Raw genomic sequence first — 56,151 nt, 5'->3', positions numbered from 1 at the left:
ATCAATACGCTTTCAATTAACCTTCCTCTATATTTTCTAATATCAAAAATAACCAACCATCATCATCACTCCATAACCAACCCCAAACATGGAATTAACCCCAGAACTACTCCCCAAAAAAACCCAAACAAAAATACAAAAACACAAACCACGATCATAAATCATCAACCATCCACCCACCAAATTAAATTTTATGTTTTTTTTGTAGCTTATTTAAAGCACGAGAGCCCGGGGACAGGGCTGGGAGGGGAGGCAGAGGAAGGCTGGACACCAAATTCAGCTCCCACCGATCCTTCTGGCCTCAGTCCCCATGTCTGGGGGGGCTGGGGAGCGACCCCCGATGTGCCCACCCTTGTGAGGGGGACGGGGGGGACCCTCACCCCAAAATCCGGGAGTTATGGGGACGGTCTGGGTAGAATTTCACCACAAAATTTCGGGGTCTGGGGGGATTCTAAGGCTCTAAGTGGGACCCTCACCCCAAAATTCAGGGATCCAAGGGGACACACAAGGGTCTGGGGGGACCCTCACCCCAAACTGGGAGGGTGTAAGGGTCTGGGTAGACCTTGACTACAAAATTTAGGGATCAGGGGGGCACCCAAAGGTCTGGGGGGACCCTCACCCCAAAATCCAGGAGTTATAGGGACGGTCTGGGGGTCTCGACAGACTTTCACTCCAAAATTCAGGGATCCAAGGGGACACACAAGGGACTGGGGGGACCCTCACCCCAAAATCCGGGAGTCATGGGGAGAGTTCTGGGTAGAACTTGACTACAAAATTAATGGATATGGGGGGTTGGGGGGGGCCGGGGAGTGTCAGGAATGAGGGGGGGGTCGGGAATGAGGGGGGTCGGGAATAAAGGGGGGTCGGGAATGAGGGGGGTCAGGAATGAGGGGGGTCGGGAATGAGGGGGGTCGGGAATGAGGGGGGGGTCGGGAATAAGGGGGGGTCGGGAAGAAAGGGGGGTCGGGAAGAAAGGGGGGTCGGGAATGAGGGGGGTCGGGAATGAGGAGGGTCGGGAATAAAGGGGGGTCGGGAATGAGGGGGGTCGGGAATGAGGGGGGGTCGGGAATAAAGGGGGGTCGGGAATGAGGGGGGTCAGGAATGAGGGGGGTCGGGAATGAGGGGGGTCGGGAATAAAGGGGGGGTCGGGAATGAGGGGGTCGGGAATGAGGAGGGGGTCGGGATTGAGGGGGTCGGGAATGAGGAGGGGGTCGGGATTGAGGAGGGGGTCGGGATTGAGGGGGTCGGGAATGAGGGGGGTCAGGAATAAGGGGGGTCAGGAATAAGGGGGGTTTTTGCTTCGGCAGCCGCAGCACCGCCGGGTTATTTCGCAAGCGCTCCGCAAATATTATTCAAGATGAAGGAGAATCACGGCTGCCGCTGCCGGCAGCGAGCCGGGGCCGTCGCTGGGAATTTATCACCGGGAATTGGGCCCCCCCCCCTCCCCGCGCTCCCCCCGCGGCACGGAGCCGTGATGAAGTGCTTCATTAATGGGAGATGCTGCGCCTCGGCACCGACGTGCCCGCACCTGAGCGCTCGCTGCCGCCTGCGAGGGGCTCGGCCTCCCCTCCCCGAGGCTCTGCGGGGCTGCAGGATCGGTTCTGAGCCATAAATACAGGGGGGGAATTCATAGAGCCCCCCCCTGGATACACAGAGTCCCCTGAATCCATAAATTCAATGGGAAAAATTCACAGAGCCCCCCACCCTGGATACACAGAGCCCCCCTGGATCCATAAATCCAATGGGAAAAATTCACAGAGCCCCCCCCTCTGCATCCACAGAGCCCTCCTGGATCCATAAATCCAGTGAGAAAAATTCACAGAGCCCCCCACCCTGGATCCACAGAGCGCCCTGAATCCATAAATTCATCAGGAAAAATCCATAGAGCCCCCCCCTTCCTTCCCCCAGATCCATAAATCCAATGGATTAAATCTACAGAGCCCCCCTGGATCCCTAAATCCAATGAGAAAAAATCCACGGAGCCCCCTCAGGTCCCTCCAGATCCATAAATCCAATGGGAAAAATCCCCCCTGGATCCCTCCTGATTCACAAATCCAATGGGAAAAATTCACAGAGCCCCTGCGAATCTATAAATCCAATGAGAAAAAATCCACAGAGCTGCCTCAGGTCCCTCCAGATCCATAAATCCGATGGGAAAAATACCCCCTGGATCCCTCCTGATTCACAAATCCAGTGGGAAAAGTCCACAGAGCCCCCCCTGGATCCATAAATCCAATGGGAAAAATCCACAGAGCCCCCCCAGATCCATAAATCAAATGGGAAAGATCCATAGAACCCCCCTTGATCCATAAATCCAATGGGAAAAATCCCCCCTGGATCTCTCCTGATTCACAAATCCAATGGGAAAAATTCACAGAGCCCCCCGCCTGGATTCCATTCTGATCCATACAGAAAATGGATTAAATCCACAGAGCCCCCCCTGGATCCCTCTTGATTCACAAATCCAGCGGGAAAAATCCACAGAGCCCCGCTGGATCCATAAATTCAACGGGAAAAAGTCACAGAGCCTCCCTACGGATTCCATTCTGATCCACACAGAAAATGGATTAAATCTACAGAACCCAGAAATCCCTCCAGATTCACAAATCCAATGGGAAAAATTCACAGAGCCCCCCCCAGATCTCTCCAGATTCACAAATCCAATGGGAAAAAAATCACAGAGCCCCCCCCCCAGATCCATAAATCCAATGGGAAAAAAATAAAATCACAGAGCCCCCCTGGATCCCCCCCAGATCCACAAATCCAGCGGGAGGAAAAGTTCACAGAGCCCCCCAGAGCCCTCCCAACCCTACAATTTTAGGGAATTCAACAATCCCAGGGAATCCTTCAATCCCAGGGAATCCAACAATCCAAGGGAATCCTTCAATCCCAGGGAATCCAACAATCCCGGGGAATCCAACAATCCAAGGGAATCCAACAATCCCAGGGAATCCAACAATCCCAGGGAATCCTCCAATCCCGGGGAATCCAACAATCCAAGGGAATCCTTCAATCCCGGGGAATCCAACAATCCCGGGGAATCCAACAATCCCGGAGAATCCTTCAATCCCGGGGAATCCAACAATCCCGGGGAATCCAACAATCCAAGGGAATCCTACAATTGTAGGGAATCCTACAATCCCATGGAACCCTACGATTGTAGAGAACCCTAAAATCCCCGGCAATCCTGCAACCCAGGGAACCCTACAATTCCAGGGAATCCTTCAATCCCAGGGAATCCAACAATCCCGGGGAATCCTTCAATCCAAGAGAATCCAACAATCCCAGGGAATCCTACAATCCCAGGGAATCCAACAACCCCAGGGAATCCAACAATCCCGGGGAATCCAACAATCCCGGGGAATCCTACAATTGTAGGGAATCCTACAATCCCATGGAATCATACGATTGTAGGGAACCCTACAATCCCAGGGAATCCTTCAATACCAGGGAATCCAACAATCCCGGGGAATCCAACAATCCCGGGGAATCCAACAATCCCAGGGAATCCAACAATCCAAGGGAATCCAACAATCCCAAGGAATCCAACAATCCCAAGGAATCCAACAATCCAAGGGAATCCAACAATCCCAAGGAATCCAACAATCCCAGGGAACCCTACAATCCCAGGGAATCCAACAATCCCAGGGAATCCAACAATCCAAGGGAATCCTTCAATCCCGGGTAATCCAACAATCCCGGGGAATCCTACGATTGTAGGGAACCCTAAAATCCCTGGCAATCCTGCAACCCAGGGAATCCAACAATCCCGAGGAATCCAACAATCCCAGGGAATCCAACAATCCCGGGGAATCCAACAATCCAAGGGAATCCTTCAATCCTGGGGAATCCAACAACCATGGGGAATCCAACAATCCCGGGGAATCCAACAATCCAAGGGAATCCTTCAATCCCGGGGAATCCAACAATCCCAGGGAATCCAACAATCCCAGGGAATCCAAAATTCCCGGGGAATCCAACAACCCCAGGGAATCCAACAACCCCAGGGAATCCAACAATCCCAGGGAATCCAACAATCCCAGGGAATCCTACGATTGTAGGGAACCCTAAAATCCCCGGCAATCCTGCAACCCAGGGAACCCTACAATTGTAGGGAATTCTACAACCCCATGGAATCCTACAACCCTTGCAGCCCCTCCCAGCTGTGCCCCCCAAATTTTGGGGGACCCCCATCGTGTGACCCTCGCTGATTTTGGTCCCTTCCCCCGGATCCAGCTCCCTCCAGAGCCGGAATTCCCGGGGGATTTTGGCTTGGCACGATGGAAACCCCATAAAAAATTCATGCCGAGGAAAACAAACAAACAAACAGACAGGAAACTAAGAGCGGGGAATTAAACGGAGAATTAACGGGTAATTAATGGGATGGGTTAATTGTGTAACCTCATTGGATGCGCTCCGGGATGAGCCCTGGAGCGATCCCGAGGGACGCCGATGGGCGTCACACCGCAGCGCTGTCGCGACATGTCGCGATTTGCACGCGGCCCTGCCAGCGTGATGTCACAGCTTTCCCCCGTGACGTCATCTATGCCCGTGACGTCACGCCCTCCTCCTCGCACCTGTCCCTATCGCGACACTGCCCCTATCGCGACAGGGCCCCGATGGCGCCCAGCCAGGCCCGGCAGCATCCATCACCATCGGGCTGGCAGCGGCACTGAGGAGTCATTAGCGGCTTAATTGCGCTCATTAATCACCGAGAGAGAGAGAGGGGCACCGGGAGAGCCCCGAGCCGAGGCACGGCCGCGGGGGGACCCCCGGATCCGGACAGCCCCAAACCCTGACACCCCCAAACATTGACACCCCCAAACATTGACACCCCCGGACCTTGATACCCCCAAACCCTGACACCCCCAAACATTGACACCCCTAAACATTGACACCCCCGGACCTTGATCCCCCCAAACCCTGACACCCCCAAACATTGACACCCCCGGACCTTGATCCCCCCAAACCCTGACACCCCCAAACATTGACACCCCAAACCCTGACACCCCCAAACCCTGACACCCCCAAACATTGACACCTCAAACCCTGACACCCCCAAACCCTGACACCCCCGGACCTTGATACCCCCAAACCCTGACACCCCCAGATCCGGACACCCCCAAACATTGACACCCCAAACCCTGACACCCCCAGATCCGGACACCCCCAAACATCGACACCCCTGGATCCAGACAACCCCGGACCTTGATAACCCCTGTCAGATAAACTCTGACACCCCCAGATCCCGACACCCCCAGACCTGGATAGCCCCAAACCCTGACACCCCCAGATCCGGACAACCCCAGACCCCAAAATCCCCGGACCTTGACACCCCCAAACACTGACACCCCTGGACCCTGAAACCCACGAACCTTGATACCCCAAACCCTGACACCCCCAGGTCAGGGTTTGGGGTATCCCGTGGCAGGGACATGGACACACGACTGGGACACACACACACAGCTGGAACATGGGTACGGGGCAGGGATAAATGGCTGGGACATGGCAGGGACACACGCACACACCCCGGGACACGCACACACACCCGGGACATGCACGAACACATCGGACACACCCGCACAAGGTGAGACACCTGCACGCGTTCAGACACGAGCGCACACGCACACCTGCGTCAGACACACGGACAAGGAGGACACACGGACGGCACGGACACCCCTGTGCAGGGCGGGGCCGCTCCCGCGGGGTCCCGGCCCGGTTCCTCCCGGTCCCTCCCGGGCCAGCGGGAGGCCTGCGGTGCCCTCTGGTGGCGGCAGCGGGCACTGGGAAGGGGCAGAGGGGGCACCGGGCAGCACGGGGCACGGCTGGGCCCTGCACTCCGCAGAACCCGAATCCTTCTCCTTCTCCTTCTTTTCCTTCTTCTCCTTCTCCTCCTTCCCTCTCCTTTCCCTCCTTCCCCTTCCCTTCTCCTTCCCCTTCCCTTCTCCTTCTCCTTCTTCTCCTTTTCCTCCTTCTCTTCCCCTTCTTCTCCTTTTCTTCTCCCCTTCTCTTCTCCTTCCTCTTTCTCCTTCTCCTTTCTCCTTCTCCTTCTTTTCCTCCTTCCTCTTCTCCCTCTCCTTCCTTTATCCATCTCCTTCTCCTCCTCTTCCTCTTCTCCTTCCCTTTCTCCTCCTTCTCCTTTTCCTCCTTCCTTTCTCCATCTCCTTCCCCTTCTCCATTTCCTTCTCCTCCTTTTCCTCCTTCCTCTTCTCCCTCTCCTTCCTTTCTCCATCTCCTTCTCCTCCTCTTCCCCTTCTCCTTCCCTTTCTCCTCCTTCTCCTCCTTCCCCTTCTCCTCCTTCTCCTCTTTCCCCTTCTCCTTTTCCTCCTTCCTTTCTCCATCTCCTTCCCGTTCTCCATTTCCTTCTCCTCCTTTTCCTCCTTCTCTTCTCCTTCTCCTTCCCTCCTCCTTCTTCTCCTCCCTTCTCCTCCTTCTCCTTCTGCTCCTTCTCCTTCCCTTCTCCTCCTTTTCCTCCTTCCCCTTTCTCCTTCCCCTCCTTCTTTCTCCTCCTTTTCCTTCTGCTCCTTCTCCTTCAATCCATCTCTTTATTCTCCTCCTGATCCCACTCAGACCCCCACCACCAGGGCAGGGACCCCAAAACCAAAGCGTCCCCCGCCCTGTCCCCATGTCACCCCCATCGCATCTTGGGGACACCACGAGCAGATTTGGGGGGTTCCCATCTCCCACATCCTCTGCGGCCCCCCCCGTTTCGCCCTGCCCAGCCCCGCTGACTGATTCCAGAGCCTCCAAAATCAATTCCCATCCCCGCCAGGACACGCCGAGAAGGCAACAAATCACAAATCACAAATCACAAATCGCGGCGGCGGCGGCTCCGCAGCCCCAGCGCCTCATTTTTCTTCCTGAACTCCATAATAAGAAATCAATGGCAGACGCTGAGCTCCCGGTGCAGCTCCCTCGGGATGGGCAGCGCCGTGTCCTCCACCAGCCTCAAATCCTGGATTTCCCCAGCCTCAAATCCCGGATTCCTCCACCCCCAAATCCCGGGATTTTCTCCAGCCCCAGATTCCAAATTCTCCCACCCCCAAATCCCAGGTTTCCCCACTCCTAAATTCTGGATTCCTCCAGCGCCAGTCCTGGCTTCCCCCAGCCTCAATTCCCGGATTTCCCCAGTCTCAAATTCCTAATTCCCCCAGCCCTAAATCCCGGATTCAACCACCCCCAAATTTCAGATTCCCCCAGCCTCAAAACCCGGGTTCAACCACCCCCAAATTCTGAATTTTCCCACCCCCAAGTCTCGGATTCCCCCAGCCCCAAATCCCAGATTCTCCCAGCCCCAAATTCCGGATTCCCCCACCCCCAAATTCCGAATTTTCCCACCCCCAAATCCCAGATTCTCCCAGCCCCAAATCCCGGCTTCCCCCACCCCCAAATTCCAAATTTTACCACCCCCAAATCCCAGGTTTTCCCCCACCCCCAAATCCCGCGTTCCCCCATCCCTAAATCCCGGGATTTCCCCACCCCCAAATCTCGGGTTCCCCAGCTTCAAATCCCAGCTTCCCCCACCCCAAATCCCGGGTTTCCCACCCCCAAATTTCGGATTCCCCCTCCTCCAAATTCTGAATTTTCCCACCCCGAAGTCTCGGGCTCCCCCAGCCCCAAATCCCGGCTTCCCCCACCCCAAAATTCCGAATTTTCCCACCCCCAAATCCCAGGTTTTCCCCCAGCCCCAAATTCCGGGTTCAACCACCGCCAAATCCTGGGTTCCCTCATCCCCAAATCCCAAACTCCCCCAGCCCCAAATCCCGGGTTCCCCCACCCCAGGGTTGTATCCGGGGTACAGGTGGAATCCATGGAGAGGGTTGGATTTGGGGTACAGGTGGGCTCCAGGGCATGGGTTGGATCCAGGGGCAGGTGGAACCCATGGACAGGGTTGGATCCAAGGCCAGATGGGATCCAGGGAAGATGGAACCCACAGAGAGGGTTGGATCCAGGGCCAGGTGGGCTCCAGGAAGAGCTGGATCCAGGAGCTGGGTGGAATCCAGGGGCAGGTGGAACCCATGGAGAGGGTTGGACCCAGAGTGCAGGTGCCATCAGGGAAGATGGAACCCGTGGAAAGGGTTGGATCCAGGGCCAGGTGTCTCCAGGGCATGGTTTGGACCTGGGGTACAGCTGGGATCCATAGGAAAGATGGAACCCCTGGAGAAGGCTGGATCCAAGGCCAGGTGTCTCCAGGGGACGGGTTGGATCCAGGACCAGGTGGGATCCATGGAGAGGCTTGAATTTAGGGTACAGGTGGGATCCAGGGACAATGGAACCCACAGAGAGGGTTGGATCCAAGGCCAGGTGTCTCCATGGAGAGGTTTGGACCCAAGGCCAGGTGTCTCCATGGAGAGGTTTGCATCCAAGGCCAGGTGTCTTCAGGGGATGGTTTGGATCCAGGACCAGGTGTCTCCATGGAGAGGCTTGCATCCAAGGCCAGGTGTCTTCAGGGGATGGTTTGGACCTGGGCTACAGCTGGGATCCAGGAGGTGAGCAGAATCCAGAGGCAAGCGGAATCCATGGAGAGGGTTGGATTTGGGGTACAGGTGGGCTCCAGGAGATGGTTTGGATCTGGGGTACAGATGGGATTCAGGAAGAGCTGGATCCAAGGGGTGAGTGGAATCCAGGAGTTCAGGTGGGAACCAGGGGATGGGTGGAATCCAGGGGGAAAGATGGATCCAAGAGGTGAGCAGGATCCAGGGAACAGGTGGGATCCATGGAGAAGGTTGGATTTGGGGTACAGGTGGGCTTCAGGGGATGGTTTGGATCCAGGACCAGGTGTCTTCATGGAGAGGGTTGGACCCAGAGTGCAGGTGCCATCAGGGAAGATGGAACCCATGGAAAGGGTTTGATCCAAGGCCAGGTGTCTCCATGGATGGTTTGGATCCAGGACCAGGTGTCCCCATGGAGAGGTTTGGATCCAGGACCAGGTGTCTCCATGCAGAGGCTTTGCATCCAAGGCCAGGTGTCTTCAGGGGATGGTTTGGACCTGGGCTACAGCTGGGATCCAGGAGGTGAGCAGAATCCAGAGGCAAGTGGGATCCATGGAGAGGGTTGGATTTGGGGCACAGGTGGGATCCAGGGGATGGTTTGGATCCAGGACCAGGTGTCTCCATGGAGAGGCTTTGCATCCAAGGCCAGGTGTCCCCAGGGATGGTTTGGATCCAGAACCAGGTGTCTCCATGGAGAGGCTTTGCATCCAAGGCCAGGTGTCTTCAGGGGATGGTTTGCATCCAAGGCCAGGTGTCTCCATGGAGAGGCTTTGCATCCAAGGCCAGGTGTCTCCAGGGGATGGTTTGGATCCAGGACCAGGTGTCTCCATGGAGAGGTTTGCATCCAAGGCCAGGTGTCTCCATGGAGAGGTTTGCATCCAAGGCCAGGTGTCTCCATGGATGGTTTGGATCCAGGACCAGGTGTCCCCAGGGATGGTTTGGATCCAGGACCAGGTGTCTCCATGCAGAGGCTTTGCATCCAAGGCCAGGTGTCCCCAGGCATCCCGCAGGCTCCGTTGCGGGCGGGGGGAGCCCCGGGGCCGCTGTCAGGAGGCAGCAGCAGCTGCCGAGGCTCCGGGCTGGGATCGCTGCTCCAATTAGCCGCAATCGCGCTTCCCCGCCGCGCCTGACACCGAAAATCCGAAATAATTACCCGGCAGCAGCGACAGGCGAGGCGGGAGCGGCTCCCGCTTAATTGAGTGTTTACAGCCTGGAAACAACCCCCAAAAAAGGCAAAACCCCCCCCTCAGGCAGGGAAAAACAGCTTCATCCCCTCCTCATCCTCACAGAGCTCACCTGGGGGTCACGGGAAGGGAAAGGGAAAGGGAAAGGGAAAGGGAAAGGGGAAAAGGGAAAAGGGAAAAGGGGAAAGGGAAAGGGAAAGGGAAAGGGAAAAGGGAAAGGGAAAGGGAAAGGGAAAAGGGAAAGGAAAAGAAAAAGGGAAAGGAAAAGGGAAAGGGAAAGGGAAAGGGAAAAGGGAAAGGAAAAGAAAAAGGGAAAGGGAAAGGGAAAGGGAAAGAGGAAAGGGAAAAGGGAAAAGGGAAAAGGGAAAGGGAAAGGAAAAGGAAAAGGAAAAGGAGGAGGAAAAGGAGGAGGAAAAGGAGAAGGAAAAGGAGAAGGAAAAGGAGAAGGAAAAGGAAAAGGAGAAGGAAAAGGAGAAGGAGAAGGAGAAGGAGAAGGAGAAGGAGAAGGAGAAGGAGAAGGAGAAGGAGAAGGAGAAGGAGAAGGAGAAGGAGAAGGAGAAGGAGAAGAGAAGGAAAAGGAAAAGGAGAAGGAGAAGGAGAAGGAGAAGGAGAAGGAAAAGACAGGGCAGGGGCGGGCCCGGGTGGGGATGGGACAGGGGGGGACACGGACAGGTGTGAGCAGAGGTGATGATGGGGCAAAGTGACCCCAAAACCCTGAAGTGGGACCCCCCCAAACCGACCCCACACAGGGACCCCAAACCAACCCCAAACTACACAGTGACCCCAAAACCCCTAAAGTGACCCCAAAACCGCCACCCCGAACCCCAAACTGACCCCAAAACCCCCAAATTAAGACCCACAAACTGCCTCCAAACCCCACACAGGGACCCCAAACTGGGACCCTTAAAAACCCCAAAGTGACCCCAAAAACCCCAAAGTAGGACCCCCAAAACCCCACACCCCAAAAAGTAACCCCAAAATAGGCCCCCAAACCCCACACTGGGACCCCCAAAACCCCCAAAGTGACCCCAAACTGGGATCCCCCAAACCCCGCTCTGAGACTCCCCAAAACACCAAGGTGACCCCAAAAACCCCAAAGCAGGACCCCCAAAACCCCACATGGGAACCCCACACCCCAAAAAGTAACCCCAAAATAAGCCCCCAAACCCCACACTGGGACCCTCAAAACCCCCAAAGTGACCCCAAACTGGGATCCCCCAAAACCCCACTCTGAGACTCCCCAAAACACCAAAGTGACCCCAAAAACCCCAAACTGGGACCCCTCAAAACCCCAAAGTGATCCCACACTGGGATCCCCCAATACCCCACACAGAGACCCCAAAACCCCAAAATTACCCCAAACCCCACACAGGGACCCCAAAACCCCACACTGGGATCCCCCAAAACCCCAAAATTACCCCAAACCCCACACTGGGATCCCCCAAAACCCCACACAGAGACCCCAAAACCCCAAAATTACCCCAAACCCCACACAGGGACCCCAAACCCCACACTGGGATCCCCCAAAACCCCAAAATTACCCCAAACCCCACACAGGGACCCCAAAACCCCACACTGGGGTCCCCCAAACTGACCCCAAACCCCCCCAAGTGACCCCAAACTCTGCCCGTTCCCGCCGTGCCCGAATCTTTCATTCCAACAAAGCCGAGCCGGGTTCATTTGCATTTCCCTATGCAAATGAGCGCTAATTAGGATGGATTGAGTTCACCTCGCGGGGGCTGCGGGGACACGGGCGCTGCCCCAGCCGGGCTTTGGGGCTTTGGGGGCTTCCTGAAGGATTTGGGGGCGTGGAACCCCCGGATGGGGGGGGGCAGGAGGGGTTCAGGTGCTTTGGGCACCCCCAGGACCCCCCAGGTGTCCCCAAGAGTCATTGGGGGGACAGCAGGGACGGATCCGGGTGCTCTGTGCACCCCCAAGGACAGAGGGGCTGCCCTCAAAACCCCAAAAGCCCACAATGACCCCAAAACCCCTAAAGTGACCCCAAAACAGTAAACCCAATGCCCCAAACCCCACAGTGACCCCAAAACCCCCAAAGTGACCCCAAAACAGCAAACCCAAACCCCCAAACTGACCCCAAACCCCACACTGGGACCCCAGACCCCACAGTGACCCCAAAACCGCTAAAGTGACCCCAAAACTCCACACTGGGACCCCAAACCAATCCCAAACCCTACAGTGACACCAACACCCCTAAAGTGACCCCAAAACAGCAAAACCAAACCCCCAAACTGACCCCAAACCCCACAGTGACCACAAAACCCCTAAAGTGACCCCAAAACAGCAAACCCGAACCCCCAAACCGACCCCAAACCCCACAGTGACCCCAAAACCCCTAAAGTGACCCCAAAACTCCACACATAGACCTCAAACCAACACCAAACCACACAGTGACCCCAAAACAGCAAACCCGAACCCCCAAACTGACCCCAAACCCCACACTGGGACCCCAAACTACACAGTGACACCAAAACCCCTAAAGTGACCCCAAAACCCCACACTGGGACCCCAAACCCCCCAAAACCCCACACGCGGACCCCAAAACTACACTCTGAGACCCCAAAGCCGAGGTGTCCCCCCAGGAGTGACTGAGGGGACAGCAGGGGGGGATCCGGGTGCTCTGTGCACCCCCAGGATCTGTGAGGGGATTGTGGGGGGCTCTGAGGATCCGGGGGTGCTCTGACCATTCTCGGTGGGTCTGTGACCATTTTGGGGGGGCTGTGGGGATTCTCGGGGGTGCTCCGACCATTCTCGGGGGGTCTCTGACCATTCTCGGGGTGCTCTGACCATTCTCGAGGGGCTCTGACCATTCTCGGTGCTTCTCTGACCATTTTTGGGGGGCTGTGGGGATTCTCGGGGTGCTCTGACCATACTTGGGGGTCTCTGACCATTCTCGGTGCGTCTCTGACCATTCTCGGGGTGCTCTGACCATTCTTGGGGGTCTCTGAGGATTCTCGGGGTGCTCTGACCATTCTCGGTGCTTCTCTGACCATTCTCGGTGGGTCTGTGACAATTCTCGGGGGTCTCTGACCATTCTCGGTGGGTCTGTGACCATTTTTGGGGGGCTGTGGGGATTCTCGGGGTGCTCTGACCATTCCCGGGGTGCTCTGAGGATTCTCGGGGCGCTCTGACCATTCTCGAGGGGCTCTAACCATTCTCGGTGAGTCTGTGACCATTTTGGGGGGGCTGTGGGGATTCTCGGGGTGCTCTGACCATTCTCGGGGGTCTCTGACCATTCTCGGTGAGTCTGTGACCATTCTCGGGGGTCTCTGACGATTCTCGGGGTGCTCTGACCATTCTCGGTGAGTCTGTGACCATTTTTGGGTGGCTGTGGGGATTCTCGGGGGTCTCTGAGGATTCTCGGGGTGCTCTGACCATTCTCGGTGCTTCTCTGACCATTTTTGTGGGGCTGTGGGGATTCTCGGGGTGCTCTGACCATTCTCGGGGGTCTCTGAGGATTCTCGGGGTGCTCTGACCATTCTCGGGGTGCTCTGACCATTCTCGGGGGTCTCTGAGGATCCGTGGGGTCTCTGAGCATTCTCGGGGTGCTCTGACCATTCTCGGGGGTCTGTGACCATTCCCGGGGGTCTCTGACCATTCTCGGGGGTCTCTGAGGATTCTCGGGGGTCTCTCCCGCCCTCGCCGTCCCTCCGGCGGTGCCGATCCGCCCGCGGCTCTGCGGCTGCTGCTCCCTCATTAAATCGCCCTTAACGAGCTCGGAGCCGCGGGGCCCGGCAGGCGCGGGGTCGTCAGGGCTGACAGGGACCTGTCACAGCCGCAGGAGGGACATCGGTGTCCCCAGACACGGGGGGGGCACGGCTGGGTCCCCCCACATCCCCCACAGCAGCACCCCCGGGGTTAAACGGGGAGGGGTCTGGGGGGTCCCGGCAGCGCTGGGGAGGAGGAAAGGGAAGGGGAAGGGGAAAAAAGAGGAAGAGGAAGATCAGAACCCCCCCATTCCCTCAGGATGAGGATGAGGATGAGGAGGGGATCCCATCCCTTCCCAGCCCCTCAGGATGAGGATGAGGAGAGGCTCTGACCCCTCCTCACCCCCTGAGGAAGGCGATGAAGATCAGAACCACCCCATTCCCTCAGGATGAGGAAGAGGATGAGGAGGGGATCCCATCCCTTTCCTGCCCCTCAGGATGAGGATGAGGAGAGGATCCCACCCCTCTCCAGCCCCTGAGGAAGGGGATGAAGATCAGAACCCCCCCATTCCTTCAGGATGAGGATGAGGAGGGGATCCCACCCCTCTCCAGCCCCTCAGGAAGGGGATGAAGATCAGAACCCCCCATTCCCTCCCCACCCCCTGAGGAAGGCGATGAAGATCAGAACCCCCCCCCATTCCTTCAGGATGAGGATGAGGATGAAGATGAGGATGAGGAGAGGCTCTGACCCCTCCCCAACCCCTCGTGAAGGCGATGAAGATCAGACCCCCCCCCCATTCCTTCAGGATGAGGAAGAGGATGAGGAGGGGATCCCATCCCTTTCCTGCCCCTCAGGATGAGGATGAGGAGAGGATCCCACCCCTCTCCAGCCCCTCAGGAAGGGGATGAAGATCAGAACACCCCCATTCCTTCAGGATGAGGATGAGGAGAGGCTCTGACCCCTCCCCACCCCCTCAGGAAGGGGATGAAGATCAGACCCCCCCCCCCCATTCCTTCAGGATGAGGATGAGGAGAGGATCCCATCCCTTTCCAGCCCCTCAGGATGAAGATGAGGAGAGGCTCTGACCCCTCCCCACCCCCTCGTGAAGGCGATGAAGATCAGACCCCCCCTCCGGGACCCCCCCTTGGCTCCCCGGGGCGCGTTTAATCGGGGCCGGGGCAGTTCTGGGATAAATCCATGAATATGGAAATTGCGTTTATGCTGATTTACGGCCGGGGGGGGGCACACGGGGGAGCTCAGGCGGTTTTTTGGTTGATTTTAATCCATTTATTTCCCTGCCTGGAGATGGAGAACGAGCTCGGAGCGCTGCAGCTGCTGCTCCCTGCGGGCCCCAAAAATGGGAATTTTGGGGATTTCAATTTTAGCATTAATTTTGGGGTTAAATTTGGGGTGGGAGTTTTGGGGATTTCAATTTTAGCATTAATTTTTGGGGTTAAATTTGGGGTGGGAATTTTGGGATTTCAATTTTAGCATTAATTTTGGGGTTAAATTTGGGGTGGGAGTTTTGGGATTTCAATTTTAGCATTAATTTTTGGGATGAATTTTGGGGTTAAATTTGGGGTGGGAATTTTGGGGATTTCAATTTTAGCATTAATTTTGGGGTTAAATTTGGGGTGGGAATTTTGGGATTTCAATTTTAGCATTAATTTTGGGGTTAAATTTGGGGTGGGAATTTTGAGGATTTCAATTTTAGCATTAATTTTGGGGTTAAATTTGGGGTGGGAATTTTGGGATTTCAATTTTAGCATTAATTTTTGGGATGAATTTTGGGGTTAAATTTGGGGTGGGAATTTTGGGGCGTAGATTTGGGATGTGAATTTTGGGGTTAAATTTGGATGCGAGATTTAGGATGAATTTTGGGGTTAAATTTGGGGCGGTAATTTGGCGTGGGAATTTTGGGGTTAAATTTGGGATGTGCATTTTGGGCTTAATTTTGGGGTGTGAATTTGGGGGTTAATCTTGGGATGAGAATTTTGGAGTTAAATTTGGGGTGGGAATTTTGGGGTTAAATTTGGGATGTGAATTTTGGGCTTAATTTTGTGGTGTGAATTTGGGGGCTAATCTTGGGATGAGAATTTTAGGGTTAAATTTGGGGTGGGAATTTTGGGGCGCGAATTTTGGAATTAATTTTTGGGATGTGAATTTTTGGGGTGCCCCCAACCCTGGGGTGGGGAGAAGCCGAGGAGGGGACTGTGAGCACCAGGAATGGGGGAAATACACGAGAAAATAGGAAAAATAGGGAAAAAAAACAACCCTAAAGTGCTCAGCGGCCATAAAATGGGGGGGAAAATTGAAAATCTCATTGCGCCCCCCTGCGTCCTCTGGGTGGGATGCTCCTCTTAATTCCCAATTAACCGCTGATCAAGCCAATTAATTAGCTGCTGGCTGGAAGGAAGGGCAGCTGCTTGGCTGGGGGCAGCTCTGCCTCCTTCGCAAAACGCATCCTAAAAATTAACCCCGAAACGAATCCCAAAATCCATCCAAAAAAATTCATATCCCAAAATCCACATCCCAAAATTAACCCCGAAAATTCAGATCGCAAAATGAACCCCAAAATCCGCATCCCAAAATTCATCCCAAATTTAAGCCCAAAATTAACCCCAAAATTCATCCCAAAGTTCTGAGACCTCAAACTCCTCTCTGAGACCCCTCAAAACCCCAAAGTGACCCCGAAATTAACCCCAAAATTCATCCCAAAAATCACATCCCGAAATTCCGAGAGCCCAAACTGATCCCGAAGCCCACACTGGGACCCCAAACCCCACTCTGAGACCCCCTCAAAACCCCAAAATTCATCCCAAGATTCACCCCAAAAATTAATCCTAAAATTCATCCCAAAATTCACATCTCAAAATTCTGAGACCCACACTGGGAGCCCTCAAAACCCCAAAGTGACCCCAAAAGCCACCCCAAAAGTCACATCCCATAATTAATCCCAAAAATCACATCCCAAAATTCTGAGATCCCAAACCCCACTCTGAGACCCCTCAAACCCACAAAATCACCCCAAATTCCCCCCAAAATTAACCTTAAAATTCACATCCCAAAATTAAAATTAACCCCAAAATTAATCCCACAATTCACTTCCCAAAAAATTCTGAGACCCCAAACCCCACACTGGGACCCCTCAAATCCCCAAAGTGACCCCAAAAACCCCAAAATTAATCCCAAAATTCACATCCCAAAAAATTCTGAGACCCCAAACCCCACACTGAGACCCCTCAAATCCCCAAAGTGACCCCAAAACCCCCCAAAGTAATCCCAAAATTAGCCGCAAAATTCATCCCAAAATTCACATCCCAAAATTCTGAGACCCCAAACCCCACTCTGAGACCCCTCAAAACCCCCAAAGTGACCCCAAAAACCCCAAAATTAATCCCAAAATTCACATCCCAAAATTCTGAGACCCCAAACCCCGCTCTGAGACCCCTCAAACCCCCAAAGTGACCCCCAAAATTCACCCCAAAATTCACTCCCAAATTGCCATCCCACAGGAGGGGCCTGGGGTGGCTGCGATGCTGATCGGGGCTGTTTTCCCCAATTTTCCAGCTGACTCTAATTAAGTTGTTCTCATCAGCTGCTCAATTACCCGGAGCCCCCCCCCCCCCCCTAAAACGCAGCGGATCCGCCGCTCCCCCCCCCTCCCGCGGGGCTCGGGGATAAATAAACGGAGAATCCCGGGAAAATGAACCGAGAGGAGCCGCAAATGAGGCGGAAAATTTTAATGGTTCGGCATTTAAAGCTGTGACAGGAGGGGAAGGGAGGGCGGTCGGGACTGAGGGTTGGCTCCCCCCCTCGTTTTCATCATTAGCGGAGCGGCCTCCGCTAATTGGGGTGGTGGGAATGGGGGAGATCCCAGTGTGGGGGTGCCACGTCTCGTTCCCCACCCACTGTGCCCCCCACAACCCCCTCAGTACCCCATGGAGGGGTGAAGAGGGGGGACTCCTCCTCTAATTAGGGTGCTGGGAATGAGGGGGAGACCCCAATGTGGGGGTCCCGCACCTCCTTCCACCCCGTCCCCGGGGTTCCCTGTACCCCCCACAACCCCCTTAGTTGGGGGGGGGGGGAGAACACGGGGACCCCTCCTCTAATTGGGGGTGCTGGGAATGGGGGGAGACCCCACGGAACCCCCTCAGCAGCCCCGGCTCCATGGAGGCGAGGGGGGAACATGGGGACCCCTCCGTTATGGGGGTGCTGGGAATGAGGGGGAGACCTCCAGTGTGGGGGTTTCCTGTACCCCCCACAACCCCCTCAGCAGCCCATGGAGTAGGGAGGGGGGAACAGGATTCTCCCCGTTATTGGGGTGCTGGGAATGGGGGGGACACCCCCGATGCGGGGGTCCCAATCTTGCTCTCCCCACCCGGGGTTCCCTGTATCCCCCAGAACCCCCTCAGTTGGGGGGGGGGGCGAACACGGGGACCCCTCCCCTCCATCCCCGGCGGCCCCAAAACCCGCCCGCAAGGAGGCGCCACTCCTTCCCCTCTTCATTTACATAATTTTGCATAATTTTGCATATTTTTTGCATACGGCTCTGCCGTGCCACGCGCCCACAGCGTCCCCTGGCGGCGGAACCGGGCAAAGCTCGGCCACGCCCACCCCGCCAAGCCCCGCCCACCCATTGCCGTGGTTACCGGTGACGTCACGCGTGTCGTGACGTCATTGGCGGGAAGGGGGAAAGAAAAAAGGAAAGGAAAAAGGAAAGGAAAAAGGAAAGGAAAAGGGAAAGGAAAGGAAAAGGAAAGGAAAGGAAAGGAAAAAGAAAGGAAAGGGGAAAAGGAAAGGAAAGGAAAAAGAAAGGAAAGGGGAAAAGGAAAAAGGAAAGGAAAAAGGAAAGGAAAAAGGAAAGGAAAGGAAAAAGGAAAGGAAAAAGGAAAGGAAAGGAAAAAGGAAAGGAAAGGAAGAAGGAAAGGAAAGGAAGAAGGAAAGGAAAAAGGAAAGGAAAGGAGAAAAAGGAAAGGAAGAAGGAAAGGAAAAAGAAAGGAAAGGGGAAAAGAAAGGAGAAAGGAAAGGAAAGGAAAGGGCAAGGAGAAAGGGAAGGGAAGAGGAAGGCAGCAGAGGAGAGGAACGCCAAGGGAGCCCCGCAGCCGCCTGTCCCACACGAGCCGGGCCGGGCCGGGCCAGCGCTGGGACCGAGCCGGGCCCGGCCCGAGCTCAGCGGAGCAGCCGCACGGGGCCGCTGCGCGTCTGCAGAGGAGGCGAACGCGCCTCGCCCGGCTCAGAACCCCCCAACAGGGGCGGCCGAGGCGGCAGGGCTGGGGTTCGGGTTGGGGTTCGATGTTTGATCAGGGTCAGGGTTAGGGGTCGATGATTGATCAGGGTTGGGGTTCGATGATTGATCAGGGTCAGGGTTGGGGTTCGATGTTTGATCAGGGTTAGGGTTGGGGTTCGATGTTTGATCAGGGTTAGGGTTCGATGTTTGATCAGGGTTAGGGTTCGATGTTTGATCAGGGTCAGGGTTGGGGTTCGATGTTTGATCAGGGTTAGGGTTCGATGTTTGATCAGGGTTAGGGTTCGATGATTGATCAGGGTCAGGGTTCGATGATTGATCAGGGTCAGGGTTGGGGTTCGATGATTGATCAGGGTCAGGGTTGGGGTTCGATGTTTGATCAGGGTTCAGGTTCGATGATTGATCAGGGTTAGGGTTCGATGATTGATCAGGGTCAGGGTTGGGGTTCGATGATTGATCAGGGTCAGGGTTGGGGTTCGATGTTTGATCAGGGTTTGGGTTCGATGATTGATCAGGGTCAGGGTTAGGGTTCGATGATTGATCAGGGTCAGGGTTAGGGTTCGATGATTGATCAGGGTCAGGGTTGGGGTTCGATGTTGGGTCAGGGTTGGAGTTCGATGTTTGATCAGGGTTAGGGTTCGATGATTGATCAGGGTCAGGGTTGGGGTTCGATGTTTGATCAGGGTCAGGGTTAGGGTTCGATGATTGATCAGGGTCAGGGTTAGGGTTCGATGATTGATCAGGGTCAGGGTTGGGGTTCGATGTTTGATCAGGGTTCGGGTTGGGGTTCGATGATTGATCAGGGTTAGGGTTCGATGATTGATCAGGGTCAGGGTTGGGGTTCGATGTTTGATCAGGGTTAGGGTTCGATGATTGATCAGGGTCAGGGTTCGATGATTGATCAGGGTTAGGTTTGGGGTTCGATGATTGATCAGGGTTAGGGTTCGATGTTTGATCAGGGTTAGGGTTCGATGATTGATCAGGGTCAGGGTTGGGGTTCGATATTTGATCAGGGTTAGGGTTGGGGGTCGATGATTGATCAGGGTCAGGGTTGGGGTTCGATGTTTGATCAGGGTTAGGGTTCGATGTTTGATCAGGGTTAGGGTTGGGGTTCGATGTTTGATCAGGGTCAGGGTTGGGGTTCGATGTTTGATCGGGGTTAGGGTTCGATGATTGATCAGGGTTTGGGTTGGGGTTCGATGTTTGATCAGGGTTAGGGTTAGGGTTCGATGATTGATCAGGGTCAGGGTTGGGGTTCGATGTTTGATCAGGGTTCGGGTTCAGTGTTTGTTCAGGGTCATGGTTCGGGATTGGTTTTGCTCTTGGTTTTGGCTTTTGTTTCACCTTTAGTGTTATTTGGGTTTGGTTTAATATTCAGGTTTACGGATTTTGTTGGGATTATTTTTGGCATTGTCTTTAGGGTTAGATTTTGGGTAAAACGGACTTTTTGGATTAGTTTTTTTTTTAGCTTTGTAGTTATATTTTGGGTTTTGTTTTTGCTTTTAGGTTAGTGTTGGGTCAGGGTTTGGTTAGGATTAGGGGTTGGGGTTGGTGTTAGTGTCAGGGTCAATGTTAGGGTTAGGTCAGGGTTATGGTTAGGATTTGGTTTTGCTCTTGGTTTTGGCTTTTGTTTTACCTTTAATGTTATTTGGGTTTGGTTAATATCCAGGTTTGGTGATTTTGTTAGGATTATTGTTAGTATTGTCTTTAGGGTTAGATTTTGGGTAGGACTTGGGAGGTTTTATGGATTATATTTTTTAGCATTGGAGTAATGTTTTTTGTTTGATTTCTGCTTACATGTTATTGTTGGGTTAGGTTAAGGTTAGGATTTTAGGGTTAAAATATTACTTTTAGGAGATTCATGTCCTGTTTGTCCTGACAGCTTTTTCTTGGAGCAATCCTTGGATGTATTGAATTTTGGAGCTGACATTTCAATTTCTACCATGAGCTCCTGCAGGAGAATTCCTGATATTTTCCATATAATGAAATCATTTAGCCCCAGTGTTTCAGGCGCAGATTTGGGGCTGCCTGTTGTACATAACAACCACACCAAGACCTTTCTGTGCTGGCACCAGCCCTGGCACCAGCTGGGCACCCACTCCAGCGCCCAGCCCTGTCCTTACATAACTGCCTCAGAGCAGTTTTTAGCTTTAGAGTTATGATTTTTATTTGATTTCTGCTTATATTTGGTTAAGGTTAGGGTTTAGGGTCAAGGTATTATTTTTAGGGGATTCAGGTCCTGTTTGTCCTGACAGCTTTTTCTTGGAGCAATCCTTGGATGCATTGAATTTTGGAGCTGACATTTCAATTTTTATCATGAGCTCCTGCAGGAGAATTCCTGATATTTTCCACATAATGGAAGCGCTTAACCTCAATGTTTCAGGTGCACATTTAGGGCTACACATTGTACATAACAACCACACCAAGACCCTTCTGTGCTGGCACCAGCCCTGGCACCACCTGGGCACCCACTCCAGCGCCCAGCCCTGTCCTTACATAACTGCCTGAGTGCCTGCTGACTTTTCCAGCAGCAGATTACGGCACATGGCTGCCAGGGTGACTCCTTAAGCCCTAAATCTGCTCCCTGAGGTAAGGCAGAGCATGAGGCTGGCAGGAGGTGTCACAGCAGGGCGACGCCGTGGTGACCCTGCTGTGCCTGCCTGGGAGCTGCACGTTCAGCATCAGGATTGTGGTGTTCAGCATTGGGGATCCTCGTGGTCAGCACCAGGATCTGTGCCTTCAGTCCCAGAATATTCATATTCAGTGCCAGGATATTCATATTCAGCACCAGGATATTCATATTCAGTGCCAGGATATTCATATTCAATGCCAGAATATTCATATTCAGTGCCAGAATATTCATATTCAATGCCAGGATATTCATATTCAATGCCAGGATATTCATATTCAATGCCAGGGTATTCATATTCAGTGCCAGAATATTCATATTCAATGCCAGCATATTCATATTCAGCACCAGGATCTGCACCTTCAGTGCCAGAATATTCATATTCAGTGCCAGGATATTCATATTCAGCACCAGGATCTGCACCTTCAGTGCCAGAATATTCATATTCAGTGCCAGGATATTCATATTCAGTGCCAGAATATTCATATTCAGTGCCAGGATATTCATATTCAGCACCAGAATATTCACATTGAATGCCAGAATATTCATATTCAGTGCCAGAATATTCATATTCAATGCCAGGATATTCATATTCAATGCCAGGATATTCATATTCAGCACCAGGATCTGCACCTTCAGTGCCAGAATATTCATATTCAATGCCAGCATATTCATATTGAGCACCAGGATATTCATATTCAGCACCAGGATCTTAACATTTAGCACCAAAATCTTTACATTCAGCACCAGGATATTCATATTCAGCACCAGAATATTCATATTTAGCATCAGGATATTCATATTCAGTGCCAGAATCTTCATATTCAGCACCAGTATCTTTATATTCAGCACTAGTACATTTATATTCAGCACCAGCATTTTTATATTCAGCACCAGGATCTTAACATTTAGCACCAAAATCTTTATATTCAGTACCAGAATATTCATATTTAGCATCAGGATATTCATATTCAGTGCCAGAATATTCATAATCAGCTCCTGAATCTTTATATTTAGCACCAGGATATTTATATTCAGCACCAGAATATTCATATTAAGCACTAGTATATTTATATTCAGCACCAGGGTCTTTATATTCAGTATCAGGATTTTTATATTCAGCACCAGAATATTCATATTCAGCACCAGCATTTTTATATTCAGCACTAGAATCTTTATATTCAGCACCAGGGTCTTCATATTCTGTGCCAGAATCTTAATATTCAGCAGCAGAATATTCTTATTCAGCACCAAAATCTTTATATTCAGTGCCAGAATTTTTATATTCAGCACCAGAATATTCATATTCAGCACCAGTATCTTTATATTCAGCACCAGGATCTTTATATTCAGCACCAGAATATATTCATATTCAGCACTAGAATATTCATATTTAGCATCAGGATATTCATATTCAGTGCCAGAATCTTCATATTCAGCACCAGGATCTTTACATTTAGCACCAGCATTTTTATATTCAGCACCAGAATATTCATATTCAGCACCAGGATCTTCATAGTCAGGGCCAGAACATTCATATTCAGCACTAGAATCTTTATATTCAGCACCAAAATCTTCATATTCAGCACCAGAATCTTCATATTCAGCACCAGGATCTTTACATTCAGCACCAAAATCTTTATATTCAGCACCAGCATCTTTATATTCAGCACCAGGGTCTTTATATTCAGTATCAGGATTTTTATATTCACCACCAGAATTTTTATATTCAGCACCAGAATCTTTATGTTTAGCCCCAGTATCTTTATATTCAGCACCAGAATTTTTATATTTAGCACCAGGATATTCCTATTCAGTGCCAGAATATTCATATTCAGCATGAAAATCTTTATATTCAGTGCCAGAATTTTTATATTAATCACCAGTATCTTTATATTCAGCACCAGAATATTAATATTCAGCACCAGCATATGTTCAACACTAGAATCTTTATATTCAGCACCAGGGTCTTCATATTCTGTGCCAGAATATTCATACTCATATTCAGCACCAGAATCTTTATATTCAGCGCCAGAATTTTTATATTCAGCACCAGAATATTCATATTCAGCACCAGAGTCTTTATATTTAGTACCAGGATTTTTATATGCAGCCCCAGGATCTTTATATTCAGCCCCAAAATTCCCAGCTCGTGCTTCCCAGCACAGAGGGAACAGCTGGGATCCTTCCTCTGATCCATATTTTTCATATATTTCACATATTTTTGTGTGTGCAGCAAAGTGCCCTCTGCCCTCTCCCACGATTTGCCTTGGCACCAAATTCCAGCCATTTTGGCAAGAAAATCTTATATTCCCAGGGGCTGGGAATGCCCTCTCAGAGTCCAGCTGGCCCTTGAACTTCAGGAAAAACATAAAAACCTCCACAACACACAAACAACAACAACAATAAAAAACCCTTTAAAGCTGAAGAGAACAGTCTGGCTTCACGTGGAATTCAGGAAAAACAATTTTTTGCAGCTCTTGGGCCGAGAGCTTTGGGATCAGGAGGGATGGAAACTCCAAGGGGATTTCACTGAGTTTGTTGAATGCACGTGGACATTTCAGATGTCCAAGCCTTTGACTGGAGCGTGTTATAAATGAGAAGCTTGATTAGGCCAATATTCAAGCGGCAACAAATTTATTAATTAATGAATGATGAGCAATACAGCTCTGGGTACAGTGGGAGAAGTTTTCCCTCCAACTGCACACCCATAGTTGGGGCTCACAGGTATTTATAGGGGTACTCATCAGCTTTCTCAACAGTTTTATTCAAATTTTTACTCATCAGCAGTTTCAGGTCCCAATTGTTATTTCACAATTCTATACATTATTGTGATTTAGTTTTTCTCAGGATGTATCCCAGAAAAGGAGTATCCCAGGTGGTGGTAGTCCAGTTTCCAAAAGAAGAAAGACAAATCCCATCTGGTGAGGTCCAGCTCTCCAGATGTGGGTCCAACTTTTAATTACAAGGACTATAAATCTCATAATAGTGATGTCCAGCTTCCCTTGGTCAAAATTACAAATCCTTGAGTTGATGTTCATCTTCCTTTCTCAAGCTGTTTTTCTCTGCTTCAATAAGGTGTGAGATAAGCAATTTTCCTTTATATATATTCCAAATATATATATTCCAAATATATATAATAAATATAAATATATATCGTTTCTATATAGTTTATATATAAAATAAATATAAATATGTAGTTGCTATAAATATATATAGTTTATATATAGATATAAATATAAATATAAGTATAAATATATATATAAATATGTATCTATAGTTTCTATGAAATATATCATTTATATATATAAAAATATATATGTATAGTTTCTATACATATATATAGTTTATATATAAAATAAATATATATAGTTTCTATAAATATATATAATTTTTATATATAAAATAAATATAGATATATAGTTGCTATAAATATATATAGTTTATATATAGATAAAAATATAAATATAAGTATAAATATATAAAAATATATAAATATGTATCTATAGTTTCTATAAAATATATCATTTACATATATATAAATATATATATAGTTTCTATACATATATATAGTTTATATATAAAATAAATATATATAGTTTCTATAAATATATATAATTTTTATATATAAAATAAATATAAATATATCTAGTTTCAAGGACACAAGAAATATTCTGAAACTATACTTCAAAAGGTTTTTATTGCAGAACTCTTTAAGGCTTAACTACAAGCAAAGGGCAACATCCTTAACGCTTTAATTCCAATGCTCCTAAATCAACTAAGGTTAATTGCAAACAAAAGATAAGTTCAAAGGCCTTCTTCCATGCTTTACTTTCCTTAGTTATTATTAAAATTCATCTTTATAACTGGCCCAGTGTTGGTCTCCACACATATCACAATCACAAACACACCCTGTGTGTACCCGACACCAAGCACAGCTTTGCATTTCACAAGCAGATTTATCTGCTCAGCCAATTCAGAGAATTCCCAGATTTATCTGCTCAGCCAATTCCCAGAATTACCTGCCCAGCCAATTCACCTGGCTAGAAACTCAGGTGGAAATGAGTTTTTTTGGGGGGGGGCTTTCAGCTGAGCCTGTGGCGCTGCTCAGGTTGTATAAAAATATAAAAAACCACAGCCCAGTGCTCCCAGCAGCTCCTCAGCTAAAGACACTAAATCCTGCCCTGATCCTGCTCAGCCATTTTAAGCAACAATTTAATTTAAGATCTCTCGGGTAGCTGAGCCCCACGTCAACGTGCGGGTTGTCACAGCTTTGGTGCCAAAAAGCCACCTCAGGCTCGGGGCACAAACGTGTTTTTCCCCGCAGAGGTGACAGAGGGACAGTCCAGGGATGCTCGGTGAGTTTTTCCTCCTGGTTGTGGCCAGGATGCTGCCCAGGTGAAGAGGGACCCACGGGGAAGATCTGAGCAGTCCCAGGTGAGAGGAATTTCCCTCCGTGCTTGGGAACACCTGAGGGGTGGGGGAGTTTCGTGGAATTTGGAGTTTTCCTCCTAATTAATTAATTAATTAATTGGTGGCTTCTGCGAAGGAGTGAGAGGGTTTGATCCCTGCTGCCCTGATCCTGTGTCCTGGGGGAGCCAGGAGCGGCTGTATTCAGAGATTAGAAATTAAATTAAACGGAATTCGGAGATTAAAAATTAAATTAAATTAAGTTCCTCATTAACGGCATTCAGATATTGAAAATTATAAACCTGTGGTAGAGGAATAAATTCGTCATTCATGGAATTCAGAGATTGGAAACTACAAACCTGTAGTAGAGGAATAAATTCGTCATTCATGGAATTCAGAGACTGGAAATTGCAAACTGTAGTAGAAGAATAAATTCCTCATTAATGGAATTCAGAGATTGAAAATTACAAACTGTAGTAGAAGAATGAATTCCTCATTCACGGAATTCAGAGATTGAAAATTAAATTAAATTAAATTCTTCATTAACGGAATTCAGGGATTAAGAATTACAAACTGTAGTAGAGGAATAAATTCCTCATTCATGGAATTCAGAGATTAAAAATTAAATTAAATTCCTCATTAATGGAATTCAGAGACTGGAAATTACAAACTGTAGTGGAGGAATAAATCCTCACAGAGGATGAAAACACTGGAGTAAGGGTGTGGAGGCAAATAATATTGGATATTTTGGAGAAAGAACTTTGAAAGATGCATTGTAGTGGGAGCCACGAGGGGGAACTTTAGATAATTAGATTTAAAGCATCTACAGCGTGGTGTGGCAAAAGCTGATAGGCCCCAAACCCAAAATGGAGCCAAACCGAAATGGATCCAAACCAAAACAGGCCCAAACTGAAACGGACCCAAACAAAAATAAGCCCAAACTAAAATGGAGCCAAACCGAAAATGGAGCCAAACCAAAATGGATCCAAACCAAAATGGAGCCAAACCTAAATAAACCCAAACCAAAATGGCCCCAAACCCAAATAGACCCAAACCAAAATAGAGCCAAACCCAAAATGGCCCCAAACCGAAATGGACCCAAACCAAAATGGATCCAAACCAAAATGGATCCAAACCAAAACAGACCCAAACTAAAATGGCTCCAAACCCAAAATGGCCCCAAACCAAAATAAGCCCAAACCAAATGGAGGGGGAGGTGGGGAGGGAGAGGTGGCTGACACACCTGGGGAAGAAATCTACAGGGAGAGACCTGAGGTACCTGGGGCAAACCATGCCACCCCAGCTGGTGCCACCTCCCTGCGCCTGCACAGGGCAGTGACAGCCCCGAGTGCCCCCTCGGCCACCCGGGCAGGGCTGGGCCGGATGACAGATGCCTGCGGAGGAGCAGAACCTGCTGCAGCTCCCAGCGCCAGCCTGGATGCCTCTGACCCGGAGCTGCACTATGAGGAGGAGGAGGAGGAAGAGGAGGAAACATCCTCAGGATCCTCGGAGCCCTCGGACAGCAGCAGCATCTTCTCTGACGACTCGGTGTACCCCTGCTACGAGGTGTCCCCCGAGGCTGGCGGGGATGGGTTCCTCAGCCTGTACCAGTGCTGTGCCAGGAATGATGCCAAGCTGGTGTGGGAGAGGCTGGAGCGCGGGGTGAGCCGCAGCGAGGCCACGGAGCTGGACATCAACGGGAGGGTGAGCTCCTGGGGAGGGTGGGGAGGGACCCTGCAGGGCTGAACCGGGGTTCTCAGGGAAATCCTGGAGGCTGGGGGGCTGCAGGTGGGCAGGAGCGGGGGGATGGATCTCCTGGATTGATCCAAACTTTGGAGCAGAATGAGGGTTTTCCTGGAGAAGGCAAGTCCTGAAGACTGCGGGTTGCATGGGGGCAGGAGGGTGGGATGGGTCTCCTGGGATTGATCCAAACTTTCGAGTAAAATGAGGATTTTCTAAGAGCAGGGAAATCCTGGAGGTTGGGGGCTGCAGGTGGGCGGGAGGGTGGGATGGATCTCCTGGTACTGATCAAAATTGTGGAGCAGAAGAAGAATTTGCCACAAACAGGCAAATCCTGAAGGCTGGGGGCTGCTAGAGCAGGTAGGGCAGGAAGGTGGGATGGATCTCCTGGATTGATCCAATCCTTGGAGAAGAATGAGGTTTTCCAGGCACAGGCAAATCCTGGAGGCTGTGTTGCTAGAGAAGGTAGGGCAGGAAGGTGGGGTGGATCTCCTGGATTGATCCAGTCCTTGGAGAAGAATGAGGTTTTCCAGGTGCAGGCAAATCCTGGAGGTTGAGTGTTGCTAGAGAAGGTAGGGCAGGAAGGTGAGGTGGATCTTCTGGGATTGATCCAATCCTTGGAGAAGAATGAGGATTTTCCAGGAGCAGGCAAATCCTGAACGCTGAAGGTTGCTAAAGCAGGTGAGGCAGGAAGGTGGGATGGGTGGGATGGATCTCCTGGATTGATCCAAACCTTGGAGCTGAAGGACGATTTTCCTGGAGAAGGCAAATCCTGAAGGCTGGGGGTTGCTGAAGCAATGGAGTAGGAGGGTGGGATGAGTCTCTCAGATTGATCCAGTCCTTGGAGCAGAACAAGGATTTTCCAGGAGCAGGCAAATCCTGAAGACTGGAGGTTGCTAGAGCAGGTGGAGCAGGAAGTTGGGATGGATCTCCTGGATTGATCCAAACTTTGGAGCTGAATAAGGATTTTCCAGGAGCATACAAATGCTGGTGGATGATGGTTGGTAGAGCAGGTGGGGCAGGGGGAAGAGGCCTGGGTGGGATGGATCTCCTTGATTGATCCAATCCTTGGAGCAGAATGAGGATTTACCTGGAGAAGGCAAATCCTGAAGGCTAGAGGCTGCTAAAGCAGGTGGAGCAGGAAGGTGGGATGGACCTCCTGGGATTGATCCAAACCTTGGAGCAGAACGAGGATTTTCCAGGAGCAGGCAAATCCTGAAGGCTAAATCAAGTGGGGCAGGAGGATCTCCTGGGATTGATCCAATCCTTGGAGCAGAACCTTTGTCTGCCCTCCCATCCTGCTCCAGCCTGGTTTGGGTGGGAGGACAGTTTGGAATGGCCGTGGGATCCCCGTGGTGGGACCGTGGTGCTGAGTTGTTGCTGTCCCCCCTCCAGAACGCGCTGATGGTCGCCTGCTGCAAGGGCTTCGTGGACATCGTGCCCCTGCTGCAGAAGTGTCCCTACATCAACATCAACCAGCAGGACAATGACGGCAACACGGCCCTCATGATGGCAGCCCAGGCAGGTCAGCACCCTCAGGAAGGGATGGGACCCCCTGTGCTCCCCCCAAAAACCCCAAAAGGGTTTTTTCTGTCATGAAAGCTGTGCTCCCGTGGGATGTGGGACACCAGCTACACTTGGGGTTCAGCTCTGCTTTCAAAATGATGAGAAAATGGAGATTGCTGTGGTGGAGACGGGTTGAGTGGCAGAGCTGGGCTGCCCCAGGAGTCACAGGGATTTATTTACCTGCCCAAACCTCCAGCCTGGCTCCCTCCCCTTGATTTAGCAGGAGGGGAAGGAGAAGGGTCCCAAAGTGGGGATCAGTCTCGATCTCCGTTGTGTCCTTGCTAGAGTTCATCATTTTATGGGGTTTTTTTGCATTTTTGGAGTCTTTCCTGTGTTCTTCACTAAAGCAGCTGGTTCAGCATTGGTGTTCCCTCCATGCTCAGCTCAAAATAAACCCAAAATGGACCCAAACCCAAATGGACCCAAACCAAAATGGAACATCTTCTCGGTGTACCCGAGTCACCCAAACCACAATGGAGCCAAACCAAAGTAGAGCCAAACCAAAGTAAAGCCAAACCAAAATGGACCCAAACACAAATAAACCCAAACCAAAATGGACCCAAACCAAAATTGGCCACAAACCGAAATGGAGCCAAACAGAAATGGCCCCAAACCAAAATTGGCCACAAACCGAAATGGAGCCAAACCGAGATGAAGCCAAACCAAAATGGAGCAAAACCAAAGTAGACCCAAACCAAAATGGACCTAAATCAAAATAGACCCAAATCAAAATGGAGCCAAACCAAAATGGACCCAAACCGAAATAGACCCAAATCAAAATGGAGCCAAACCAAAATGGAGCCAAACCAAAATGGAGCCAAACCAAAATGGAGCCAAACCCTTCCAATCCTGACCCCTCCAATCCTCCACACCTGCACCCCCACGGAATGCAGCTGCTGAATTCTCTGTCCAGCCATGGCCTCTGGTAACTGTGGGAGCTCTAACCCAGCTTCTCTCTGGCTCTCAAGGACACATCACCATTGTCAACTACCTCCTGAACTACTACCCTGCCCTGGAGGTGGACCAGAGGGACCCGCGGGGGCTGACAGCGCTGATGAAGGCGGCGGTGCAGGGGCGGCAGGACTGCGTCACCGCCCTGCTGCTGGCAGGTGAGTGTCCCCAGAGGGGGACAGCAATCACATCTCCCCTGGCATCTCATCTCCTCTGGGACCCTGGTGTGCTAATCACGTCTGCTCTGGGACCCTGGGTGTGGCAATCACGTCTCCTATGGGATCACATCTCCTCTGGGAACACATCTCCTCTGGAACCCTGGGTGTGCCAATCACATCTCTGGGACCATGGGTGTGCCAATCAAATCTCCTCTGGGACCCTGGGTATGCCAATCACATCCCCCAGAGACCTTGGGTATGCCAATCACATCTCTGGGACCCCTGGGTATGCCAATCACATCCTCTGGGACCCTTGGTGTGGCAATCACATCTCTGGGACCATGGGTGTGCCAATCACATCCTCTGGGACCATGGGTGTGCCAATCACATCTCTGGGACCCTGGGTGTGCCAATCACATCTCTGGGACTCTTGGTGTGCCAATCAAATCTCCTCTGGGACCCTGGGAGTGCTAATCACATCTCCTATGGGATCACATCTCCTCTGGGACCCTGGGTGTGCCAATCACATCTCTGGGACCCCTGGGTGTGCCAATCACATCCTCTGGGACTCCTCGGTGTGGCAATCACATCTCTGGGACCCTGGGTGTGCCAATCACATCTCTGGGACTCCTCGGTGTGCCAATCACATCTCTGGGACCCTGGGTGTGCCAATCAAATATCCTCTGGGACCCTTGGTGTGCCAGTCACATCTCTGGAACCCTTGGTGTGCCAATCACATCTCCTCTGGAACCCTGGGTGTGCCAATCAAATCTCCTCTGGGACACTGAGTGTGCTCTCTGCTGTCCCCAGGAGCTGACCTGCAGGCTGTGGATGCCGTCAAAGGGAAGACAGCCAGGGAATGGGCGACCTTCACCGGCCGCTTCGAGACCACCGTGCGCATCCGGAGCCTCCTGCGGCGCCCGCGCGCCGAGCAGTTCGCAGCCCAATACCAACCCGAGTGGCCAGCGCTGGCCGAGCTGGTGGCCAAAGCCCTGAGCCCCAAATCCAGGAGCAAGAGGCTCTCGGAGAAGATCAGGTCCATCTTCACCTTCAACATCCCGCGGAACCCCGAGGAGGACGGCGTGCTGGACCACATGGTGAGGATGACCACGGCCATGGGCAGCCCCTTCGTGGCCACCGCCTGCCAAACCGTGTGCCCCGACAGCCCGCCCGAGGTGGGCAAGCGCCGCCTCTCGGTGCAGGAGATCCTGGGGCAGCACGTGGTGGGTCCAGGTGAGGAATCAGAAGATTCAGAGCCATCCTCAAGGCCCAGCACGGGGGGATCCTCCTGTAATGGCCAGGTTGTGTCCGAGTTCCGACCGCCGCCGCCGCCCCCAAGGCGGTTCCTGAGCTTCCTGCCGCGGTGGCTGCGCCGGGGGAACAGCGTCTTCCCCTGGGAGCCCGTGCCCAAAATCAAAGTCAGCAAAGCCTCTGGGTCATCCTCTGGGGAGAAGAAACCACGTGTGAAGGACAAGCACCTGCTGCAGCCACCCCAGTGGAGGTACAAGGTGCTGAAGGAGGAGAAGAAAGCAGCCGAGGAGACCAAGAAGGGGGACAAGGAGAAGGAGAAAAAGAAGAAGAAGAAGAGGAAAAAGAAAGGCTAAGGAGGGAGGTGGTGGGGTGGGGACAAGGTTCTTGCTGTCCCCTTGGGTTTGCTGATTTTTCTGGCCCGTGGGGGTTTTGTTCCCAGTGGATGGGAATGGAATATTCCCAAAGGCTCACAGGCTCCTGCCCGGCCTCTCGTCCTCTCCACCCCAAGGGTGGCCACCCTAGCATGGGACATGTGCTGGGCACTGATGTCCAGAGACTCTGAAGCTCCAGGAATGCCAGGGAGCAGGACTGTGGCACAAGTCCTTCCTATTTTTCCTTTTTTTCTTTTTTTTTTTTTTTGCCTCTTTGATTTTCCCAAGCCCTCGACGAATTGGAATGTGTCTGAGCAAATTAAAATGGAAGTGGTGGTTGCCATGTTAACGGGATTGGTTCCACGAATAAAGCTCAGGGTTGCTCTGGGGCTGACAGGAACGCTCCCCTTTTGCTGTCAGTGTCCCCCTGGCTGCCCTGTCACCTCCTCAGTGACATTCCCCACTCCTGTGTGCCCCTGGGTGGTGGATGGACACACCAAGGCTCAGCACGGGGAGCAGCTCCGTGCTGTGGAAGGAGCAGCAGCTGCAGGCACAGGCTGGAAATGAAGCTTGGGATGCTCATGGGCTCCATCCCAGCTGCCCCCAGAGCTCCAACATCACCAAGCAGCAGCAGCAGGGTGCTGGTGTGTAGGAGCAATGGGGGTTTAGCGCAGTCGGGACAGACGGACACGAGAGATCTCTGAAGCCACGGCGTGGAATTTGGGGTTTATTGCAAAGGGCCAAGTGCAGGGACCTGCCTGGAGCTGCCAGGCACAGCTGGAGCAGGCCCAAGAGAAGAGAGAGATAAAGAGGATGAGAGAGAGGATGAGAGAGTAAAAAAGAGGATAAGAGAGTGAGGTTCGCATTACAATATAATAAATCTTCTTCTGGTTGTGGAATTTGGGGTTTATTGCAAAGGGCCTGGGTGCAGGGCCCTGCTTGGAGCTGCCAGCCACAGCTCAGAGCAGGCCCAAGAGAAGAGAGGGGGAGAGAGAGAGGTAAAGAGAGTTAAAGGGAGAGGTAAAGAGGATAAGAGAGCGAGGTTCCCATTACAATACAATAAATCTTCTTCTGGTTGTGGAACTTGGGGTTTATTGCAAAGGGCCAAGTGCAGGGATCTCAGTGCTATCAACCAATTTTGGAAGCCTTTTCCACAGCCTCAGCTCAAAATGCAGTGTTCTCCTGGGAATAAGAGTGTATCACAGAACCACAAAATAACAAAATCAGAGTCACACAATTACAGAATCTATGCTGGTGACACAATTCTCCAGGGGCAGAATGACCTCCCTTCTCTTGCTGGTCACACCATTCTTCAGGGCCAGAATGAGCTCCCTGCTGGCCACACCATTCCTCATGGGAAGAATGACCTCCCTGCTCCTGCTGGCCACACCATTCCTGATCCAGGCCAGGATGCCACTGACCTTCTTGGCCACCAAGGAACATTGCTGGCTCATGCCCAGACTTGCTGGAGCACTGCCTGCAAGCAGGATGCCCTGTGTCTGCTCCCATGGAAGGGCTGCAAGAACAGGAATTCCATCCAGGTTATTCCACCCAGGAACAACGCCGGGAGGGGCCAAAATCCGGCCGGATCTCTGCTGAGCAAAGATGGTCACGGAGATAAGGAGTCTGCAGGCATCATTTTCCTCCTATCAGATGGAAACTGCCCGTTTCCCCCCGGGCTCCAGCACGGGCAAAGTCACCGCTGAAGGTCCTGCCTGTTTTATCCTGGTTTTGTGCTTTTATTTGTTTAAACTTCTGAGATCTGGGCTGATAGAGCTGGCCAGACTCAAAGCTCCGCCGCCGCGGTGCCCCCGGTGCTCCGGGAGGATCCGGGATGAAATGGGGGCTGGTGGTGAAACAGGGAGGTAAATCAGGTCCTGTCACCTCTTTGGAAATGCTGGAGAGGGGCACCGTGCCAGGGAAACAGCTGGCAGATTTTGGAGCTCTGGATGCTGAGGATTTTAGACTTCCTGTGCTGGCAGATGTGTTTAAAAAAAGGCTGGACATGGCACTTGGTGCTACGGTCTAATTGAGGTGTTTGGGCGTAGGTTGGACTTGATGACCTTAGAGATCTCTTCCAACCTCATTATTCTGTGATTCTGTGATTTTGTGATTGATTCTGTGATCCTGTGATTCTGTGAATCTGTGATTCTCTGATTCTGTGAGTCTGTGATTCTGTGATTGATTCTGTGATTGATCTTGTGATCCTGTGATTCTGGGACTCTGCGATTCTGTAATTCTGTGAGTCTGTGATTCTGTGATTGATTCTGTGATTCTGTGATTGATCTTGTGATCCTGTGATTCTGTGACTCTGTGATTCTGTGATTGATTCTGTGATTGATTCTGTGATTCTGTGACACACTCTGACTCCCAGGAGAGCGCTGCATTTTGACCTGAGGCCGGTCAAAGGCTTCCAAAATTGGTTGATAACACTGAGATTACAGCTGTGCACTTGATTAGAAGTGTGCAATATCACTTTTCTGCCAAAACCCAGCCGGCAGAAAGGCAGGGATGGGGCTGGAGGGAGAAGTGTGGGGAGCTGAGATTGGAGTGTCCCAAAGAGCAGATGTTGGAGCTCTGGACGCTGAAGGATTTTCGAATTTCTGTGCTGACACACTCTGACTCGAGGGGAGCGCTGCATTTTGACCTGAGGCTGTGGAAAAGACTTCCAGAATTGACTGATTTTGGAACCACTGCAGTGATTTTGGGAACACAGATATCATGGCTGTGCAGTTGATTAGAAGAGTGTAAAATCACTTTTCTCCCAAAACCCAGCAGGCAGAAAGGCAGGGATGGGGCTGGAGGGGGAAGTGGGGAGCTGAGGTTGGGGTGAGCAGCCCCGAAAGTGGCAAAACGGGAAGCGGAGCTTCCTCTGCCCGCGGTCCCGTGCGCTCCGGGGCAGCGGGAAGTGCCCGGCCCGGCCGTGGGAACGGCACCGGCGGCGGTGTCCCAGTGCTGGGGACAGCGGGGACATCGGGGACGGGCCCTGGGGACAGCGGGGACAGCGGGGATGGGCCCTAGGGACAGCGGGGACAGCGGGGACGGGCCCTGGGGACGGCGGGGACAGCGGGGACAGCGGGGATGGGCCCTGGGGACAGCAGGGAATGGGCCCTGGGGACAGCGGGGACAGCGGGGACAGCGGGGACAGCGGGGACAGCGGGGAATGGGCCCTGGGGACAGTGGGGACAGCGGGGATGGGCCCTGGGGACAGCGGGGACAGCGGGGATGGGCCCTGGGGACGGCGGGGACAGAGGTGACAGCGGGGATGGGCCCTGGGGACAGCGGGGACAGAGGGGACAGCGGGGATGGGCCTTGGGGACATCGGGGACGGGCCCTGGGGACGACGGGGACAGAGGGGATGGGCCCTGGGGACAGCGGGGACAGAGGGGACAGCGGGGATGGGCGCTGGGGACATCGGGGACGGGCCCTGGGGACGGCGGGGACAGAGGGGACAGCGGGGATGGGCCCTGGGGACAGCGGGGATGGGCCCTGGGGACAGCGGGGATGTGCCAGCACAAGTCTCTGAGTGAAATGTACCTGAAGGCCTTCAATAAATAAATAAACAAACAACTAAATAAATAAACAATATGTAAACAAATGAGTAAATAATAAATAAATAAAAAATAAATAAATAAATAAATGCTTTTTATTCCCTTTAATTGATATACATTATTTATATATATATATAATAAATAAATAAATACATAAATAAATAAATAAATAGATAAATAAACAGACAAGTAAATAAATAAATAAATAAATAAATAAATAAATTCTTTTTATTCCCTTTAATTTATATACATTGTTTATATATAGATAATAAATAAATAGATAGATAAATAAACAAACAAGTAAATAAATAAATAAATAAATACTTTTTATTCCCTTTATTTTGTCTGGCCTCAGTTTTTAGAGGTAGTCCCTGAGGGGGACTTAGTCTGGCTGAAATGTACCTGAAGGCCGTCAATAAATAAATAAACAAATAACCAAATAAATAAATAAAATATAAATAAATGAGTAAATATTAAGTAAATAAATAAATAAATAATACATAACTAAATAAATAAATAACTGCTTTTTATTATCTTGATTTTGTCTGGCCTCTGCTTTTTAGGCAGCCCAAGGAAGAAAGGCCTCATTCAGCACAGCAGCCTGGAATTTCTGGGAATAACCAGCCTGGAATAACCAGGGAGGGGCATCCAAGCAGCCCAAGGCCATTCCCAGATCTAGAACATTCCATCCCCACCCAAGCAAGCTGAGCACCTTGGGGATGCTCAATGTGAATTTCTGACAGCCATGGGCTGGAATTTCCCATAAAAAGTGGAAAATTAGGGTGGGAAAAACACTCAGGGAAGGATGAATGTGACTGTGTTCACTGGGGTTCTTGGATGAGGCAAGACACGAGAATGTTGACTCCATGATCAGAAGGCTTGATTTATTATTTTATTTTTTTTATATATATATATATATAAACATTACATTTATACTAAAAACAAAATAAATAAAAGCTTTTTTCAGAAGGCTGAGCTAAGAATAGAAAAAAAGAGAATTATAACAAAGTCTCTTGGACTCTGTTTGAGATAGCTCGGTTTTTGATTGGCCATTAATTACAAACATTCAAGACGGCCCAATCAAAAATCTACCTGTTGCATTCCACATATTTATACTAAAAAGTAAAGAAAGGAAAAGGTTTTTTCAGAAGGTTAAGCTGAAAATAGAAAAAAAAGAGAATTTATAACAAAGCTCTCTCAGACTCTGTTTGAGATAGCTCGGTTTTTGATTGGCCATTAATTACAAACATCCAAGATGGCCCAATCAAAAATCTACCTGTTGCATTCCACATATTTATACTGAAAAGAAAAGGAAGAAAAGGTTTTGTCAGAAGGCTTAGCTAAGAATAGAAAAAGAAGAGAATTACAGCAAAGCTCTCTCCGACTCTGTTTGATTGGCCATTAATTCCAAACATCCAAGATGGCCTAATCAAAATTCTACCTGTTGCATTCCACAGCAGCAGATATCTATTGTTCACATTTTTTTTTTCTGGGAAAAAAAGGGAAAATCCTAAAGGATTTTTAGTGCAAAAAAATGTCTGCGACAGACGAGGAGGGACTCAAAGGAACCAGGATGGAGCTGGGGCCCGGTGAGCGGGGAGGAAGGGAGGCTGCTGGTGGCTGTGTGCTCAGCAATAGGAAATGCTTTATTAGCTGGGAGTGGTGGAGACAAGCCAGGCAGGAAGAGGCAGTAATAAGAAACATTTTTTTTTTTTTTTGACTTCTCCCACATCCAGACCGCAGAGCAGCTGCCAAACGGCTGCGTTGGACAGAGCGGGGTGGCCTAGCCGGGCAGGGCAGGGGAAGGGTGACAATCGTGACAATCGTGACAATCCCTGCCCAAGGGGGACGTGGGTGGCACCATGGGTGGTGGGAAGGGAGAAGATCCATGAAGATCCTCGGAGTTGGCGCTCAGGAGCGAAGCTGAGGCGGATCCAGGAGCGGGATCGTGGCTGGGAGAGGCCTCCAAGGCTGGGCAGTGCCAGGGGAGCCCACAGGACCTGGATGCTGGAGGTGAGTGAGGAAAAACCACTCATGGGGTTGGGGCTGCACCAAGATCAGGGCTTCACCCCCAAAATCAGGATTTGGCCCCGTTTCCTTGGTGTTCTGTGGGGTTGTGGTGCTGACATCAGGGTTGGAGAGGCTGGAACTGGGTTCCTCACGGGGTTGGGCCTGCACCAAGCTCGGGGCTGCACCTAGCTCAGGGCTTCACCCCCAAAATCAGGATTTGGCCCTGTTTCCTTGGTGTTCTGTGGGGTTGTGGTGTTGACATCAGGGTTAGAGAGGCTGGAATTGGGGCCAGGGGCTCACACCAGTGTGGTGGCAGCAGGATCTGTCCCCAGGTCCTTGCTGGGTCCCTCCTGTCTGATCCCCAAAATCAGGATTTGGCCCCGTTTCCTTGCTGTTCTGTGGGGTTGTGGTGCTGACATCAGTGTTGGAGAGGTTGGAATTGGGGCCAGGAGCACAAATCAAGGCTCACACCAGTGTGGTGGCAGCAGGATCTGTGCCCAGGTCCTTGCTAAAGAGGTGAAATAATAAAAAACTGCAGCAGGAAGGCTGAGATCGACGTGGCAAATGGGGAATTTGGGTGTATTTTGAAAAGATGTGGGGAACAAGGAGGGAAATCAGGATTTGGCCCCGTTTCCTTGGTGTTCTGTGGGGTTGTGGTGTTGAAATCAGGGTTAGAGAGGCTGGAATTGGGGTTAGGAGCACAAACCAGGGCTCACATCAGTGTGGTGGCAGCAGGATCTGTGCCTTATTATTTAGCTCTTGCTAAAGAGCTGAAATAATAAGAAATAAGAATAATAAGAATTAAGAAATTAGAATAATAAGAATAATAAGAAAAATAAGAACAATAAGAATAATAAGAACAATAAGAATAATAAGATTAATAAGAATAATAAAAATCTGCAGCAGGAAGGCTGGGATTGATGTGGGAAATGGGGAATTTGGGTGTATTTTGAAAAGATGTGGGGAAAAATGAGGGAAAGTTGAGAGCTCTGCTAGCAGGGACTGCGTGAATGTGCCACCTCAGGGCTCCCCTGTTCCACACCAAATCCCAGGTCTCTCATTAGAATTATTAACGTGTAAAAATCACTTTTCTGCCAAAAACCAGCAGGCAGAAAGGGCAGGGATGGAGGGAGGAGTGAGGGGCTGAGATTGGGCTGGCCCTGAAAGTGGCAAAATGGGAAGAGAAGGGCAAGAAAGACCCAAATGGTCACTTAAAGAGGCTCCATCTCCATCAACCAAGCTGGGGAGAGCCCCAGCCATGGAACTCCTTCCCACTGGAGCCCTCTGAGGGGCTGGGGCAGCCACAGGCCATGGAATCCCTGCATCAAGGTGACCCTGAGAGGGTTTGGCTGCTGCCTTGAGTGGATTTTGCTCTTTTGAGTGGGTTTTGTTGCTTTTTTGAGTGGATTTTGGTGCTTTCTTGAGTGGATTTTGCTGCTCTCTTTGCGTGGTGCACGTTCATGGAATGGAAATTCTCCTTCCCCAGGGTTTGCTCCAGACCCTGGAGCTGGGAAATTCTCCTTCCCTGGGGTTTGATGCAGACCCTCAAACTGGGAAATTCTCCTTCTCCAGACCCTTTAAACTGGGAAATTCTCCTTCCCTTGGGTTTGCTCCAGACCCTCAAACTGGGAAATTCTCCTTCTCTAGACCCTCAAACTGGGAAATTCTCCTTCCCCAGGGTTTGCTCCAGACCCTCAAACTGGGAAATTCTCCTTCCCCACAGTTTGCTCCAGACCCTCAAACTGGGAAATTCTCCTTCTCCAGACCCTCAAAGTGGGAAATTCTCCTTGCACAGGGTTTGCTCCAGACCCTGGAGCTGCCACACTGCTCCCTTCCAGCACCCATGTCCCATCCCAGATTATTTTCCTGTTTTTTTTCTCCTTCTCCTGATGCTACAAATCCCAGAAAATATAAACCAGCCCCCAGGCAGGCAGGGTAAGATGCTCTGGATGCCCATGAGCTGCAGCTCCTGATGAGAAAAGAGGAAGGAAAGGACAGGGATTGATTTGTGCCTTTCCTGGGATGTTTTTCCTGTGGGATGCCATTCTGGATCAAGTTTTGCTCTCAATAACAACAACAATCCATGGGATGTTTGGTGCACAGCAGAGTTTGGGTGAGGCCCTGGCTGCTTTGTGTTCCATGGCAAATATCCTGCAGCTGTCTCATGCTTCAGGATTTTGGGGAAGTGGCTCCAGGGAGGGAATTCACCACCTGGGAGGCTCAGCTTCCCTTTTAAATCACACATCCTGCAGCTCGCGGGGCTGCAAGAAATGTGGGGCTGGGGGTGAGGAATCGGAGGGGCTGAGTTTTAAAATGAAGCTGATCCTAGCCCAGCTCCAAAGAGATTGAGTTTTAAAATAAAGCAGATCTTAGCCCAACTCTGAGGAAGTTGGGATTTTAAAATAAAGCTGATCCTAACCCAGCTCCAGAGGGATTGAGTTTTAAAATAAAACTGATCCTAACCCAGCTCTGAAGGAGTTAAGATTTTAAAACAAAGCTGATCCTAACCCAGCTCTGGGGGAGTTGGGAATTTAAAATAAAGCTGATCCTAGCCCAGCTCCAGAGGGATTGAGTTTTAGAATCAAGCAGATCTTAGCCCAACTCTGGGGGAGTTGGGATTTTAAAATAAAGCAGATCTTAGTCCAACTCTGAGGAATGTGGGATTTTAAAATAAAGCCGTTCTAGCCCAGCTGCAGAGGGATTGAGTTTTGCAATAAAGCTGATCTTAGCCCAGCTCTGGGGAACTTAAAATTTTAAGATAAAGCTGATCTAGCCCAGCTTTGGGAGAGTTGGGATTTTAAAATAAAGCAGATCTTAGCCCAACTCTGAGGAATGTGAGATTTTAAGATAAAGCTGATCTAGCCCAGCTCTGGGAGAGTTGGGATTTTAAAATAAAGCAGATCCTAGCCCAGCTCCAGAGGGACTGAGTTTTAAAACAAAGCTGATCCTAGCCCAGCTTTGAGGAATGTGGGATTTTAAAATAAAACTGATCCTGGCCCAGTTCTTGGGGCAGTTAGGAATTTAAAATAAACCCAATCCTAGCCCAGCTCCAGAGGGGTTGGGATTTTAAAACAAAGCTGAACCTGGCCCAGCTAAAGGTGGGATGGATCAGCCTGGCATCACTCCTCCACCAAGGCCCTGCCCTCCATCCCCAGGACCCAGGATCTGCTCACTGATCTTCTCACTGTTTCCTCCCCTCGAGCCACAACCCAGTGAGTTATTTTGGGGAGGAAAAGCCCGATTTGAGCAGGGCTGGGGCCTGCCCTGGGTCAGCCACGTCCTTGCGTGACTGAGCTTCCCCATCAAGGGCAGGATCTAAACAATCTTGATTCCTGTCCCAGCAGCCCTGGGCTGGGCTCTTCAATTGCAGGAAACGGAGCCTTTTGGCATGTTTATGTCGGGAACACGAAGAATGAGCCCAGGAGGGGCCGGGGTTGTGAGGCTGGGGGGGGATGGATGTGTTTGCCTTGGCACAAATGGTTCTTTCACAAAGAGAAAAAAAAAAAATTAAAAAAAAATAAAAAGGAAGATTAAAAATAGCCAAACTTCCCCCCCAAAGGCTCAGCAAGGAATTTTTGGCTGTCCCAGCACCTCTGTTTGTGTCATTGATAAGATGTGCACATAAAAGCAGCCCCAGGAGGGAGACCCTGCTGCTCGTGGCGTGGGGGATTTGGGCTCCATCCCAAGGGCAGGATTTCCCAAATCTGGGATCCCCAGCAGTGCTGTGGTATCAGCAGGGCTGTGGTTTTATGGAGCAGGAGCCCTGGGAACAGCGGGGAGTTATTGCATTTGTGGGGTGCCTCGATGTTGGGAGAAATGAGGAATCTGACTCCATGTTCTCAGAAGGCTAATTTATTATTAATACTATTATTAATAATAATTTTAATACTAATACTAATACTAATACTAATACTAATACTAATAATAATAATAATAATAATAATAATAATAATAATAATAATGCTATTATTAATACAATATTATATTAAAGAATTCTCAGGGGTCTCTGTATTTGTGTAGTGCCTCGATGAAGGAAGGAATGATCAATCTGACTCCATGTTCTCAGAAGGCTAATTTATTATTATATTATATTATATTATATTACATTACATTACATTACATTACATTACATTACATTATATTATATTATATTATATTATATTATATTATATTATATTATATTATAGAATAGAATATTATATTATAGAATATTAAAGAATATTAAAGAATATTAAAGAATATTAAACTGTATACTAAAGAATACGGACAGGATATTTACAGAAGGCTAAAAAGATAATAATGAAAACTTGTGAGTCTCGACACGGCTTGGCTGTAATTGGCCAATAAATCAAAACAATTCACATCAGAAACCAAATGAAATAATCTCCAAACACATTCCAAAGGATGTGAAGCATCCTTGGAAGCGTATTTGGCACAGAGAAATGATGGATTTGACTCCATGTTCTCAGAAAACGAATTTATTACTTTATAATACTATATTATATTAAAGAATGTTAAACTATACTAAAGAATACAGAAAGGATACTTACAGAAGGCTAAAAAGATAATAACGAAAATTTGTGAGTCCAGAGTCCTGACACTGCTTGGCCAAAGAGTCAAAACAATTCACATCAGAATCCCAATGAAACAATCACCTGAGGGTAAACAATCTCCAAACTTATTCCAAAGGAGCAAAACACAGGAGAAGCAAATCAGATGAGAATTGTTTTCTTTTTCCTCTGAGGCTTCTCAGCTTCCCAGGAGAAAAATCCTGGGTGAAGGGATTTTTCCAGAGAATGTGAATTTAACGGGCAGTGCTGGTGTGGGGATCACCGGGACAAAGGAAGGAGCTGGGGCTGCATGGACGTGGCAAGGACCTGGTTCCAGCACATTCCTCAGTTCTGTGGGGCCACGAGTGGCACCCACACCGTGCCAGGGAGGTCTCCTGATCTCAGGATGTCCCGGGATCTGTTCTCAGGAAGGGCCATGCCCAGGATGTCCGGAGCCAAACACATCTTACCTCACTCTGTCTCTGCCTGAATTCTGCAATTCCCCTCCCTTCCCAAAGCCCCCAGGGCTGGGGATGGGCTCTGGGGGTGCAGGGGCTGCTCTGACCCCCCTCTGTCTCCCCAGGATGATGCCGTGTGGGGCTGGTGGCCAGGTGGTGCTGGCGCTGATGACCTTGTCTTTCAGCTTTGCAGACGGTGAGTGCCAATGGGGTGACAGCAGGTTAAAATAAACCCTTTTTTGGGAGCAGTTCAGCCCAAAATAAAAGCCAGGGAGGAAGCTGGGCTCCTCAGGGACTGTGCTGTGCCCCTGTGGAATGGTGAGCCATCCCCCAGAGAGGATCTCAGCTTAATTTTATTATTATATTGTTATATATAATATATTGTTGTTGTCATTATTTTTATTTTATTTTATTTTATTTTATTTTATTTTATTTTATTTTATTTTATTTTATTTTATTTTATTTTATTTCATTATTATATTAATTGTGGTATTATTATATCAATTATATCAATTGTGGTTGATAAAGTGTGTTGCTGTCACCAGAGGGGACGTGGGGAAATGTCACTGTCAAGGCGGTCACGACACAAAGCAGAGACCACAAGCAGTCTCAGATGGCAATTCTTTATTATTGAATATGGCTGACTTTTTACACACTTTTCAATTGTTTACGCTTTTTCTACTTTAAATATTGGCTATAATAAGTCAACATAACACTATTGGTGAAAAGTTACAGTGACTTCAATTAACTTTCTAAAAATACTTCGTCTAGCTGCAAAGTTCTCTTATCTTTCTTCAATTCTTCACTTCTTTTGGTCTTCTTGGTTACAGCCTTACAGAGAGCCTCTTATCAGCTTCTTCTCGCTCCTTTAGCTAACAGGCCTGCTGTTAGCCCCTTCCACAGGGAAAGGCTGGTACCACATACTAAAAATCTGGGTTTTCCCAGGGGTGGTGGTGGTGGTGATGATGATGATGATGATGGTGTGCCTACAGCTGTCAGCTCCAGCTGCAGACAGGCCTGGAGACCCGCATCCCTCATTCAGGCTCTTACTAATGGTGCCCCACGTTGGGCGCCACTGCAAGAGCCAAAATGGGAGATGTGGGACTCCAGGGGCTCTCCAAAATGCAGTTTATTCCATCCAACAGGTTACAGCAGTCCAGGGTTGGGGGTGACAGAGCTGTGCCTGCATCTGTCGGCTCCAGCTGCAGGCAGGCCTGGAGACCCTTTGGTTTTGGTTACATTGCATTATAGACTTTTCTTTTGGTTACAACGCATTTTATACTTTTCTTTTGGTTACAACGCATTTTATACTTTTCTTTTGGTTACAACACATTTTATACTTTTCATTTGGTTCCAATGCATTTTATAATTTTCTTTTGGTTACAATGCATTTTATACTTTTGTTTGCTGAGCATCTTAATACAGCAGAACCAATCTACACCTTAACTATATTCTATAGTCTATCATAACTACTGTAATTACCATATTCATGTTACTGTTCTCCAATCACTAAAAGTCAGTACATTACAGTTAAAGCTAGAGGTTGTTTTTCAGTTTTCTTGCAGTGGAAAATTCTGAGATCTTTTTTCTACTTGCAATTTTGCTGCCTTGTTTGCTGTGCTACCTTCCTGCTTGGTAAAAACATCTTCTCGTTTGAGGTGGGTTTATCTTTTCCTCTAAGCCATAAAAATCCCTTCTAACTAACAAACCTTTTGCCTTCTTGGTTATCCAGTAATTTCAGCAATTCTTTTCTTCTGTATCAAAATCTGCCTCCGTCTCTATTCTTTCATCATGCTCTACATTTTAAAATCTTTCCGCTAAGCACACACAACTGTGAGACTTTCTTGTCAAACTTTCATCCTTCCCAACAGCCACCAACCCCAAACCAGCCCCAGCAGCACCCCACGGCACCAGGGGAGGGGGACAGGGAGTGCAGGATGGCCACCAGAGCCACCCCCTCGCTGTCCCCTCACCACTGGATGTCTGGCTGCCCTCAGGCTGAACTCCCTGATTCCAGGAGGGATATTTTCTGTGCAAAAGGGCAGAGCTAACTTAGGAATTTGGGAGCGTGGCTGCCGTCTGAGCCACCATGGCACAGGAAAGCAACTTCAGGGAAGTCAGGAAAAACTCCAGGAAGGACCCTGGGTTTGGCACCCAGCTCCCAAAACACCCTCTGGGAAGGGCACTGGCTGAGTTTGGGGTTTTTTATCTCACCCCAGGCTCCCATAGGTGCCATGTGCCCTGGGATTTTGTGGGCAGGATGTGACCCTGTGTGTGGTAAACCAGTGCATCCCAGTTAATCCCAGCTGCTGGGCTGGATCTATCCCAGGCTGGCACAGCCCATCCCATGGAGCCTCTTGGGGCTGTGGGAACAGGGGACCCCTAGGTTCAGGGTTGGGATTTGGAGCCCAATTGGGAGCAGGAGATTTTCTGGGGGGTTCCAGGATGGGCCAAGCACCCACAGCAGCCTTCCCCTCCTTCTGTGATGGTCCCAAGCTACTCATTCTCCAAATCTGGAGCCTTTAGGAGAATTTCCCTGTACCCAAAGCCACCAAAGATCCCGGGTGGGCAGTGGGGTGACCCTGTGTCCCTTCCTGGTGCCCGCAGAGGAGCTGCTGTGTGCCTGTGATGTGCCCCACTGCAGCCAGCCCAACTGCACAGGCCAGGTGTGCTTCGTCAGCAAGAGGAAGGAGGAGGGCACCATCACCCAGCACCGGGGCTGCTTCTCCCAGAACATTCTGGAACACTGCCACACGCCCGTCACGGAGCAGTACGGCATGAGATGCTGCAACTTCCACATGTGCAACGCCGAGCTGGAGATCTTCCTGCAAGGTACAGGGGACAGGGGACAAGCTGCCCACATGGCTGGGGATGTGGTTGGGTCCCCAGGACGAAGGAAGAATTGATGAATGTGACTCCTTGTTCTTAGAAGGTTAATTTATTATTATATTATGACATAATAATATGATATGGTATTATATGATATGTGATATGATATGATATGATAGATATATTTTCTTTATGTATTATTTATTATTTATTTTATTATTATATATTTTCTTTTATAGATATTATTATGTTATGTTATGTTATGTTATGTTATGTTATGTTATGTTATGTTATGTTATGTTATGTTATATTATATTATATTATCATTACATTATATTATATTATCATTACATTATATTATATTATCATTACATTGTATTATAGAATGCTACACTAAAACTACACTAAATAATAGAGAAAGGACATAGACAGAAGGTTACAAAGAATTACAATGAAAACTCGTGACTGCATCCAGAGTCCTGACACAGCTGGACAGTGATTGGTCGTAATGTCAAAACAATTCACATGAAAACAATCAAACAGCCACCTGTTGGATAAACAATCTCCAGACCACATTCCAAAGCAGCAAAACAGGGAGAAGCAATCAGACAAACATTGCTTTCATTCCTCTCTGAGGCTTCTCATCTTCCCAGGAGAAAAATCCCGGGCGAAGGGATTTTTTTCAGAGAATGTGAACGCCACACCCTCATTTCCCCCACCCAGGAGAAGACGCCCTGGTAAAGGCACCTTCCCTACCCAACCTCCTCCTGATGATCTTCGTCCCGCTGTTGTCCCTCCTCGTCCTCGCGGCGCTCACGGCGCTCTTCTGCTGGAAGGTGGCCCAGCAGCGCCACAAGCACAGCGACTTTGGTGACACCGACCTCATGCTGAAGGCATCCATGATGGGAGACAGCACCCTAGAGGTGGGTGAGCCCCGTGAGGGACCCCAGATGTCCCCAAGGTGTGTGTGGGTGTAGGGACGGCCACCATGCTGACCCCGTGGACGCCCTGTTTGTGCAGGACCTGCTGAACGACGACTGCACCACGGGCAGCGGGTCTGGGCTGCCTTTCCTTGTCCAGAGGACGGTGGCTCGGCAGATCACCCTCATGGAGTGTGTGGGTAAGCAGAGGAGGCTGTGGTTTATTAAAAAATATGGATATTAAAAAATGTGGATCGTTAAAAAATATGGATATTGATCTAGTTCTGATATCCACCTGTGATGGACAAAAACTCCAACAGTTTAGAGTTAGAAAGTGAATGTTTATTGCGGGATACTCCCAAAAACACACCACAATTTACTGGTGATTACAGAGTCCTTTTATCGATACAAGTATGGAATACCCAAAATACAAATGCATATTCATGACTTTGGTACATCCCATTCCCAATATGGATATTGATCACTGGATTTTGATATCCAAAATCAATGGATTTTGATATCCATAGATATCAATTCAATACAAGTATTGAATACTCAAAATACAAATACATATTCATAACTTTGGTACATCCCATTCCCAATATGGATATTGATCTATGGATTTTGATATCCGTAGATATCAATTCAATACAAGTATTGAATACTCAAAATATAAATCCCTATTCATAACTTTGGTACATCCCATTCCCAACATGGATATTGATCTAGTATCAATATCAAAAGACTCTCTAACAGTTTAAAGTTAGAAAGTGAATGCTTTTTGCAGGATAATTCCCCAAAACACGCCGCAATTTACAGGTGATTACAGAGTCCTTTTATCTATACAAGTATGGAATACCCAAAATACAAATGCATATTCATGACTTTGGTACATCCCACTCCCAACCTGGATATTGATCTATGGATTTTGATATCCATAAATATCAATTCAATACAAGTAGTGAGTACCCAAAATACAAATCCATATTCATAACTTTGGTACATCCCATTCCCAATATGGATGTTGATCTATGGATTTTGATATCCAAAATTATGGATTTTGATATCCATAGATATCAATTCAATACAAGTATTGAATACCCAAAAGGACGCCCGTGCTGCTTCAGGGCTCTCCCGCACGGGATCCAGGTGCTCCCATACGGGATCCAGGTGCTCCCACACGGGATCCAGGTGCTCCCAGCAGGTCCTGGGGGCACTGAGTGACGTGTTGGCACGGCTGTGGCAGGTAAAGGGCGCTACGGCGAGGTGTGGCGGGGCGTGTGGCACGGCGAGAGCGTGGCCGTCAAGATCTTCTCCTCGCGGGACGAGCAGTCGTGGTTCCGCGAGACGGAGATCTACAACACCGTGCTGCTGCGGCACGACAACATCCTGGGTGAGCCACGAGGGCTGGGGACAGCGGGGTGGGTCCCTGATCCCAGGTGTTTCACAGGATCCCAGGTGTTCCAGGGGGTCTCTAATCCCAGGTGTTTCTCCTGTCCCTGATCCCAGGTGTTTCACAGGATCCCAGGTGTTCCAGGGGGTCTCTAATCCCAGGTGTTTCTCCTGTCCCTGATCCCAGGTGTTTCCCAGGTGTTTTCCAGGTTCCCTGATCCCAGGTGTTTCTCAGGGTCTGTGATTCCAGGTGTTTCTCCCTGTCCCTGATCCCAGGTGTTTCCCATGACCCCAGCTGTTCCCCAGGGTCTGTGTCCCCAGTTGTTTCCCAGGTGTTTCCCAGCTGTTTCCCAGGTGTTTCCCAGGTGTTTCCCAGGTTCCTTGATCCCAGTTGTTTCCCAGGTGTTCCCCCGGTGTTCCCCAGCTGCTTCCCAGGTTCCCTGACCCCAGCTGTTTCCCAAGCGTTTCCCAGCTGTTCCCCAGGTTCCCTGATCCCAGCTGTTTCCCAGCTGTTTCCCAGCTGTTCCCCAGCTGTTTCCCAGGTGTTTCCCAGCTGTTTCCCAGGTTCCTTGATCCCAACTGTTTCCCAGTTGTTTCCCAGCTGTTTCCCAGCTGTTTCCCAGGTTCCCTGATCCCAGCTGTTCCCCAGCTGTACCCCAGTTGTTTCCCAGGTTCTCTGATCCCAGCTGTTTCCCAGCTGTTCCCCAGTTGTTTCCCAGGTGTTCCCCAGGTTCCCTGATCCCAGCTGTTCCCCAGCTGTACCCCAGTTGTTTCCCAGGTGTTTCCCAGCTGTTCCCCAGGCGTTCCCCATCTGTTTCCCAGGTGTTTGTTTCCCTGGTGATCCCCAGCTGTTTCCTGACCCCAGCTGTTTGTCCCTGGCCAGGTTTCATCGCCTCTGACATGACCTCCAGGAACTCCAGCACGCAGCTCTGGCTCATCACGCACTACCACGAGAACGGCTCCCTCTACGACTTCCTGCAGAGGACAGCCCTGGACGTGGACACCTGCCTGGGCCTGGCCTCCTCCATCATCTGCGGCCTCGTCCACCTCCACGTGGAGATTTTCGGCACTCAGGGCAAGCCTGCCATCGCCCACCGGGACCTGAAGAGCAGGAACATCCTGGTGAAGAGCAACCGGCAGTGCTGCATCGCGGACCTGGGTGAGGTGGAGGGGTGGGGGGGTGGTACCCCCAAAAATGAGGTACCCCAGGGATGAGGAATACAGGGGTGTGGTAGCCCAGGGGTGTGATACTCCAGGGATGAGTTTCCCCGGTAATGGGATACCCCAAGAATGGGGTACCCCAAGAATGAGGTACCCCAGTGATGGCATATCCCAGGGATGAGGAATCCAGGGGTGTGGTACCCCAAGAATGAGGTGCCCCAAGGACGGGGTATCCCAGGGATGAGGAATCCAGGGGTGTGGTACCCCCAAAAATTAGGTACCACAGGGAGGAGGTACTCCAGGAATGAGGTACCTCAGTGATGGGGTACTCCAGGGATGAAGAATCCAGGGGTGTGGTACCCCAAGAATGAGGTGCCCCAAGGACGGGGTATCCCAGGGATGAGGAATCCAGGGGTGTGGTACCCCCAAAAATTAGGTACCCCAGGGAGGAGGTACTCCAGGAATGAGGTACCTCAGTGATGGGGTACTCCAGGGATGAGGAATCCAGGGGTGTGGTACCCAAGAATGAGGTGCCCTAAGGATGGGGTATCCCAGGGATGAGGTATCCAGGGGTGTGGTAGCCCAGGGATGTGATACCCCAGTGATGAGGTGTCCCAGAGATGAGGTACCCCAGGGATAAGGCACCCTAGGGGTGCAGTACCCCAGGAATGCAGTACCCCAGGGATGAGGTACCCCAGGGATGAGGTACCCCAGGGATGAGGAATACAGGAGTGTGGTACCCCAGGGATAAGGTATTCAGGGGTACCCCAGAGATGGGGTACCCCAGGGATGTGACACTCCAGTGATGTGATACCCCAGGGATGTGATACCCCAAGAATGAGGTACCCTAGTGATGGGGTACCCCAGGGATGAGGTACTCTGGGGATGTGGTACCCCGGGGGGGTGGTGCCCCAGGGATGTGACATTTAAGGGTGTGAAACCCCAGGGTGGTGATACCCAGAGGTGCAGCACCCAAGGGTACCCAGGGATGTGGTACCCCAGGGATGAAATACCCCAGGGATGAGGTAGCCCAGGGATGAGGAATCCAAGGATAAGCAATCCAAGGATGAGCTACCCCCAGGGATGAGGTACCCCCAGAGATGTGGTACCCCACTGATGAGTTACCCTGGGGATGAGATACCCCGGGGATGTGGTACCCCAGAGATGCAGAACCCCAGGGACATGGTGCTCCGGGGCTGTGGAACCCCGCAGATGTGATGCTCCAGGAATGTGGAACCCCGGAGATGTAACATTCCAGGCATGAGATGCCCTAGGCTGATGGTGCCACAAGGATGTGGCATCCTGGGGTTTTGGGACCTGAGGGATGTTGAGCCCCATGGACTGCTCAGGGCCGTTATCCCAGCATTTTACAGCTGAATCAATGACCTTAAAAATCATCCTAAACGCCTCTGTGCCCTGTCCCCGCAGGGCTGGCCGTGATGCACTCCCAGAGCAGCGATTACCTGGACATCGGCAACAACCCCCGCGTGGGCACCAAGCGCTACATGGCCCCCGAGGTGCTGAGCGAGCAGATCCGCACCGACTGCTTCGAGTCCTACAAGAAAACAGATATCTGGGCCTACGGGCTGGTGCTCTGGGAGATCACCCGGAGAACGGTGGTGAACGGTGAGCAGCTCCCTGTTCTCCAGGCTCCTCCATTCCCTCCTTCCCCTCCTTTTCTTATCCTTTTTTTTTTTTTTTTTTTTTTTTTTTTTTTTTTTTTTTTTTTGTTCCTTCGCCCAGAAGATTAGCTGTAAATTATAAACACTGTAATCTAGTGTCAGCACCCGGCTCCCTGATTAAAGGGCCCATTAGGCTCAATCAGCGCTTTGTTTGTTCAGCGCTGATTAGAAAACAAGCGGCTTCAAAGCGCTGCCTGGAAAGTGGCCACGGCCGGGACCTCCGGCCGCTGGGTTTGGCTCTGGAAATCGCGACTGGGACCAGGGGAAGGATCCCCCCGAGCTGGGGATGAACGGAATTGGGGCAGCCTGGCCAGCGCTGCTCATCGCGGCAAAGTCCATTTAAATGTTAATTAAATGGTGGGCGCTGGCGGATGGGGTGGGAGGGTCAGTCTGGCCGGGATAATCTCATTTATGTCCCCAGGGCTCCCTCAGGTGACACATTTACTCCGAATTACCCCAGCCTTGCGTAGCAATGACCTCCAGCCCGCTGGGTTTAACCCTTCCAGGACCCCTCGCTCTTCAGGGGATCGGGGATGGGGGGGAACTCCAGGGCAAAATGAGGTTTTGGGGTGCAGGGAGCTGCTGGGGGGCTCGAGGCTCCCCAGAAACATTAAATCCCACGGGGGGACACGGACATGTGCAAGAATTAAAGCGAGATTAGCTGGGCCAGCTGGCAGGGCTGACTGATAACAGCCACCGAGGGCTGTTATCGGTGATGATCCTCGTGGTGGGGCTGGCGCTGGAGCCACCGGTGGTGCCACCACCCCCTGTGCCCAGGAGAGGGTGAGGGGGTGCAGGGAGAAGTTCCAGCAGCCCATGATTGAAATCTGGCTCTCCTTGAGCCAGGTCTCATCAGCTCTTGGAGATCAACACATCCAAGATGGCTCAGCTACCTTAGAAGGCCCAAACTCAGCAGGATGGCTTCTGTGGTAGTGCTGGAAGCAAAAAGGTTTTAATAAAAGGCAAAATAACAAAGCTCCTCATAGAGAAAACCCGAGCTAGATGCAAGAGGGGGAAAAAACAAACTCCACTGCTGTAAGGGTCTCTGTAAGCTTCTGGAGATTTATACACATTTAAGATAGCTCAGCTACCTTAGAAGGCACAAAATCAGCTGGGTGGCTTCTGTGGTAGTGCTGGGAACAGGAAAGTTTTAAGAAAAGCCAAAATAACAAATCTCCTTATAGAGAAAAACTCAGTTAGAGCAAGAGGGGGAAAAAGTAACTCCACTGATGTAAGGGTCTACTTGAGTCGGGTCTTATAAACTCTTGGAGATCTATTTCACACCCAAGATAGCTCAGCTACCTCAGAAGGCATAAAATCAGCAGGATGGTTTCTGTGGTGGTGATGGAAACAAAAATGTTTACATAAAAGGCAAAATAACAAAAGTCTTTATAGAGAAAAACTGAGCCACGTGCAAGAGGGGAAAAAACCAAACTCCACTGCTGTAAGGGTCTCCTCAAGCCAGGTCTCACAAGCTCGTGGAGATCTACACACCCAAGATAGCTCAGCCACCTTAGAAGGCATAAAATCAACAGGATGGCTGCTGTGGTGGTGCTGGAAACAGAAAAGTTTTAATAAAAGGCAAAATAACAAAGAAAATAACAGAGAAAAACTGAGTTAGGGCAAGAGGTTCTTGCTCCTGGTAAAACACCCCACAAAAGCAATCCGTTCCTTTGTTCTCTTCCTTTCCTTGCTCAGGTGGGATTTTTGGCTCCTGTCCCATTGGCTTTCCTTAAATTTGAGGTGAAGTCCCTCAGGTCCTGTGGGGTCTTTTCACCTCATCGAGGAGAGAAATTTCTGGGCCTTTTTCCTTTTTAAGGGGACAAAGGAGAGTTTGGTCACTCTGCCAACAGGGGGCGCATTGCTATAGGGGATGTGTGGGGTGCGGGTGAGGATGAGGATGAGGGTGAGGATGAAGATGACGGTGAAGATGAGGGTGAGGATGAGGATGGAGGGTGAGGGTGGGGATCAGGGTGAGGGTGAAGACGAGGATGAGGGTGAGGATGAGGATGAGAATGGAGGATGAGGACGGAGGTGAGGATGAGGACGAGATTGAGGAGGTGAGGATGAGGATGGGGGTGAGGATGAGGATGGAGGGTGAGGGTGGGGATCGGGCTGAGGATGAGGATGGGGGTGAGGATGAAGGTGAGGACAGGGGTGAGGATGGGGGTGAGGATGGAGGGTGAGGATGAGGATGGGGGTGAGGATGAGGGTGAGGGTGAAGATGAGGATGGAGGATGAGGATGAGATGAGGATGAGGATGAGGATGAGGATGAGGATGAGGATGAGGATGAGGATGAGGATGAGGATGAGGATGAGGATGAGGATGAGGATGAGGATGAGGTGAGGATGAGGTGAGGATGAGGATGAGGATGAGCATGGAGGTGAGGATGAGGATGAGGATGAGGATGAAGGGCGAGGATGAGGACGAGCATGGAGGTGAGGATGAGGATGAGGATGAGCATGGAGGTGAGGATGAGGACGAGGTGAGGATGAGGACGAAGGGCGAGGATGAGGATGCAGCTGGGGTTAACCCCTCGCTGTCCCCGTCCCTCAGGCCTTGTGGAGGAGTACCGGCCGCCCTTCTTCGACGCCGTGCCCAGCGACCCCAGCTTCGAGGACATGAAGAAGGTCGTGTGTGTGGACCAGCAGACCCCCGTGATCCCCAACCGCCTCTTCTCTGACCCAGTGAGTCCCACCCCTGGGAAAAATGTGCATTTTCTGCTCGGCTTTTCACAAATATTCCAATTAATATTGTATATGTTGTGTTAGAAAGTTGTCCCTGTATTAATTTTCTTAATTAGTGTGTTAAATATAGTTTTAGTTTATAAGAAAATGTTGAAATAGAAACTGGAAAATGCCAATCACTTGGTTTTAAAATTTTACAAGTTTAATAGTAATAAAATGGGTACAAAAATCCAAATTGTCCAAATTATTATTACTCTATTATTATTTTTATAGTAAGAAAATATTACTATAAAATATTACTATAAAATATAGTAATACTTTATAGTAATATTGTATAGCAATATTTATAGTAATATATTACTATATAGTAATATAATAATATTTTATAGTAATATTTCCTTACTATAAAAATAATAATAGAGTAATAATAATTTGGGCAATTTGGATTAGGACAATATGAGACAATAAAAACAAAGAGTATATTTGTTTATATATATATAGTTATATTTATATTTAAATATCTATTAATATAACTATATATATTTAAAGAAACTAAATATATTTTTATATTTATATATATTTAGAAATATAGTTAAATATATAATATATTTTTATATATATAATATATTTTATATATATAATATATATATTATATATATAAATATATATTATATATATTTATTTTAATATATTTTATATATATATTTATATATATTTATATATATAGACTATATATTAATATATTTCAACTATTTATATATAGTTTTATATATTTATTTATTTACAGTATAGTAATATATATATATTTATAAATAGCTATATTTAAATATATTTAAATATAACTATGTATATATTTATTGATATTTATATATAAACTTATTTATATATATAAGTTATATATATATATAGTTTATATATATATTTATATATATATATATATAAACTATATATATATATATATAAACTATATCTATTTAAATAATGAAGCAAAGTGAAAATTTTCCAGGATAGAAATCCATTTTAATTTACAACTTACAATATGTAGTTATATTTATAACTTATAACTATAGTTATATTCAAAAATATATAGCTATATAGAAATATATATATTTATAACTATGTATATTTATAATATATATTTCCTAATAATTATATTATAGTTATATTTATGACTATATATTTATAAATATAACTATATATAGTAATATTTATAACTTTATATACTTAGATAACTATTTTTATAACCATTTTATTACTATTAAACTTTCAATTTTTTATATAACTCTAGTTATATTTATAACTATATATTGATAAATATATCTATATATACTTATACTTATAACTTTATATATTTAGATAACTATTTTTATAACCATTTTATTACTACTAAACTTTCAAATTATATAACTCTAGTTATATTTATAATTATATATTGATAAATATATCTCTATATACTTATACTTATAACTTTATATATTTAGATAACTATTTTTATAACCATTTTATTACTATTAAACTTTCAATTTTTTATATAACTATAGTTATATTTATAACTATATATTGATAAATATATCTATATATACTTATATTTATAACTTTATATATTTAGATAACTATTTTTATAACCATTTTATTACTATTAAACTTTCAAATTTTTCAAAACAAGCGATTGGCATTTTTCACCCCGCCCATCAATCCCACCCGAGCGTTCATCCTTTTTTTTGTGCCTCCCGCTCAGGTTCTGTCGGCGCTGGCGAGGATCATGAAGGAGTGCTGGTACCAGAGCCCCTCCGCCCGTCTCACCGCCCTGCGCATTAAAAAGACCTTGAGGAAGCTCAGCAATTCCGCCGAGAAGACAAAACCGGAGCAGTGAGCGCCGGGAACCGGACACCGGAGCCACGGACGGGCGGCACCGGGCACGGGATGGCTCCGGTCGCGGGAGGGGATTCGCTCGCAGCTCTCGCCTCTCCCGCTCCTCCTTCCAGCCGGGTGAATTTGCAAGCATGAAAAAAAAAATAGGGAAAAAAAAATCATCCAATGCCAAAGGAGGAATGTGAAAAATCACCCGGTTTTAAAAATATCCCTGGATCCGACATCCGATACCGGCGCGTCTGGCTGTGCCCGGCGGGGATGGCAGCTGGTCACCCACCCTGAGCTGAGGGGCACGGACGGCAGAAACAACCCTGGCCCTCAGAACCACCCCCAGCCCCAGGGGCACCCGGGGGGCACCGACGGCAGAACCACCCCCGGCACTGGGGGCACCGACGGCAGAACCACCCCCATCCCGAGGGGCACCTGAGGGGCACCGACGGCAGAACCACCCCCAGCCCTCAGAACCACCCCCAGCCCCAGGGGCACCCGAGGGGCAGTGATGGCAGAACCACCCCCAGCACTGGGGGCACCTGAGGGGCACCGACGGCAGAACCACCCCAACACTGGGGGCACGGATGACAGAACCACCCCCAGCCCTCAGAACCACCCCCAGCACTGGGGGCACCCGATGGGCACCGATGGCAGAACCGCCCCCAAGCCCTCAGAGCCACTCCCAGCCCAATGGGCACCGATGGCAGAACCACCTCCAGCCCTCAGAACCACCCCCAGCCCTCGGAGCATCCCCAGGCCCAGGGGCACCTGAGGGGCACGGATGGCAGAACCACCCCCATCCAGAAGGGCACCCATGGCAGAACCACCCCCCAGCCCTTGGGGCACCGATGGCAGAACCACCCCCATCCCGAGGGGCACCTGAGGGGCACCCATGGCAGAACCACCCCCAGCACTGGGGGCACCGATGGCAGAACCACCTCCAGCCCCAGGGGCACCCGATGGGCACCAATGGCAGAACCACTCCCAGACCTCCGAGCACCCATCCCTAGGGGCACCCATGGCAGAACCACCCCCAGCCCCAGGGGCACCCACCCAGCGCCGGCTCCATCCAGGCGGAGCTGCCCGGACCCGCCCGGCGCTGGCAGGAATTCCCGGCAGAGCCGCGGTGCCCGCTAAAGGAGGGATGGGTTTCCCTGCCAAAGGTTGGCACCTCCCTGGATCTGCACCCTGGATTGTGGGGATCCCAAAAACTGAGGAGCTGCCAGCGTCCAGAGCGGTCTGAGCGTCAGGATGACCACAAAGGGATTTAGGATGAATTTTAAGGTCATCCATTCCAGCAGCTGGCATCCCCCTTGCCAAAGCAGTGCCCTCTTGGCTCTTTTCCAACATTTTGGTGTTTTCTGAGGTGTTTTGGCTCAGC

At 49.6% G+C, this 56,151-nt stretch overlaps 2 protein-coding genes across 2 annotated transcripts; both read left to right on the top strand.

Annotated features, from left to right (window-relative positions):
• The first annotated feature begins 27,012 nt into the window (after positions 1 to 27,012).
• Positions 27,013 to 31,648, top strand: ANKRD33 (ankyrin repeat domain 33). The gene is made up of 4 exons (XM_058042148.1): positions 27,013 to 27,333; positions 28,765 to 28,894; positions 29,904 to 30,044; positions 30,855 to 31,648. The coding sequence occupies exons 1-4, from the start codon at positions 27,013 to 27,015 to the stop codon at positions 31,646 to 31,648; spliced, it is 1,386 nt and encodes a 461-aa protein (XP_057898131.1).
• Positions 31,649 to 36,974: 5,326 nt separating this feature from the next.
• Positions 36,975 to 54,844, top strand: ACVRL1 (activin A receptor like type 1). Its single transcript, XM_058042129.1, has 10 exons — positions 36,975 to 37,230; positions 42,361 to 42,431; positions 44,843 to 45,067; positions 45,788 to 45,987; positions 46,085 to 46,184; positions 47,231 to 47,377; positions 48,260 to 48,535; positions 49,966 to 50,163; positions 52,777 to 52,907; positions 54,646 to 54,844. Exons 2-10 carry the CDS (start codon positions 42,362 to 42,364, stop codon positions 54,778 to 54,780), a joined length of 1,482 nt encoding a protein of 493 aa, XP_057898112.1. The 5' UTR covers positions 36,975 to 37,230; position 42,361; the 3' UTR covers positions 54,781 to 54,844.
• The last annotated feature ends 1,307 nt before the right edge of the window (positions 54,845 to 56,151 follow it).

The sequence above is a fragment of the Melospiza georgiana genome, chromosome 29 (genome assembly GCF_028018845.1).
Source record: "Melospiza georgiana isolate bMelGeo1 chromosome 29, bMelGeo1.pri, whole genome shotgun sequence".
Taxonomy (NCBI): Eukaryota; Metazoa; Chordata; class Aves; order Passeriformes; family Passerellidae; genus Melospiza; species Melospiza georgiana.
The sequence above is the reverse complement of the archived record's forward strand: the minus strand, read 5'-3'. Positions and strand labels throughout refer to the sequence as shown.

What these genes read in the sequence shown, in the direction of transcription:
- ANKRD33 (XM_058042148.1), top strand. Translation starts at nt 27,013, where the DNA reads ATGACAGATGCCTGCGGAGGAGCAGAACCTGCTGCAGCTCCCAGCGCC. An exon ending in AGCTGGACATCAACGGGAGG is followed by an intron (nt 27,334 to 28,764) that starts GTGAGCTCCTGG and finishes TCCCCCCTCCAG; the next exon opens with AACGCGCTGATGGTCGCCTG. An exon ending in CATGATGGCAGCCCAGGCAG is followed by an intron (nt 28,895 to 29,903) that starts GTCAGCACCCTC and finishes CTGGCTCTCAAG; the next exon opens with GACACATCACCATTGTCAAC.
- ACVRL1 (XM_058042129.1), top strand. Translation starts at nt 42,362, where the DNA reads ATGATGCCGTGTGGGGCTGGTGGCCAGGTGGTGCTGGCGCTGATGACC. An exon ending in GCTGGAGATCTTCCTGCAAG is followed by an intron (nt 45,068 to 45,787) that starts GTACAGGGGACA and finishes TCCCCCACCCAG; the next exon opens with GAGAAGACGCCCTGGTAAAG. An exon ending in TGGGAGACAGCACCCTAGAG is followed by an intron (nt 45,988 to 46,084) that starts GTGGGTGAGCCC and finishes CTGTTTGTGCAG; the next exon opens with GACCTGCTGAACGACGACTG.